At 41.1% G+C, this 72089-nt stretch overlaps 1 protein-coding gene and 3 pseudogenes across 1 annotated transcript; all 4 read right to left on the bottom strand.

Moving 5' to 3' along the window:
* Positions 1-38715: 38715 nt before the first annotated feature.
* Positions 38716-40394, bottom strand: LOC111205661 (annotated as a pseudogene).
* Positions 40395-41792: 1398 nt separating this feature from the next.
* On the bottom strand, positions 41793-46642 carry LOC125586947 (annotated as a pseudogene).
* Positions 46643-52389: 5747 nt separating this feature from the next.
* LOC106399510 lies at positions 52390-61935 on the bottom strand (annotated as a pseudogene).
* A 2850-nt stretch (positions 61936-64785) lies between these two features.
* On the bottom strand, positions 64786-69752 carry LOC106397425 (4-coumarate--CoA ligase 4). The gene is made up of 5 exons (XM_013838005.3): positions 68579-69752; positions 65593-65788; positions 65301-65514; positions 65110-65212; positions 64786-65030 (listed from the first exon to the last, which is right to left on the bottom strand). The coding sequence occupies exons 1-5, from the start codon at positions 69623-69625 to the stop codon at positions 64929-64931; spliced, it is 1662 nt and encodes a 553-aa protein (XP_013693459.1). The 5' UTR covers positions 69626-69752; the 3' UTR covers positions 64786-64928.
* Between the last annotated feature and the right edge of the window lie 2337 nt (positions 69753-72089).

Genomic DNA, 72089 nt, shown 5'->3' with positions numbered 1-72089 from the left:
GTTATGGGACAATATATCAAGACAGGAAAAATCAACTAAGACTTAGTTCGCTAGACTATCCACCTAGGTTTTACGTTCCCTAAAGTTCTATGGCAGTCTCAAAGGCGTTTTTATTTCTTAGTAATTTCCTACGAAAACTCCAAGTTTGATTTCAAGTCGCAAATACTTTAGTTCTCTCGAAGATGCAGTTTTGTCTCTTCTCAGTTTTGCTTGCTCATTTCCCCTTCTTCTTCTTGTGTATGTTCGCCTTTTTCGATATTGGTGTTTATCCTTTGAAACTTGACATTTATCTTCCGAACTTGACTGAGACGAAGTCAGTAAAAAGGTTCAACGTAATCGTGTAGTTGAGGCGGCTAAGGTGTTAAGTTAACCGTTGCCATATTATACGATTAATATGAATCCACGCGAGAAAACTTGTCTTTGCGGGTTTTTTTTTTTTTTTATCCTAAAGTTTCAATGGTAACTCCAATCGAGACGAAACAAGAGACGTTTCGATTGAGATTTGAAGGAGAACACAAAGATGGAGGTAAGGGCGAGTAGGAGGAAGCGAAGGAGTTTAGACGAGTCTTACTTGTTTTCGTCGTAAAATCTCAACGGAAACTCCGATTGAGACGAAACGAAAAGCGTTTCGATCGGGATTCAAAAGAGAACACAAAGGAGGAGCTTTTTGAGGCCTGAAAGGTCGCTATGTAGCGAGCTGGAGGTCTGACAGGTCGCTATGTAGCGAGTAGAAGTAAGCCAAGAAAAGTCCTACTTGTTTTCGACGTAAAATCTCAACGGAAACTCCGATTGAGACGAAACGAAAAGCGTTTCGATGAGGATTCCAAAGAGAACGCAAAGGAGGAATGTTCTGAGGCTTTACAGGTCGCTATGTAGCGAGTGGAGGTCTGACAGGCCGCTACGTAGCGAGTGAAAGCAAGCCAAGAAGAGTCCTACTTGTTTTCGTCGTAAAATCTCAACGGAAACTCCGATTGAGACGAAACGAAAAGCGTTACGATGAGGATTCAAAAGAGAACGCAAAGGAGGACCCTTTTTAGGCCTGACAGGTTGCTACGTAGCGAGTGGAGAGTTGGCTTGAGCTCGGTCGCTACGAAGTGACCGAGCCGTGTGCGTGCTCGGTCGCTACGTAGCGACCGAGCTGTGTGCGTGCTCGGTCCCTACGTAGCGACCGAGCTGTGTGTGTGCTCGGTCGCTACGTAGTGACCGAGCTTGGCTGGAGCTCGGTCACTACGTCGCGACCGAGCTGTGTGCGTGCTCGGTCGCTACGTAGTGACCGAGCTTGGCTTGAGCTTGGTCGCTGCGTAGCAACCGAGCCGTGTGCTTGCTCAGTCGCTACGTAGCGACCGAGCTGTGTAATCGATTTGTTGCGCTTCCTTTTTTCGCGATTAACCTAGGGGTTTTCTGCGGTTTTTGGGAGAACAAGTTTTACCATTCCGAAATGTTTCCGGAAAACGTGTTTTGGTAAAACCCTTACGCATTGAGATTTCTTTTGTTCGGTAATGAGCCAAACTTACAGGGTTTGATAAAATTTATCGTTTCCCTTTACGTTTAAAAAGAGAAATGGCGATCTCGTTTCATTGCACTTCCTGTGGCGAAAAGTCGCAGCAAGGTTTTCGATTTTCTCAAGAACTGTGGCGTTTGCATAGGCGTTGGCATTAGGTGCAGTGGCGGCTGGAGTTTTCTTACCATCGTTGTTGCGAACTGCGATTTTCACTTTTGTATTTCCAGACATTGTTTTGATCAAGCGTTTTGCGGCTATGAGTTAGAGTAATCCGTACATCCCCTCTTTATCGCGCCAAACTGTGGGAACCGAAATTCGTACTGTCGATTTCCATTTAAATTAGGAAAGTTAAGAAAACCCTAATTTCCCAGAGGTCCCGTATATCTGATAAACCACACGCCAAGCAATCAGAACACGCAAGTAAAGACGAAAAGAAATAAGAAATCGTAAAAGAGAGCAAAAGGAGTTTTATTCCGAATTCGCGTATGAGCGTTATAACAAGGTAGAAGCCTCGGCTATGAGAGCTGTCGGCGAGATTCCTAGTTCTAACAACCTAAGACTGCAAAACCTAGTTGAGTCGCAGCTCGAAATAACAAAAACGGAAAGTTGCCTAATTGCTCTAAGTGCTAAGTTTTCTCTCAAAAAGTCTTCCCCCCCATGCTTCTCGCCTAGGGCTCCTTATACACTGGCTCCTAGGTCGGTTTGCGCTTTTCCTCTTCTGCCCTTAAGCCGTCATAGCGTAAAAATGGAGATATTCCATTTTTTCCGATCTTCGTAATTATCTTCAAAATTTCGTATTTATCCGCGGAAACTTGACATTTATCTTTCCTTGCGAACCAAGCGTAAACCGCCATGCGGCTTACGGGCTGTCGGTTAAGAAATCGTAAGTTGGGCCTCGAGTCATATCTTAGGTCCTTTTGGGCCGTCTTCTGACTCGAAGCGTTTATTACGGCTTCTTTCGATAAAGATTGAACTTTCCGCGGTTTTTACGGTAAAGTTTGATCGATAACTTAGAATGGCGGGGAACGTGAAATGGGCTCGGTACGGTCTTCGGGAGATAGCATCGAAGGGTAGACGAGAATGCATGGACTAATGTCGTATCGACGTTTCGGAAGAGCTACGTAGCGACTGAGCTTTGGCTCGAGCTCGGTCGCTACATAGCGACCGAGCTTTGGCTCGAGCTCGGTTGCTACGTAGCGACCGAGCGGGACACGCGTTCGGTCACTGCGTAGCTCCTTTTTTCGATCTTTTGTCTGATGACTCGCGTTTCCTCTGCAAAGCTTTTCGTAAGGACGAATCTATTTCGAAAGAGTATTCGTCGAAGAAGTTTTTTTCGTTTTCTTCTTCGGGGATTTGGAAGTTAACTTCGTCGTAACCGTTTTCGACCCCAACAGTTAGCCCCCCAGCTCGTTAGAGTCGAGACACTAGCGGGTGGTTTGACGATTTTGGCAAAGTTAGGCGTATTGAACGAAGTTTACTTCAAACTCCGCGGAAGAGAGTTCTCGAGAAAGTGTTTATTAAAAAATTTAAAATTCCGAGTCCTTACTTCTATAAGTAGTGAGCTCTTGTCATTCATTTGCTTCACACCTTCCCTTCTTCACACCTTCAAAACCTCTCTAGCTCCAAATCTCTTGTTTTTAACATGTCTTCTTCCCATGGTGACAAGGGAAGTTCCGAAGTGGAGATGGGCCAGGCCACCTCTCCGGCGCCGATTCCGACTTCTCCGGTCGAAGCGCCGGCTTGCATTGCCGACCATCTGTCCTTTTGAGAGAGATTAGATCGTCGCCAAGCCGAGAAAGAACAGGTTCGAGCCGGCGCCGAGTTACTGTCCTCTTCTGCACTGGCCGTTGCTCCGGGTCACGGGACCGAGGGCGTAACTCCGCGAGATACGGGAACTCTCGCAGGCTCGGTCATTCCGGATGCTTCGGCTTTACCTGCTGGATCGTCCACGACTCAGATTCTCGTCGAAGATAAGGAGAGGGCTGCTGACTCTATGCCTCCTCCTCCGGCCAGGAAAGAGATCGTTCTAGCGCTGCGCGCTCCTAGTGTTGTTCCGGTTGCTCAGCCTAAGGGCCGGAAGAGGAAGTTTACCAAGGGCGGTGACGGGGCATCTTCGCAGCAAGGAGACTCGAGCATAGCGTCGGGGCTTCGCGGAAAGGTTTGTCGCTCGCTTATTCTCTTGATTGTTACATATTTTTCTAAAGACAAAGGATCCCTAACTTTCTTCTCGTTTTGCAGTTCATGTCGTTGATCGACGGGATGATCAGCGAGTGCGGTTCTGAGACTAGTCGTCTCGCCGGGGAGTTGTTGGAGCTGTAGGGTAGATGGTCTGAAACTGAGGCCATGCTGACGGTTGTCTAGGTTTCTTAATCCGTGAAAGTGTCGAAACTCGAGGTCGCGATAGGGCAGCTCGAGAGGGACCTCGGGAAGACGGCGAGTTCACTGCTTAAGGAAAAGAAAGCCAGGAAGGCCAAATCTTCGGAGGTGCGTCGTCTTCAGCGTCAGATCGAGGGCGATGCAGGGTTAGCAAGCCGCGGGATTCGAGAGGCCAAGGACGCTCTTCGCTCTGAGTTTCAGGCTCGCTTGGCGAAGATCTCCGCCTTTCTGGGCTCCCTCGAGTGCATCCGGAATAGGGATTTAGCCTTGGCGACGAATGAGGGCGGGATGGCCGTGGTTCAGTCGTTCCAGAATGAGAGTCCTCCGACCTTAAAGGCCCAAGAGGCCAGACTGTCCGGCTGCACGGGAGATTTGGCAGTCGTGGATGGAGATTTTGATCTCATCCTAGCTGACCTGAAATCCGCGTGCTTTCTTCCGACGAGTTCAGAAGTCCCAGAGGGGAAAGATCCGGTGCTCGGAGAAAGCGGAGGTGATGCGGCTCCAGGCTTGGACGAAGCGACGAGTGAAGAGGGAGCGTGAGTTCTGAGGATGACTTTGGTTAGATCTCTTGCGGGAGATTTTTTTTTTATGTTTGATGTTTCGGCCTTAAATGGCCTCATTTCGTGTTTCGGGACTGGTCGTATGTGGCTTTGAATCCCTGCCGTTCTGCGGCTTTCTTTTTATGACAAAATGATCGAGTTGCATTTTTCATAAGTGTACGTATGGCGTGGAAGAAGGGTGATGAGTTGTCGTCTCATATACTTCTTCGATGTGAAATGTTTCGTCCGAGATCTATTTCGAGAGTTTTTCCGCGAGATATCGACTTCGCGGGATATCTGAAGATGTCGAATATAAACATAGAGGCATGGTTTTGGGATCTCGTATCTTTTGGATATCATGCCTTGAGATGTTAGAGACCAGTGCACTCGGTTTAGGGCAAGACCTAGGTTTACTTTCGGTTTTAAGATTTTATGCGGTGACTAGCCGGCTATCGATTTATCTGTCGCGATTTTAACCTGATTCGTACCGATTTAAAGTATGCGATAGGTTCTCGGCTTATATGACTTGTTAGATACGAATCGAGCATCTCTCCGGAGACAATTTTTAAGCCAACCGGAAGTGCTGGACCAAAATTTTGGGTTTCTTTTATAGCGCTATTATCCTTGTGTAGGATGTACGAGAGTCATCTTCATGAGATGGCTATGTCTGTATAGGACGTTCAAGAGTTCGATGTGATCAGCACCGAACTTGGCGGCAGATGCCGTCGTTTAGAGTTTTTTCGCAAGATATGTGTTAAAATGTTCGTGTTAGTTAGCGTTTTTTTTTTTTAACGGAGTGTCCGTTTTCGTCGTTCGGAAGAAGTAACCCTTGAGGCATCTCTCGCGACGTCTCGCGATGCCAAAGGCTGCTTGTCCTAACGTCTGATTTATTTTCGCATATCGAAAATGTTTTGCGGATGAAAGATAATCTGCTTGGTTAAGATATGTCGGAAACATCGAAGGCGTGGTCGGATGTTTCCGAGTTTGAGAGTATACGAGTATACATATCCATTCCCCCCCCCTCCTTTTAATGAGAGGGGACAGCTGAATTTGCCTTTCGACAAACTGCCTACGTACTCTTTATGGAGATCAAGCAGTCTCGTAGTTCGATCATTGTGAGATGCATCGCGTTCCAGGTCCTTGGAATTTTTATGCCTTGCATGTTGGCTATTTCGTAGGAGCCCGGTCGGATGATTTTTTCGATTTTGTAGGGTCCAACCCAGTTTGCTCCGAGTTTTCCCGCGTTTCGTTCAGCGGTGTTTTGGAAGACTTTGCAAAGGACTAGATCTCCCTGATTAAATCTGCGAACGTTGGAATTGTAGTACTTTGCGGCTGCGTGTTGGTAATTTTGGATTCGGATGAGCGCTCGATCTCGGCGCTCGTTAATGAGATCGAGATCGTCGAGGAGCATTATGTTGTTGAGCTCCTCTCGTTCGGGAAGTAATCTTCTTCGAACGCCGGGGAACTCTACTTCTGCGGGAATCATGCATTCCGTTCCGTACACCAGAGCGAAAAGGGTTTCTCCTGTTGCTCGCCTCGGGGTGGGACGGTGGGACCAGAGGAATCCCTCGAGTTCGTCGGCCCACCTGACTTTTTTGGCCTCTAAGCGTTTCTTCAGTCCATTGAGAATGGTTTTATTAATCGTTTCAGCTTGTCCGTTACACTGCGGATACCTGGGCGTTAATTTGTTTAGCCGTATCTTCCATTTTTCGCAGAACGCCTCGAACCGAGTCGAGATAAACTGAGATCCGTTATCGGTTACGATTTAGTAAGGAACTCCATGCCTACAGATGTTGTTTCTCCATACGAAACTTTCGACTTGGACATCTTTTATACTTGCGTACGAATCTGCCTCTACCCATTTTGAAAAGAAATCGGTGAGGACTAAAAGGAAACGCTTTTGCTTTGAATTATGTAGGGGACCGACGATGTCCATGGCCCAGCGCATAAAAGGATAGGGCGATGTGATGGAGGAGAGTACTTCGGCTGGTTGTCGGATGGTTGGAGCATGCCTTTGGCATTTTTCGCATTTTCGTGCGAACTTCTCGCAATCTCCGATCATCGTTGGCCAGTAGTATCCATGGCGCTTGATTTTCACTGCCAGTGATCTTCCGCCAGAATGATTGCCGCAGGACCCAGAATGTACTTCTTCCATCACTTTTCTCGCTTTTTCCCCTTCCAGGCACGTCATGAGTGGTCCATAGAATCTCCATTTGTAAATTTCACCGTCTACTGTTACGTAGCGCGCGGCCTGTGTTCGGACTTTGCGGGCTGCCCATTTCTCGGTGGGCAGGTGTCCGTTGATAATGTAGTCTCGAATTGTCTGCAGCCATGGGGTATCGCAGCCGTAACCAGATTGCTCTGATTGCGGTCGTATCGTAACTTCTTCTTCTTCGTCATCTTGACCTTCTATGAGGTTGACGACGATTGGTGGTCCGATGCTCGGAAGTTCGATGAACTCGACTTGAATTACCCTTTTAAGTCCTGGGTCAGAACATGATGCTAAGGCCGCGAGAGCATCTGCCTGGACGTTTTCGGAACGGGGAATTCGCGTAAGGGCAAAACAGTCAAACTTTTGAGCTAGTTTTTGGACCAGTTTGAGGTTTGCGTCCATCCGTTCTTCCCTGGCTTCATACTCTCCGCTGAACTGACTTGCCACTAACTGGGAGTCGCAGTAAGCGTGGATGTTTTGTATCTTCAAGCCGTGAGCCAAACGCAGTCCTGCGACGAGTGCTTCGTATTCGGCTTCGTTGTTTGAGGCGTGGAATTCCAGCCTGAATGATTGCTCTAATATCTCGCCCGTCGGAGATGTGAGGCGAATTCCGATGCCTGATCCCTGCTTGGACGAGGATCCGTCGACGTCAAGGAGCCAAGTGGAATTTGGTTCCTCGTTGGTTATGGTTTCTGTCGGTAATTCGACCAAGAAGTCCGCAAGCACTTGTGACTTTGCGCTTGTTCTCGGTCAGTACTCGATATCGTACTCGCTCAAGTCCACCGCCCATTTGGCCAACCGGCCCGATTGACTCGGGCTATGCGGAATCGTTTGTAGGGGAAAAGTCGTGAGGACGACGATCGTGTGGGATTGGAAATATGGTCTTAGTTTTCGGGCCGATGTTACGACCGCGCATGCTAATTTTTCCATTAGCGGGTATCTAGATTCGGCATCCAGCAAGGTTTTGCTTATATAGAAAATAGGTTTCTGTTCGCCGCGTTCTTCCCTGATCAGCACGCCGCTCACAGCTGTTGCTGATACAGCGATGTACAAGAACAAAGGCTCCCCCTCCACGGGTTTTGCAAGGACTGGAGGGGAAGCTAAATACCGCATCAGCTGTTGGAAAGCGTTTTCGCATTCATCCAACCATTCAAATTTTTTATTTCCCCGTAAGACATCATAGAAAGGTAGGCACTTTTCTGTCGATCGTGAAATAAACCGGTTAAGTGCCACGACTCTACCGGTCAGCCTTTGGACTTCCCGCTTATTCTTCGGCGAAGCCATCTCGATCAGTGCGTTGATCTGTTTTGGATTAGCTTCGATGCCGCGGAATGTGACTAGGTAGCCGAGGAATCCCCCTAATGCAACGGCAAACCTGCATTTTCTCGGGTTGAGCTTCATGTTATGGGAATTCAACTGCGCGAAACATTCCTCGAGATGTGATACGTGATCCTTTGCTTGGAGGGATTTGATGAGCATGTCGTCGATATAAACCTCCATCGTTTTACCGAGTTGTTTAGAGAACATACGGTTCACGAGTCGTTGGTAAGTTGCGCCAGCGTTTTTGAGGCCGAAGGGCATTACCCTGTAGCAATAGGTTCCGCGATCGGTAATGAACGCAGTCTTCTCGCGATCGTCTGGGTTCATCATAATTTGGTTGTAACCTGAGAAGGCGTCCATGAAAGACAGAAGTTCGTTTCCCGCCGTTGCTTCTACTAATCGATCGATGTGTGGCAGGGGGAAACTATCTTTTGGACATGCCTTGTTTAGGTCGGTAAAATCCACGCAAACTCGCCATTTTCCGCTTTTCTTTCTGACTACTACAGGGTTAGCGAGCCAGTCTGGATACCTCACTTCCGTTATTGACCCGACTTTAAGCAATTTTTCGACCTTGTCGTTGACCGCGGAAGCCCGTTCAGGTCCTAGCTTCCGCCTTTTTTGTTTGACGGGTTTGAAAGTCGGATCGATATTTAATTCGTGACACGTTATGATAATGTCAATCCCTGGCATATCGTCCGCGGCCCATGCGAAAGTATCGAGGTTCTTTTTTAGACAGGTTATGAGCTCTGTCTTCAAAGGCTCGCGGAGATTGGCTCCGATCTCGACGCATCGTTCTGGAGATGCTTCGTGGAGACAGACCGTGACAACAGGTTCGCAAGTTGGTTCGTGTTTTTCCTCTAGGGCCGTGATGTTACGAGACTGCCAGAAGAGTTCAGCCGAATCTTGACTTCGCGAACCCTGGTCGGAGACCTTTTTCTCTGTTTTTCTAGGAGTGGTCTCGAGGTCTGGTCTTTTTCGTTTTTGTTCTGCGGCGTAACACACCTGTGATACTCTTGGGTTTCCCCATATTACCTCGACTCCGTTAGGGGTTGAAAACTTGAGGGAAAGATGGTACGTTGATGGGATGGCACGCATGGTGTTCAACCATGGTGTTCCAATGATAACGTTGTAAGATGCGGGACGGTCAACGACTAGAAACTCTGTGACTCTTGTCACGGTTCCGGCTTTGACTGCGAGATTAATCGACCCGTAGGCCATGGTCGTTTCTCCCGAAAATCCCAGTAGTGGGCAAGGGTATTTCACGATTTCGGATTGATCGATCCCCATTTTCTCGAGAGTATCTTTGAAGATGATATTTCCGTTGTCGATTAGCACCCTAGCGACGTCGATATCTCGGATCGTCAGTTCGATAACAAGGAGATCGTTTCAAGGTTTGGCTCGATCGACCGTTGCTCCCCCCTTGAACGAGATGACGTTCGCGCACGTTGATTCTTGCATATCGTTCCTGATCGTTGAGTGGCTTTTGCGGGTTAGATTGATCCGTACCCCCCCCCCCCCCTCCTTCTAGCGCCAAACTGTGGGAACCGAAATTCGCACTGTCGATTTCCGTTTAAATTAGGAAAGTTAGGAAAAATCCTAATTTCACAGAGGTCCCGGATATCTGTTAAACCACACGCCAAGCAATCAGGACACACAATTAAAGACGAAAAGAAATAAGAAATCGTAAAAGAGAGCAAAAAGAGTTTTATTTCGTATCTGCGTATGAGCGTTACAACAAGGTAGAAGCCTTGGCTACGAGAGCTGTCGGCGAGATTCCTAGTTCTAACAACCTAAGACTGTAAAACTTAGTTGAGTCGCAGCTCGAAATAACAAAAACGGAAAGTTGTCTAATTGCTCTAAGTGCTAAGTTTGCTCTGAAAAAGTCTCTCCCCTTATGCCTCTCGCCTTGGACTCCTTATATATTGGCTCCAAGGTCGGTTTACGCTTTTCCTCTTCTGCTCTTAAGCTGCCATAAAAATGGAGATATTCCATTTTTCCGATCTTCGTAATTATCTTCAAAATTTCGTATTTATCCGCGGAAACTTGACATTTATCTTTCCTTGCGAACCAAGCGTAAACCGCTATGCGGCTCACGGACTGTTGGTTAAGAAATCGTTAGTCGGGCCTCGAGTCATGTCTTAGGTCTTTTTGGGCCGTCTTCTGACTCGAAGCGTTCATTATGGTTTCTTTCGATAAAGAACGAACTTTCCGCGGTTTTTACGGTAAAGTTTGATCGATAACTTAAAATGGCGGGGAACGTGAAATGGGCTCGCTACGGTCTTCGGGAGATAGCATCGAAGGGTAGATGAGAATGCATGGACTAATGTCGTATTGACGTTTCGGAAGAGCTCAGTCGCTACGTAGAGACCGAGCGCTCGGTCGCTACGTAGCGACCGAACTTCGGCTCGAACTCGGTCGCTACATTACGACCGACGGCTCGAGCTCGGTTGCTACGTAGCGACCGAGCTTTGGCTCGAGCTCGGTTGCTACGTAGCGACCGAGTGGAACACGCATTCGGTTGCTGCGTAGCAACCTTTTTCAAGCTTTTGTCCGATGACTCGCGTTTCCTCCGTAAAGCTTTTCGTAAGGAAGAATCTGTTTCGAAAGATTATTCGTCGAAGAAGGTTTTTTCGTTTTCTTCTTCGGGGATTTGGACGTTAACTTTGTCGCAACCGTTTTCGACCCGAACAAGCTGCTTAGGAAAGGGCACCTCAGGGAGTTCCTTCCCGAGAAGGCCAAGTGCCATCTAAGCAAGGAGACAACGGGTAAGCCCACTAAAGCTGCTCCTGTCTCGCCACCGCGATAGGACCAAGTGATCCATGTCATCTCGGGCCGTTCGGAAATCAACGGCATAAGCCATGCAGCCGCGAAGAAAAGCACCTGGAACGCCAAGCACGGCCTAGAGGCAGCCAAGCCAAAACGCTTGCTCCTAGGGATGGACGAAATAAGTTTCACAGCCAAGGAGCAGGAGAAAGTCCTCACTCCTCATCACGACGCCCTGGTCATCTCGCTCACTCTAGCGAACTGCATGGTAAAAAGGATACTGGTAGATAATGGAAGCTCAGGCAACATCATCTTCCAGGCCGCATATAAGGACCTGGGGCTGGAGGAAGGCGCACTAACTCGGAGGATAACCCCCCTTGTAGGGTTCAGCGGGGAGGTCAAACAAACCGCTGGGGAGATAACCCTCCCCGTATACGCCAAAGGAGTCAACATATCAACCAAGTTCTTCGTGGTTGATTGCGATTCGTCCTACAACATATTCTTAGGACGGTCCTGGATCCACGGAATGGGGGCCGTCCCCTCGGCTCTTCACCAAATGGTGAAGTTCCCTACGCCCTGGGGCATAAAGGCCATCAGAGGGGATCAAGAATATTCTTGCTCCTGCTATCAGACCACTCTGAAGGGAAAGACCAAGGTCTTATAGCAATTACAGAGCAAACCTCAGGCTCGTCACACCGAGGAACCGTAGGTAGAAGAAATGGATGAGGTGCCATTAACCAAAGGAGATCAGACCCGACATCTCAAGATCGGCTCCAAGCTAACCGAAGGGTTGAGAAGAAGACTGATAGACTTCCTCAGATCTAACTCCAATTGCTTTGCTTGGTCCCACACAGACATTCCTGGGATCGATCCGGAGATTATCATGCATAAGCTGCAGGTGGACCCTCTACACCAACCCGTCAGACAAAAGAAACGAAAGTTTGCCCCTGAGAGAGACGCGATCATCAACGATGAAGTCAAGAGCCTTCTCGGCGCGGGGTTCATTCGTGAGGTGCAGTATCCAGAATGGCTAGCCAACGTCGTCATGGTATAGAAAAGAACGGGAAGTGGAGAGTCTGCATTGACTTCACAGACCTCAATAAGTCATGTCCAATGGACCCCTTCTCGATAGCTCATATCGACAAGCTGGTGGACGCCACCGCGGGGCACCAGCTGATGAGCTTTATGGACGCGTTCTCCGGCTATAATCAGATACTTATGCATCCGGAAGACTAGGAGAAAATATCCTTCATGACGTCCAGAGGGATCTACTGCTATAAGGTTATGCCCTTCGGCCTAAAGAGCGCGGGATCGACCTATCAACGGCTGGTGAACATGATGTTCGCGGACCAAATCGAGAGAACCATGGAGGTCTACATCGACGACATGCTGGTCAAATCTCTGGAAGCGGAAGACCACATATCTCACCTGCAGCAAGCCTTCTCCACCCTCAGGAAATATAACATGAAGCTCAACCCGGCTAAATGCTCATTCGGGGTCAGTTCTGGCAAGTTACTCGGGTACATCGTAACCCACCGGGGCATCGAGGCCAACCCGGTGCAAATCAGGGCCATTCATTCAATCCCTTCCCGAAGAACGTGAAGGAGGTTCATAAACTAACGGGAAAGGATGGCAGCCTTGAGTAGATGCATCTCCAGACTCTCCGACAAATCTCACGCCTTTTTTGGAACTCTCAAGAATCCGAAGAATTTTCAGTGGATGGAAGAACGCGAATCCGCTCTCCAAGAGCTATAATCGTATCTTACCACTCCTCCTCTCCTGTCCAAGCCACTACTCGGTGAAGTCCTGCTACTATATCTAGTAGTATCCAAACACGCCGTGAGCGCCGTCTTAGTTCGCGAGGAGGGGAACATGCAGCTACCAATCTACTATGTAAGCAAGGCTCTCCTGGACGTGGAGACCCGCTACAGCCACCTAGAAAAGCTGGCCTTAGCCCTGATAGTCGCCGCTCGCAAGCTCCGACCCTACTTCCAGGCTCATCCAATCGTGGGTGTTACCTCCTTTCCTGTAAAGTTGGTCCCCAACAAACAAGAAGTCTCCGGACGCCTAGCCAAATGGGCCGTGTAACTAGGGGAATATGAAGTAATATTTCGACCTGCCACGGCTATAAAGTCACAGGTCCTAGCAGACTTCGTGGCTGAATTCTCCCATGCCTTGCTCCCAGCTCTGGAGCAGGAGGTACGCCTCTTAGGCGAGATTAAGGAAGAAGAAGAATGGATCCTACACGTTGATGGATCCAGCAACGTCAGAGGAGCTGGAGTAGGGATAATGCTTACCTTGCCAACGGGGAATACATCCTCAAGGGCCATGAGATGCAACTTCAAAGCAACCAACAACGAAAGCGAGTATGAGGCTCTAATCGCAGGCCTAAACCTCGCTCACCAAATGGGGGCAAAGAACATCCAGGTCTTCGGTGATTCCCAGCTGATAATTAACCAGGTACCGGGGGAGTATCAAGAAAAGACGACAGCGTGATCCAGTATCTGGCGTTCGCTCAGGGCCTAATCAAGAAGTTCAAGAGCTGCAAACTCACTAAAATCCCCCGGGAACAGAACTCAAAAGCCGATGCCCTGGTTAATCTAGGGTCCGCCCTCGAAACAAGTAGCCAGATACATATCCCTCTGCTCGTGCTCCAATGACCAGCTACCCTAGAGGAACCCCCGTTAGAGGAGGTCTCCGCCGTCGAAGAAGGCGAAACCTGGATGACCTCCGTAATCCGGTACTTGGAGGCCGACACCCTCCTGGAAGACTGTAGCGAGGCCAGAAAGATCAAGAAGCAAGCCACGAAGTATTGTATCTCCCAGGAGAAGCTATACCGGAGATCTTTCTCTGGCCCTTACCTGAGGTGTGTCACACCCCGAGAAGCCACTAGAATACTTGTAGAACTACATGAAGGAGACTGTGGATCCCACTCTAGCGGCAGAAGCCTGGTGCTCAGAGCCAGAAGGGATGGTTACTACTAGCCCACGATGGCCGTCGACGCCGACAGACAAGTCTAGCACTACGACCAATGCCATAGACACGCTCCAGTCTCCAAGCTTCCCCCGGAGAACCTCAAGTCCATAAGCTCACCATGGCCCTTCAGAAAGTGGGGCATGGATATAGTAGGGAAATTCCCTATGGCGCCGGGGCAGAAGGTCTTCCTTCTGATAGTCACTGACTACTTCTCCAAGTGGGTCGAAGCAGAAGCGCTCAACCGCAAAACATACCTCCAGATCCGCAAGTTCCTGTGGACCTACGTAACCACTCGCTTCGGGGTCCCCCACGATATCGTCACCGACAATGGACCCCAGCTCACGAGTCACAACTTCAAGGAGTTCTGCAAGGACTGGGGCATAAAACTAACTTTCGCCACACCCCGACACCCCCAGTCTAACGTACAAGCCGAGTCCACAAACAAAACAGTGGTCAACATGCTTAAAAAGCGACTGGAGGGCTCTCACAGGAAGTGGGCGGAAGAACTACATGGAGTCCTCTGGGCCTAGCGGACCACTCCAAAAACAGCAACAGGGGAAATCCCCTACTCGCTTGTCTACGGCTCTGAGACCATAGTACCTACAGAGATGCACGTAAGAACAATGGTCTACGGATCTAACTCTCACAGGAGGAAAACAACGAGCTGATGGCTCTAAGCCTTGACCTGCTCGATGAAAAAAGAGAGGCCGCTCGACTAAGAAAATGGTCCTACCAGCAAGACCTCGCCAGGACGTACAACAAGAAAGTTAGAACCAGAACCTTTCAGCTAGGGGACTAGGTTCTACGACGAGCAGAAAAAAACGATGGGGAAACTCACCCCAGGGTGGGAAGGAACCTATAAGGTCATCGAAGCGCGGAGAGCAGGCGCCTACAGGCTGCAAGATAGCAAAGGTAAAATACAACCTAACTGCTGGAACGCCCTGCACCTCAAAGCCTATCATTTCTAATACGGTCTCCGGACCATGATTTCTATACTACTATATACTATTTAAGCATTATGATTTCCTACTCCTATGTATGCTAAACGTCTCCGGACAAAGCTTATAATAAAATAGTTCCGACTATAAAAGTATAGGGGAAATCATTATACTTAAAGGGGCATACGAGCTGGATCAGGTCTCCAGGGGCCTCCAATCCTGGCCAACCCTCACAAAAGTGGCACGACCACTGTGGCACGCCCACAAAGAATCAAAACGGGTATGAGACATAAAGCAGGAATGGGTATGCACAAGCCTGAATATGCTGTCAAAACTACCTAAAACCCCTGTGCAGCCTAAGGCGCATCGGGTTCCGCAGAGTACCAATGTGAAAAGTACCTGTATTAAAACACTACGAGCTACACGATACAGGGAACACATAGTATATACTCATTGCAAAAGTACTGTGAAATACAGGGAGCAATCTAAATCATGCTTCTCCAGACATGGAAAGCAACGTAAGCCTGGAACTTGGGTCATAACACCCACACCAGCACCCTCTAAGCATGTCAGTGACGTCCTGCAGAAGTAGAATACAACACAGGAACTCGATAGTGGCCAGCTTCCGAGAGGCAGAATTCGAAATCCAAACAGGTACCGGTATTAGCCTTGCCTAGGAAGGCGGAGTACGGTCCCTGCAAAAAACAAAACACTCCGGGTTCCCAAGGAACTCCGGGTCTCTATGCTATCCCCCGATCTAAGGAGGAAAGCCTAGGTTCCCCAAACGATTCTGGGTCCTACGTATAAAATCTAAGGAAGAACCTCTGGGTTCCCTTATAGCCTCCGGGTTCCAATCAAAGATCTCAAGGTCTAAGGAAGAACCTCCGGGTTCCTATACGGCCTCAGGGTTCCGAGGATAAAAAGAAGTTAGAACCTCTGTGCAGCCTAGGGCGCATCGGGGTCATTAAAACTTCAACGAACCTCTGGGTTCCAAACAACTATATCCGGATCAAAACCTCCGGATTCCAACATGGCCTCAAAGGCCTAATACGATTCTAGCAAAAAGGATAGAACCCCTGTGCAGCCTAGGGTACATCGGGGTCGTTACATCCCTAAAGAACCTCCGGGTTCCAATGCGACCTTAGGGACAAAGTGCATCAGGGCCCCGACACGATCTCTGGATCTAAGGAATAACCCTGCACCCTTATGTGACCTCAAGGTCCAATCACAATCACAGAAACCTCCGGGTTCTAACCACGATCTCCGGATCTAACTAGAGAATCTCCGGATTCCTACATCGCCTCCGGGCCCCAGTCTCAGTTCCAGGACCTAGAGAAAAGACCTCTGGGTCCCAGATAAAAACCTCGTGGTCTGACAAGGACCTCCGGGTCCCAAACGCGATCTAAGGATCCAAGGAGAGCCTATGTTCCTCCTCAACGACCCTCGAATCTCCACACAATCTCCGGATTATGAGGTCATTCTCTAGATTCTGAGAATCCATTTTTTGAAAACTCCGGAATTAGAGCCCATTTCTCTGGGCAAATCAATAATCTCTGGGTTCCTAAAAAAGAGGCGGCCTCATGGAGCCTCCAGGTCCGGGGCAACCCCGTTATCTTAAAATAGTCCTATGATCGGTTCCCTGGAGTCCCAACTCCCAAGTCTCCGATTCTGAAGAAAGCACAACTGCTATCTCTCAAGAAAGAAGATCATCAACAAAAGTCTTGCTTCGAAAGGAAAACTAGTGCATGGCCAAAGGGATCCACTACGCAGAAGCTAGAACGAAATTGAAAATCCGAAGGCATTTTTTTTTAAATGACAAAAGGAGCCACAACAGGGCCAATGTTTTACAAAATAAAAAGCACGAAGGCCTGAAGATAAGTTTTAAACCCTCGCAGAGGGCAAATACAATACAAAAGAAACCCCTAAGGGGTTTAAGAGTTCAGATAAGGATTAGGAGGCAGGAGGATCATCGGCGACGGGCTCTGGAGTCTTCTCGGTCCCAGTCCCGCTGGGAATCGATGGCTCTCCCTCGAAGGTAGGAGCAGGGAGCCCTTGGAACTCAGATTCGGAGGTCTTCACCATCTTGTATTGCTTCAGCGCACCTTCAAGATCCCAGTTGTCCGTTTGATGGTTGAGCCACTCCTTCATTAGCTCCCAACGAGCCACCACTAAGGCGCCGTTCACCGCCATAGCCTTCTCAGCATCAAAGGTCTCCGCGGTGCATCTCAAGTCGCATACCTCCTCCTCTCTCTGCTCCAACCGCTCCCTCAGGGACACGTTCTCCGCTGCAGCCAGTGCCCCTGCTTCATCTTGGTTCCTCACCTTAAGCTTCAAGGCTTTGATCTCCTTCTCCTTGGCAAGGACGTTGTTCTTCTCTTCACGTAGCTGGAATGTCAACTCAGCCAGGTCAGCTTTGAGCGACGCATGTTCGTCCATCCTGTCACCAAGATGGAACAGCTGAGACATCGCCTGCGAAAATAAATCGATTGTTAGCAAACAAGATACCAGAAGAAATTAAAAGGAGGACAGCGCATTACCTGAAGGAGATCACCCTGGATGACTTTGATGGAAGCCAAAGAATCCCCCTCTGGAAAAATCACCGGAGTCAAAGGGAACACCTTAGTGTTGAGGTTGGCCAAAACAGTGGCTGGATCGTTTGACGACGTTGGAGAAACCCTCGGGGTAGATCCTGAAGCCCGAGACTTCTTTTTAGAAGAGGAAGCTAGAGCAGTCGCAGCCTGACGCTTGTTGATCTTGATGAACTGGACCTCATCGTCATTCTCACTAGGGGCAGCCTTCTTGGGTGCTGCTTTCTTCGCCGACATAACCTCCAAAGCCCTCTTATACTCGGCCAACGCCTCTTCACCTTTGGATCCCGACATATTACCTGAAGCACGGCACTAATACATCTCAGCTAATTGTTCGTAATAAACAAAAAGTGAGATCAGAGCTTATCCCAGATGCTGCAACGCTCCAAAGTTTCTTTGCTCACAAGAAAAGGGACCTGGTGGCGCTCGATGGGGAGTTCCAGTACCTGCTTGATCGTCTTCTCTCCCAAAAATGGATCCACGCTAGGAATATCTGCAAAAGGAAACAAGAAACGTTAGTCTTGTGATATAATTATCACCTTCATGACTCTTATTACCCACCAGCTGTGCACCAGACAGGAGAGAAACCCGGGAGGTACATGAAAGCAAACTTCTCGGTCCAGTGACCATCAAAAGCCGGGACGCACTTTCTATTTTTCTTCGCAATCTCCTGAACTGGGAGCTCTCCGCCGCGAGGGTGCAGGTGATATCTCCGTTCACCACCGTTCAGTTGGGTAATAGCATATGAATATAGAACCTCGGCGACCCCGATAGTGAGACCTTCAAGATCTCCAAAGTTCTGCAAAGCTATCAAGGTCCTCCAAGAAGGGGGATTCAGCTGACCAGGAGAGATCTCCAGCGTCTCCGACACCTTCGCCACCAGCGAAGGAACTCAATCTCCAAAAGCCCGATTCGAAAAACCCTTCATACACCGGGACCTCGTCAACCTCGAAGTCCGAAACTCTGTCTATAGGACCCGGAATCCTAATAACAACGTCATCAGGAAGATGATACTTCGCTCGGCAGTTCGCAACTTGGTCCAATCCTATCGACGAAAGGGGGCCCACCGGAGGAAACTCAGCTACCTCTGCGGATTGAGGAGCAAGGTCGACGACCTCGCGGCTAAGGCTTTCAACCTCCGCGGTAAGATCTAGCGAAGAACCGGAGGAGTCCATTGATTATGAAGGACCGACGCCCGATCTCTGCTTCTTTGACCTAACCCTACCGCCTATGGAAGAAGAGTCTAGGGTAAGATCGGATTTGGATTTCATCCTAGAGGTCTAAGAGGAAAATCTAAAGGAAAGAGATCGGGAGAAAAGAGAGAGTAAGAAGGGATAATACCTGAAAATGGAGAATTGAGCTTGACCGAATGCAGACCACGGAGAGAGAATAGGAAAGTTGGAAAGCCGCTAGGCGGCAAGAAGCAGAAAGAAGGGTAGTAAACCCTAGGAAGATTCCCACGCGCCGCAAGGAGGACGCCACGCGAGGAGGCGAATTTCGAGGCCTCATCACGACCGTTCCCTTTCTTTTTCGTCATAAACGCGGACCAAAAGATTCTAAGGAACCCCGAACACTATCGAGAATCTCCCCGTTTGCGCCAGCATTAAGGCATGTTCCTACGCCAGTTCCTCTTCAGACAACATCAGAGCTCTAGGCTCCATCGTCTCCAAGACAACATCAGAGCTCCAGGCTCCATCGTCATCAAGACATCATTAGAAGCCCAGAGCTCCCCGTCCTAGACGAGAATCAGCGGTCCAAATAGCACCAGACCCCGGTCTGACGTAGGGGAAACTGATCATTCCCCGGGTTCAGAGTACGGTTCCGACCTGAGTAGAACCCGGGATCGCGGGATTACTGGAGCGATGTCCTGCCTAAGGGAAGTCTGCTGAGAATGAGCAACTCCGGTTGACTTGAGTGCACAGGTTATTCCCCGAGTTCGATGACGAAATCGAGCAATAAGGGGCAAACTGTTGGAGAAAAATACTCAGGTATTGAATTTCTCCATACCCCAGGCAGGACACCAGCCTCTGGATCCCCGCTGGCAGGAACCCCGGTTCTCAGAATCCCCGCTAGAAGGAACCCCAGTTCCCCGCTATGGAGTTTTCCGGGTTCGGTCTCAGAATCGCTCCCCTTCCTCCGGGAAATGCAAAACTTCCGATAAGGAGAACCTTCCATATTTCTGAATATGGAAGAGTTTAACCTACTCCAACCGACTAAGGTCCGCCTTAGGAAGACTATATAAGGGGAACCTAAACCCTAAAGCAAGGGATCGACACTTCGAGACTTAAAAATTAGAGCTAGGCGGCTAGAACTAGGGTTCTTACTCAAAACTGTTGTAGTTCCAGCTCTTTGATCTAATAAAATGTCTCCTTCTACTTTCTTACTTGCAAATCAATACAAATACTAGCCTTGTCCATCGTTCCGTAGTACGCACAAAGATCCTACACAAAAATCTCCTAACAGATACTCCCAAGGTAAACTCTATACCTTTATTATTTATATGAATGAGATGAGATCTGTAGATGGTTTTGTCAAACATGATTAGTTAAGTTGCTGGATGAATGCTATTAGTTGCTAAACTAGGATATTGCATAAAAAGTACTTCTAAGTTAAGATTGGTTTGATGTGGTTTTGCAATATTGTTGAGGTGATGGTAGTAAGTTCTTAAATTGTGTGAGTCCCTGCTGTTTTCAAACTGCTTCCAGAGAGACTGCTCGTTGTTTTGCTTAAGGACAAGCAAAAGAGTAAGCCTGGGGGTGTTGATATACCATGGATTTTACTCACTTTTAGCCATGGTATATAGGTGTTTTTAAATACATTATAGTTGTTTTGGAGTCTTTTTATTATGTTTTCAGGTTTTGGGTGATTTGGAGGAAAGTGGTGATTTTGGTGCTTTTAGAGTTAAAATGATAAAGACCCGTAGCTGACCATCAAACAGCCCAGCGGTCGATGATTGAAGACGATAACCGATCAACACACACTCTGTGTTGTCGATCGACAGCGAAGCGCGCAAGACCAGATTTGGTTCCAGCCGACTTTAAGCTCAAGTCCCACAAGAATTATCAGATTACCCCTGAAGAGTTTTAACCTAATATTTATGTGCTCTGCCATTGTTCTAGGAAACACACGCTTTCTACACTTTCATACAGCAAAAAAATACTTAGAGTCTTAGGTTTGGAGATAAGATCCAAGAACTCTTTCAGAGATTTGTGATTGGAACTCCAAGTTTTTATACTCTATTCTATTTATGTAGTTCTCTTATTTCTTTGTTATGAATTGCTTAACCATGTCCAAGTAGTTCTCTTTGTTAGATTTAGGGTTCAGATATTCATGAGAGATTAGCCCAAAATATAGAACTGCAAAGTGTTAGGATATCAATCAATTAAACTGTTCTTAATGTCTGTTGTAGATCATAAAATCAACACTAAGAATTTGATAGTGATTGGGAGTTTAATCAGGAGAAGATAAATGATGTAGGCAATGATATCTTTAGAACACAACGATATAATCAGTTTCCGGTAGGAAAAAATGGACTTTTATTGATGAATGAGATCGAATACAATGAGCAAAACGAGATCGAGTGTTACAATCAGATCTTTCAAAGAAAATATGTAAAGGTCGATGAAAACAAGGTCGAAGTATGGGTGTAGCTTTCTCAAAGGTTTTCGACGTGTCCTCCTTCATGTTTGTTCCTCTTTCTTTATAATGGGTCGACACCGTAATCTTCGTAACCTCTCCGCGATCTCCGGGAACTCGGGGGTCTCCGTCTCGAGCTCGAATACTTGCTATGGGCTTCTGTTCTTACGGCCTACGTTCTTGATCATGGCCCATTAATGTATTGACCGAAATTGGGTCCAACATTTGTCCCCCAGCCCTTTTGGTTTATTGGGAAACCGAAAGGGTGAAAACTGACGTTGCCCGGCGGCGTCGTAATTCTCGGGAAGTGGGACGTCATGCGTATCGACACGATTTGACTTGTCGGCCATTTTCAAATCGTGTGGTTGAGATTGATAGTTCGTGGCCAGTTAATTTTAAGTGCTTCGGGAACCGTTTTCTTTTTATGTATATATATTACTCTCTCTGTTCCTAAAAGATCCACATTCTAGTTTTTTCACACATTTTAATAAAACACATTAAATTTGCATAATTATTTTGTGTTTATCTTCTTTCCACAATTTTAAGCCAATAAAAAATCAATTAGTGCAATTAAAATTTTTGAAGTTTGCAATTAGTTAATAAAACATGCATTGAAAATGTAAAAAATGAATCTTTTAGAAACAAATTTTTTTTATAGAATATGTATCTTTAAGGAACGGAGGGAGTATATTTTACCGAATGGGTCATCTTCTTCAGCGTTACGTTTCTACTTTCTCTTTCATCGTCTTCTTCTTGGTACTTTTTCTGTTTCAGTACTATGGCATCTGAGAAGTTCGGTCCTCATCTCCTGACGATCATCGAGGCGAAACATATCAAGAATCTATACGAACTCTGGGGAATCGATTATGCAATCGAGATCGAAGCGCCCGAAGGCGGCGAAACTCCGGAGTATGTAAGGCCGGGGTATTGTGGGGCCTACACGCCGCATTTCCAAGACGGAGGTTTGTCATTTCCTCTTCCTCGCTTCCTTCTTGAGGCGCTTTCGGAGCTTGGGATGGCTTTTGCCTAGATGGCACCTAATTTCCGGCGCTATTTCTTGGCTTCGTGGATCCGAGCTAAGGAGGAAGGCCTCTGGTTTGGGCTCGAGGTATTGAAGCAACTGTTTTCTATTAAGAGGAACAATGGCTTTCCTGGAACAATGATTCTTGCTCCTCGGCCCAGCCGTTCTATCATAGACGGCATTCCTAACAGTGATGATCGGTGGAGGGAGAAATTTTCCGTTTTTAAGATTAATTCGGTGTCGGTCGGTGACTTCGATTTCGAAAGGATCCCTAGGGAGTGGTCCGACGAGATTGGTAGGTTTTCAAAGTTTTTTTTTGTTCTCTTTCTGGAAGAGAGTTTTAATCTTCGATTTCTTTCGGCGTTCTATAACTTTTCTCCACTTATTTGTAGAACCCTTTGGTCCAGCGCCTATGACTCCCGAGCTTCTCGGGCTAATCGCCACTCTGCGGCGGGGTAGTCCTCGATGGCTCGCATTTACTATAGATCGGATTCGAGCTGCTTACGCTCTTCCACCAGGTGAAAACCGTGCCACTCCTGTCGGTCCGGTAGTACTTGTTTGACCGGGAAAAGGTCGTCGCAACAAGAGTAAGATGATCCTTCTTCTTCTTCCCATTCCTTTTTGAAAGGTTCGAATGTCTACGCGTCGCTCAATTCCCCAAATATGTTTCGTTCAGGGTCGAAGGAGAAGGATGTGCTACCCAATCGTCCTGACGAGTCTTCCGATGTCGGATCGTTGGAACGAGCTCAGAAAACCCGACGTGGTCCGACCCTTAGGTCGAGATCGCAGGCTCAATCTCCTGGTCATTTGGCTAGGCGGGTGTCGATCGCTGTTCCCGTGGGTGGGGCTCGAAGGGCTCCGAACGTTTCGACCAGTTCTGTCGGTGATCGAGCTCTTGACGACTACGTTGATTCGTCGACTCACCGACGACGACGTTGAATCGTCGACTCACCAACGCCGACGTCGAGCTCTGGAAGAGGTCAATACTGTGAGTTCGAATTCCCCGAGCTCGGGGCTTCCTCCACCGTTGCAAGCTTCTGGCGAAGGTACTTCTCGGGTCGACCCGAGCGCTCGTCTTCCGGACGTGCAGGAGGCCTCTTCGTGGGGATTTTCGTATGACAGCAAGGTACCAATCCTCGGGAACCCCGAAAATCTTGCTCTGATTTGGCGGAAGATCAGGGCGAAGGGATGCGAGCTTCCTCCTCTGGATGACATGCGTGAGCGTGATGCTTACGTGCGGATGGCGGTCGCGAATGCTAAGGTAACCTATCTCGCGATTGTTTATGATGCTCTGTCGGGTTAACTGATGATTGCCCAAGCTCTGTTGTTGCTTTTGCTTAGGCTATGGAGGCGAGTAACGAATACACCGCGTTGATGGAGAAGCGTTTGGCTGACTTTCCGAGCAAATAGGAGGTCGGAGGTCAGCCTCTCACAATTGAACAGCTCCGAGGTGAGTTGGAGACCGTTCGAGTAACAGAGAAGCAACGTGAGGTCGAAGTTGAGGGATTGAAGGGGAAGTTGGCTGCTATCGAGGCGGAGAAGGTTGCTCTCCAAACTGATATTGACTTGATGAAGAAGAAGCATAGGCGGGAGATTGATGGTTGCAAGGCGGCGGCTCTCAGGGAACACATTCTTGCTCGTCGTTCTCTTGCCCGGGAGTATGACGCGGTTCTTGCCGTGGTGAAGGATAAGCTCCGGAAGAAGAAGGAGGAGACCGGCTGCAGAAAGTCGCTTGCAGGAGGTGCGAGCTCGTATTGAGGTTTTGACCGAGTACATCGAAGATGGTTTCAGGCTCGAGGAGGAGTTGGAACGTCTTAAAGACCGGGAGATCTCGCTCGATCTTGATTATGGTGTTGTTTCGGTGTCGGATCCTTCCCTTAGTCGCCTCTATCTTCCTGAGGTTTCTGGTGATTCTGTTGATCAAGAATGACGCGAAAGTTAACCCGCTTGCTTTGGAGTTTGCATTTTTTGTTGTGTTTTTATTTTGGTTTGTTGGAGAAACATAAATACGTCTTCAAAATGGATTATCGGGTTAATACATTTCCTAATCGAATGTTATGTTCAACTTTAGCTTCATTGAGCTTGTTTGCTTTAACATTTAGAAGGTGTGGAACAGAGATTGATCAGGAATATTTTTAGTGGGCCTTTATAAGGCCTGATGGCACAATCTATTGGGTGGGTTGCGCTAGTAGTTCATGACTTCTGATAGTAGTTTGTGACTTCTGAGTAATAGAAAAAAAAGCAAAGTTTGTTTTGTTGTTTGGGCTGCGCTCGGTGTAGAGCTGCCTACGTACCCTCTTCGAGGGATCAAGCCTATTCGTAGTTCTGTTGCATTTTACTGAGCTATTGTTGCCGGTAGCCTCCCAGCTCGAAGCTTGATTGATTTGGTCGAGGTTCGGGTTTGTGCTTATTTGTAGTATTTCTTTAAGTTGTAAGCGTTCTGTTGGGGTCAAAATCGATCACGAGGGAATCAATGTCTGAAAGTCCGTAAAAATCAGCATGAACATTTTTACAAAAAGTAATATTCGTAAAGAAATCTTTACGAAGAGCCTTGCGGTGAAATCTTGTTCTAATCTTAATCGAACCACTAAATACCGATTGTCCGAAGGCAACAGACACGTGTCCAAATCGGCCATGGACAAGCTCAAGTATGGCCATCGGACCACGCACAAGCCAAGCTCGGTTGCTACGTAGCGACCGAGCACGTACACACGGCTCGGTCGCTACGTAGCGACCGAACTTTCCCAAAACGTTGATACGACACGAATCCATGCATTCTCGTCTACTCTTTAATGCTATCTCCCGTAGTATATGGCTAAACCATTCTTTGTTTCTCATCACTCGAAGTCATCAGTCAAACTTTATGATAAAAACCGCGGGAAGTTTTTTTTTATCGAAGAAACCGTAATAAACGTTTCGAGTCAAAGACGGCCCAAAGAGACCTAAAACGCAACTCGAATCCCACTTACGATTTCTTACCTGAAAACCCATAAGCCTTATGACAGTTTATGCTTGGTTCGTAAGGCAGGATAAATGTCAAGTTTCCACGGATAAATGTGGAGTTTCCGAAGATAATTATGAAGATCGGAAAAATTGGAATATCTCAATTTTTGAGCTATGACGGCTTAAGGGTAGAAGGGGAAAGGTGCAAACCGACCTAGGAGCAAGTATATAAGGAGTCCTAGGTGAGAGGCAAAGGGGATTCGAGACACAGCAAACTCTCGGCACTTAGAAACTTTGAGGCATTATTCTCAACATGCTCTGTTTCTATGACTGGCACACGATTACCAGACGAATTCCACAAGCAGTTCGATCTCTTGGTTCACTCTTGAACTATGTTCGGCTTGATCCTCGAAGGGGTAAGTAGGCAGCCTTTCATAAGGTTCAGTCTGAAATCAATCAAAACCGTTTTCATATTTTTTTCGTCTTCTGTTATCGAGCTGTGACTCAACAAGGTTTAAGGTTTTTGGTTGCTAGAACTAGGTAATTCGCTGACAACTCTTGCGGCCGAAGCTTTTATAATCTCTTGTAATGATCGCAACGCTCTTACGTGGATTCGAAATAAGATCTACCTTTTCTATAAATTCGTTTTGTTATCTTTTCATTTTTTTCGTATTTATTTGGTCACTTGTCGTTGGCTCCCACAGAGAATCCAGGACCTCAGGGAAAGTTAGGGTTTCCTGACTTTCCTCCGATTACGGAAATCGATGGTGTGAATTTCGGTTCCCACAGTTTGGCGCTAGAAGGAGGGGGGGTACGGATTACTCTAACTCATAGCCGCAAAACGCTTGATCAAAACAATGTCTGGAAATACCAAAGACAAAATCGCAGTTCACAACAACGCTGGTAAGACAACTCCAGCTGCCACTGCGCCTATGGCCAACGCTTACACAAACGCCACAGTTCTTGAGAAAATCGAAAACCTTGCCGCGACTTACGCACTGCGCCTATGGGTAGCGATAAATCTTATCAAACCCCGTAAGTTTGGCTCATTACCAAACTAAAGAAATCTCAACATGTAAGGGTTTTACCAAAACACATTTTCCGAAAACTTTTCGGAAAAGTAAAACTTCCTCTCCCCAAACCCGTAGAAAAACCCTAGGTTAATCGCGGAAAAACGAAGCACAGTAAATCGGGTAACTCGCCACTGTACTTCTTCCGACTATCTTGCGGAAAAACCCCAGGTCAGTCGCGGGAAAAAGGAAGCACAGCAAATCTGGTACATAACTCGCCGCTGTACTTCTTCCGAATATCTTTCGGAAAAACCCTAGATTTATCGTATAAAAAGGAGAAGGGCAGCAAATCGGTTATAAAACCCCCACTGCTGTACTTCTTCCAAATAACTTTCAGAGAAACAAAGTTAATTTCTATAGAATGACTCGAAACCTAAAACGGCTGAAGAAGACAAAATAAAGCAAAACGGGAGATCGTATCCCCACCGCTAAAACGTTTTCTAAAGCCTAAGGTTTCGTAAGAATTCAAGTATCACTTCCATAGTAACAAATTCCGCGAGTTGTTGATGTTTGTCACCTAAATCTTACTTCGGAAAAAACTAGAAACTTCCACGGATCAATCACGGATATGAGAAAAACTTCTGATTAAGTTTGGTTGCAATAATTAACCTCGTCACGGTTCTCGTACAACCAAAACTTGAAAAATTCTTTACAAAACAACTTTCAAAAAATTAAAATCGAAAACATTTTGCAGAATGACTTTGGTAAAATTAAACTCGATATCATTTTTCGAAAAAAATTTCGTAAAACTAAAGTTGGCAACATTTGACAACCTTCGAAAATCTAACAATAATCGTAGAAAAAGAATCTCAGATAAGGAAAGCGATGGAGCGAAATCCGAGAATCAAAATTCGCCCATTCGCCTCTCTCCACGATCTTACCATCCTTCCTCTCGCGCCTCGATCTGTCGCCAAAATCTCATCACCTGGCAAGTCTTCCTGATCATCCTTGGCCCCTCTTGATCGTCCCTGGCTATTCCTAAACGTTAAAAATGTTTTCGACGATATGCTCATTCATTTTCGTAAATCCAATGATACTAAGGTTGAAACATGGATCACGAAAACCGCAAATATTGGCAGCAGCCTAAACGCGGCCAGGAAAGCAGAGAAGTCCAGGGAGAATCTATATTCTTGCTATTCGAAATGGGCAGACAGACACGAAAAGAGTAAGGACAAATGAGCAAGCAAAATGGAGAAAGGGTAACCCGAATCTTCGAGAGAACTAAGGTATTTCCGACTTGAAATCAGGCTTGGAACTTTCGTAGGAAATTACTAAGAAATAAAATCGCCTTTGAGACTGCCGTAGAACTTTAATTAGGGAACTTAAAACCTAGGTGGATAGTCTACCGAACTAGGTCTTAGGCGATTTTTCATGTCCTGGTATATTGTTCCATGACAGTTCAGCCAGAGTTTGCAAACTGATCTAAATTCTCTGAAAATCGAGAAACGATCGCCACGCATATCCAGCACGCTTCCTAAAGAGAGAAAAAACTAGAGACACGAACGTCGTCTTAAAGCCGATTCGTTTCTAGCAATTTTCTTAAGACCGACATATTCCAAGTCGTCAACCTGGAAACAACCAAATCACAGTCCCAGCATCGTCTGTAAATCGTCCCGGATTATTGATCATTCCAAACCTCGGAAGAAGAAACGTACACAACTCTTCAAAGTATCGGTTCAACCGTTTTCTTTCGTAAAAAAAAAGGGGGAGCAGGTACATATACTATACTCGTATACTCTCAAACTTCAAAAACTTTTGCAAATCGTCAAGAAAACGCTTTCGTCAAAGCAAATCGTCCCAAGTAGGCAAACGACAATCTAAAATTTGTCTAAACGCTAGCAACATATCCAGACGATCATGAACATAATCTCAAAGACTATACTTCATTTCTTGTCGCAATCATGCGTATAGAAAACCTGTACCAATATCAAACTGAAACTCGACAATTAGCCAAAGTCTTGAAGCCCTTTCCAGCTTTAATTAAAGCCATTTTCGTATAAAAATTTCTACGAGAAATCTTCAAGCATCAAAGCATTTCTTTCAGTTTCCGTTGAACCAAGTGAGTCACGGAAAAGCATCGAGAACATTTGTGGCGAAGAAAACTCGAGAATAAATGTAGCATCGAGCACATTAAAGGGAACACTTTCTTCCCGATCGTTGGCTAGATCTACCTCTGATTGACCAATTCGTTCCAGAAACGAATGTGTCATGAGAATCCTCTCAAAAAACCAATGAAAAACGTTCTGCGACTAGATCGTAGTGAAATAAACTTCGGTAACACTCCATGAGTAACTCCAAGCAACTTTCACCTAAGATCGAAATCACAGCAGAAACGTTTCTCGTAAAACCCGCGGAAACAACGCTACTTTGACATGTGTATACATATCACCAATTTACAATCTTCGTGAAACCGGTCCCCATTACTTACACGAAAAATCCTTCGTACAATCAGACCAAGTCTTACGAAGAAATTTTTGAAAGTAAACATAACTCGTTTTACGAAGAAGTATATTTTGTATAGCAAACACAAAGCTGTAACATCTGACTTTGGATGACTAATCTAAAGAGAGGTCTCTTCGCATTACGATTTATTAGATCTCGTATTTTAGCCATGCGTCTCACTGGCTTCTGCGTTTCGTTCCCCTCGGTCACATCCGAGCAGGCAATCGTCCCGCAACTGACTCCGCACTGGTTCTGTATCAAATCTCTTAGGCTACGTCTTCCTCAGACAAAAAGAATCAATTTCCATAAGACTATAGGTAACATTATACGAAACATTCATCGTATAACTGAAACCTAAAGCATAGAATCATTTTCTACGACTATCAGCCATCTTAACATGGATAACTCTGGCAAACTTGGCCTATCAATCTCGACAAGCACTCTTTGGCCCTCGGTCAATTACGCCTTCCAGTAAAGGCCCAAACCAGAATTTGCCATCCCTTTTAAGGACGATCGTAAACTAACATGACCTTAAATGTTAAAGTACCATGGTCTAATCCTAGACCTACAACATCCTTGGCTATCTTAGTGAACACATCCTTCACGCCAAGCCAAACTATTTGAGAAACCATCGCTCCATCACTTAACGACTAAACGACAATCTACGATTTGTCTAAACACGTCGTGAGACTATTAAGAGAATAATTATCGTATAACCCACGGTCGGAAATCATATGATAAATTCTTCGTAACGAAACTCAGTTCTAACAACCAAACGGTTAACGGAAAACCAAAACTTGTTGACAATCGACCGAGTTCGATACATTCCACAATTCACTTTAAGCCTGCTATGTTTTACCCATAATACGCGGCATGTAAGGAAAAATTTGTAACAAAGATTCTAGAGCTATATGAAACATCCTCAAAAATGCACGAAATAGATCTCGGAAGGTCAACACTTCACAAAGCACTATGAAGGAAAACGCTTCTTCCCATTGACAAATTTACGCAACCCCTCAGTCCTAATTCCTCGATCGCAAATCAAATTATTAGCATCCAAACAGGAACAACAATTTTGGCTGCCAACATCCGTAGACAGACCAAAATGTTTCTCAAACGCAGGGTTAAGACTAAACTCTTGCAATATCGCGAAACATCTACAAGCCCGCGAACATTTCAAGCACGAAACGCGGCATACGAAAGAAAAAATCAATCTTCAGCATTGCGAGACGTCGCAGACGCCTGAAGAACCATTTTTCGACAAAATTACCTTCCTCGATAAAGGTAACTTCTTGGAAGACCAAACAGTCATACATATTAACATCTTCTCAAACACGTATTCTTCGCGAAGACTCAAAAACGGTAATATCTACAGATAATTTTGTTGCTGATCACAACAAACTCTTAATGTCCTAAACAGACTTAGCCATCTCGTAGAGATAGCTCTCGTACACCCGACACAAGGGTAATAGCGCTATATAAAAAAATCCGAAATTTTGGTCAGCACTTTCGGGAGACTTAAAAATTGTCCTCGAAGAGATGCTTGATTCCTACCATACAAGTCACATAAGCCGAGAACATATCGCGGACTTTAAAGCGGGGTGGAATCAGGTCGAAAATGATACGGGACACGTAAGTCGAGGTAGTCATCGCACCCCCTAGAGCCGTGATTAGACCTAGGTCTTGCCCTAAACTCAGCGCACTTGTCTCTAACATCTCTAGGCATAGTATCAAACACCCTGATACGAGATCCCAAAATTTGTCTCTTGGCCAATATTCGAGCGTCTTCAGAAATCCCGCAAGTTTACACACTGCGAAAAACTCTCCAAACAGATCACGGATATAGCAGTTCACACAGAGTTAGATTACGAGATGACAACTCGTAGTCTTCCCTCTACACCCATATAAAATGCCATCGGCAGCAACACGCCAGATAACATCTACATATAAACTAGACCGTAAAGGTCTCGCTAGAAAACTAGTCATAAGAATCTTAACTCCAAGACGAACTACGAAAGGCTTGATCCCTTCAACAAGGGTACGTAGGCAGCCGTCATAAGGTGCAGCCCCAATCTTATCGCGTTCCACTTTTAGAAGAGCGAGAAGACCACTTACCACGGACCTTTTCAACCATTAATTCCGCCTAACTCACCTAACTTGCCTAACTTGCCAAGCCACTCGCTAGAACCTCACGCTAGAAGCTCATGGTTCTAACGAGCTGGGGGGCTAACTGTTAGGGTCAAAATCGGTCAAGACGGAATCAATGTCTGAAGGTTCGTAAAAATTAGCATGAACATTTTTTACAAAAAGTAATCTTCGTAAAGAAATCTTTACGAAGAGCCTTGCGGTGAAATCTTGTTCTAATCTCAATCGAACCACTAAATACCGATTGTCCGAAGGCAATGGACATGTGTCCAAATCGGCCACAGACAAGCTCAAGTATGGCCATCGGACCACGCACAAGCCAAGCTCGGTCGCTACATAACGACCGAGCACGCACACGGCTCGGTCGATAGAACACGAATCCATGCATTCTCGTCTACTCTTTAATGCTATCTCCCGTAGGCCATGGCTAAACCATTCTTTGTTTCTCATCACTCGAAGTCATCATTCAAACTTTATGATAAAAACCGCGGGAAGTTTGTTTTTATCGAAGAAACCGTAATAAAAGTTTCTAGTCAAAGACGGCCCAAAGAGACCTCATACAATTTCGTAACTGAAAACCCATAAGCCTTATGACGGTTTATGCTTGGTTCGTAAGGCAAGATAAATGTCAAGTTTCCGCGGATAAATGTGGAGTTTCCGAAGATCATTACGAAGATCAGGAAAATTGGAGTATCTCTATTTTTGAGCTATGACGGCTTAAGGGTAGAAGGGTAAAGGTGCAAACCGACCTAGGAGCAAGTATATAAAGAGTCCTAGGTGAGAGGCAAAGGGGATTCGAGACACAACGAACTCTCGGCACTTAGAAACTTTGAGGCATTATTCTCAACATGTTCTGTTTCTATGACTGGCACCCGATTACCAGACGAACGCCACAAGCAGTTCGATCTCTTGGTTCACTCTTGAACTACGCTCGGCTTGATCCTCGAAAGGGGTAAGTAGGCAGCCTTTCATAAGGTTCAGTCCGAAATCAATCAAAACTGTTTTCATATCTTTTTCGTCTTCTGTTATCGAGCTGCGACTCAGCTAGTTTAATGTTTTAGGTTGCTATAACTAGGTAATTCGCTGACAGATCTTGCGGCCATAGCTTTTATAATCTCTTGTAATGATCGCAACGCTCTTACGCGGATTCGAAATAAGATCTACCTTTTCTATAAATTCGTTTTGTTATCGTTTCATATTTTCCGCATTTATTTGGTCACTTGTAGTTGGCTCCCGCAGAGAATCCGGGACCTCAGGGAAAGTTAGGGTTTCCTTAATTTCCTCCGATTACGGAAATCGACGGTGTGAATTTTGGTTCCCACACGTTCCAAGGTCTCATCTCGGGGAGTCCGGTTTTGACTTTCTCTAGTTCGTAGACGCCGGTACAGATTTCTTTGGCTACTTTGTATGGGTCTTCCCATCTTGTGCCCAATTTTCCTGCTCCCGGTTCCTTCATTCTGTCGAATACCTTCCGAAGGACTAGGTCACCTACAGAAAAGGCGCGGTTTCTTACGTTGGAGTCGTAATAGCATGCTGCGGCTTGTTGGTTATTTTGTACACGTATTGCCGCTTTTTCTCGTCGTTCCTCTATCATGTTTAATTGGTGAATCAATAGTTCTTCGTTGAGTTCGACGTCTTCTGTACATATTTCTCGTCTCTGACTCGGGACCTCAATTTCGGCTGGGATTACGGCTTCGACTCCGTAAGATAGCGAGAATGGTGTTTCTTGGGTTGCAGTGTGTGGGGTTGTTCGGCAGGCCCACAGGACGTCATGCAGTTCTTCGCCCCACCTCTCTTTCTTGAGGCCGAGCCTTTTCTTGAGATTGTTCATTATAGTTTTATTTGCGGCTTCGGCGTGACCATTGCACTTTGTATATCGGGAGCTCGCGGCCTTAATCTTGATTTTCCACTTCACGCAAAACTCGTTAAATACCTTTGATATGAATTGTGGTCCGTTGTCCATTACTATTTTGTACGATAAGCCATGTCGACATATGACGTTTTTCCAGATGAAGCTGGTTACCATCGTGGAGGTGATGTTGGAGAATGTTTTGGCCTCGATCCATTTGGTAAAATATTCGGTTAACACCAGGAGGAATCGTAATTGGGCTTGCCCAGAAGGTACTAGCGGGCCTACTATATCCATGGACCATTTCATAAAATGGTATGGTGAAGATATCGTAGACAATTTTTGAGTTGGTTGGTGTATCATTGGTGTGTGCCTTTGGCATTTGTCGCATTTTAATGCGAATTGCTCGCTGTCATCGGCGATCGTCGGCCAGAAGTAGCCTAGTTTCTTTATCCTGATTGCTAGGGATCGCCCGCCAGAGTGGCTTCCGCATGATCCCCCATGAGTTTGTTTTAGGATTGTGAATGCGTCTTTGGGCGATACCCCCAACAAATAGGGCTCGTCCAGGCTTCTTTTGTACAATTTTTCTTCCGTAATACAATAACCCGAGCTCTGGGCTTTTATTTTCGATCTTTCCATCTTTCCGAGGGGAATTCGTCGTCTTTTATGTATTTAACTATTGGGATTCTCCAATCCGGTCTAGCTTCGAGCTCTTTTCTGAATGTGTTGTGTCCCTCGTTGTTAGTTTCGTGGTCGGCCTCTTCGAGGACAGTTTCTGTTCTTCTAGTCCTGCGCGTGATGTGCTTGGGGTTGATGGATCGTTGAGCTCGCCGTTGGTCTCGTCGTCGAGATCCTGGCTTTCCCTCCGTGCTCTGCTTCATGTGGTGATTACGCCGATGCGAGGGAAGCTGTCTCCTTGAAGATCGCTTCATTTGCATGGGAGATCTATGCTACGCTTTTATATTCCCTCTACCGGTATTATTCTTTTACCGCTGGATTGGAAGTCAAAGCTAGCGTATCTAGAGCGTCGGCTGACGTGTTGTCTCTTCTCGGGATTTTTGTGAGCACGAATTTGTCAAATTGCTGAGCGATCTCTTTTAGGACTGTGAGATATGCTTCCATTCTTTCGTCTTTTGCTTCATATTCTCTGTGGAATTGGCTTGTGACTAACTGCGAGTCGCTGAAGGCGTTGATTTGCCGATCTCCAACTCTTCGTGCGAGTCGTAGGCCGGCAATCAGGGATTCATATTCGGCTTCGTTTGATGCGCTGAATCCCAGGCGAAATGATTGCTCGATCATTTCTCCTGTCGGGGATTCGAGTTGTATTCCGATCCCGGATCCCTGCATGGATGAGGCCCCATCGACGTGTAATCTCCATGTTTGGGAATTCGATCTCGCGCCATCTTCCTTCGGGATGACCTCGATTACGAAATCAGCTAGTACTTGCGCTTTCGAGCTCGTTCGTGGTTTGTATTCGATGTCGTATTCGCTGAGCTCGATCGCCCATTTTGCCAGTCTTCCTGATTGGATCGGACTGTGGAGCACTGTCCGCAGGGGTTGCGACGTCATGACCGTGATCGAATGCGACTGAAAATAAGGTCTTAATTTTTGGGCCGCGGTTACTACTGCTAGTGCTAGCTTATCCATCATGGGATACCTGGTTTCCGCGTCCACCAAGGATCTACTCACATAGTATATCGGTCTTTGTTCTCCGCTTTCTTCGAGAATTAGTACTCCGCTCACTGCGTGCTCGGAGGTTGCCACATATAAAAAGAGGGTCTCTCCTATGATTGGTTTTGACAGAACGGGCGGCTTGCTGATATACGCCTTAAGCTCTTTTAGGGCGGAGTCACATTCGGTGTTCCATTCGAACTTCTTCTTTCCTTTCAGTAGCTTGTAGAAAGGGAGGCATCTGTCGGTCGACCAAGAGATGAAACGGTTCAACGCAGCTATTTTATCGGTGAGATGCTATACTTAACGGATCGATCTCGGAGGTAGGGTATCGATGAGCGCGGCGATCTGTTTTGGGTTGGCCTCGATTCCCCTTTCAGTCACAAGGTATCCGAGGAACTCTCCGTAGGCAACTCCGAAAGTGCATTTTGTAGGGTTCAGTTTCATCCCGAATTTATTGAGAATGTTGAAACACTCTTGGAGTTATAGAACGTGGTCGTTGGCTTTTGATGATTTTACTAGCATGTCGTCTATGTAAACCTTCATCGTTCTCCCGAGTTGTGTGGAGAACATTTTGTTTACTAGTCTTTGATAAGTAGCTATGGCGTTCTTTAATCCGAACGGCATTACTTTGTAGCAATAGGTACCCCGCTCGGTGATGAAGCTAGTTTTCTCCTGGTCGTCGGGATTCATGAGGATCTGATTATAACCAGAAAATGCATCCATGAACGAAAGTAGTTCGTGACCGGCCGTGGCTTCTACCAGTCGGTCGATATGCGGTAATGGGAAGCTATCTTTTGGGCATGCTTTGTTGAGATCGGTGAAATCAATGCACACTCTCCATTTTCCATTTTTCTTTTTTACTACGACTGGGTTTGCGAGCCAGTCAGGGAATTGGACTTCGCGAATGGAACCGATTTTTAGGAGCTTGTCCACTTCGTCGTTTACTGCCTTGGCTCGTCCGGGTCCTAGTTTTCTTCTTTTTTGTTTGATAGGTTTAAATGTAAGGTCAACGTTCAGGTCGTGGGAGGCGATACTGATGTCGATTCCGGGCATGTCTGCCGCTGACCATGCGAATGTTCTAATATTTTGCTTGAGGAAAGATACGAGGTCGTTCCTAACTTCAGGAGGGAGATCGTTCCCGATGTTGGCGTCTTTTTCGGGGGAGCTTTCGTCTAGGACGACGATGCTCGATAGGTCTTTGGCAGGGTGTTTCACCGTGAGATCTCGGACGAGTGAGATATTCTCTTCTCGTGGGGGCATTCTCTGAAATCCGGCCATGTAGCAGGCTCGGGATTGTTTCTGGCTCCCCCGTATGGTTTCTTCGCCGGTCGGTGATAAAAACTTTAAACATTGGTGGTAGAACGATGGGATCACCCTCATCTGGTGTAGCCAGGGACGTCCTATGATGCCATCGAAGGGCACGAAATGATCAACAACGGTGAACCGGGCCTGTAGCTCGACGTCGTGAGTTTTGGTAGTTAATAGCACAATTCCGAGCGATCGTACAGACCTCCCTTCGAAACTATTGAGGGGAGTTGTTTCGTGATCGATTACTGAGGTCGTTTGGCTAATCGCTCGCAGCGTCTTTTGTGAAATGATATTTACGGCGCTTCTGGAGTCGACGAGAATATTAGAGAGGATGGTTCCCGCAAGCTCTAATGCGATGACTAGGGCGTCGTCGTGGGGCATGTCGAGCTTAGCGACTTCGTGCTCGCGGAAGTTTATAGTCTTGACTTCGCTCATTATTTCTTCGAAGAGCGTGACGTCCGTTTTATTAGTTACTTGTTGCGAGTAGTCGGGTTGTTTGTCTCTGGGGAGACAACTTCGTTCTTGGGGGGAGATGCGTTGATCCTTCGCGTCGTGGACGTTTTTTGACGACCTCGATTTTCCCTGTTTAGAGAGGTCGAGGTTGATCGATTTGATACGGTTGGATCGTGCGCGATTAGGATCCAAGGTCGCGCTTAGGAAGCTTAGATCGGTTTCTTTAGCAAAGATTTTTTTCGTTTATCTTCCCCACAGTCGGCACCAAAATGTAGATCCTAAAATCTACACTAAGAATTTGATAGTGATCAGGAGTTTAATCAGGAGAAGATAAATGATGTAGGCAACGATATCTTTAGAACACAACGATATAATCAGTTTCCGATAGGCAAAAATGAACTTTTATTGATGAATGAGATCGAATACAATGAGCAAAACGAGATCGAGTGTTACGATCAGATTGTTCAAAGAAAAGATCTAAAGGTCGAAGTATGGGTGTAGCTTTCTCTAGGGTTTTCGACGTGTCCTCCTTCATGTCCGTTCCTCTTTCTTTATAGTGGGTCGACACCGTGATCTTCGTAACCGCTCTGCGATCTCCGGGACCTCGGGGTATCCATCTCGAGCTCAAATACTTGCTATGGGCTTTGGTTCTTACGGCCTATGTCCTTGATCGTGGCCCATTAATGTATTGACCAAAATTGGGTCCAACACATGTGTTCTAGAATAGCTAACTAGGACCTTGCATATAGATATTATGGCGGAAGTGGAAGCTTGGTTCTCTGTCTGAATTAGTTTAGTTAAACCTAGTGAACACGTCAAACCCGTGCGTAAAGCTTCCTGGAAGGTACGTCGATCGACAACTCAGTAGTTGCATCGATCGACGGACTGAAAGGTGTATTGATCGACAATACATAATTGGTATCGATCGACACTTTCTCAAGACCAACAAGCGACAACTGAGGTCTTAGATCCAGCAATAGATAGTCTAAAAATACGAAAGTTGATCGACTATTCTTTAAGTTTGAGTTCTATAATATCCAATATACACTTAGTCTCTATATCTCTATAATTTTAATTGTCTGAATAGAAACCCTAAGTCTAACGCCTTTCATATCTGTTTCAAAACCCCAATCAATCAACCGAGCAATTACTTGCTCAAACCACTGCTATTTACATTTAAACCTATTTTCCTAGCTTAACCACATAACTACTAGATCTTTTGTGTGCCTTAACTCCCTGTGAATTTGATCCCTAAGTGAATTTGAGTGATATCAACATATTATTATTCACTGATGGCACCAGCAGATCGCTACGTGGGGTTTTGAAAGTCATGGATCAGTTTGCTCGTATCTCTGGGTTACACATAAACGCTTCTAAGTCATCCATATTTGCTTCCGGTCAGACTGTAACTCCAATGCTTAATGAGGCTGAGCGGTTAGGGATCAAGGTTGGGAAGCTACCAGTAAGGTATTTGGGTATGCCACTTACCACTAAAGCTCTATCGAAGCAGAACTACGAACCAGTTATTAATAAGGTGCAGGGAAGAATGTTGTCTTGGAGAAACAAATGCCTATCTTATGCTGGCCGGTTACAGCTGATCAAATCAGCAATTTCAGGTATTGTTAACTTTTGGAGCCAAGCTTTCATTTTGCCAAACGCTTGTTTAAATGAGATAGAAAGTATGTGTAGCGCTTTTTTGTGGCATGGATCTCCTATTCAGACTTATAAGGCTAAAGTGGCTTGGGAGGACCTGTGTTGTCCTATAGAATAAAAGGGATTGGGCATTAGAAAGTTGCGTGATTCATCTAAAGCGTTTGGTTGGAGGATTGTCTCACAAAAGAGCTCTTTGTGGGTCTCCTGGTTACAGCAATATCTGCTGAGGCAAAATATTTTCTGGGATGTAAGAGAGGATAGAAAGAATTCTTGGATTTGGAGAAAGTTGCTGAAGCTTAGGCCGTTAGCTTATCAGTTCACTCGGGTTGAGGTTAAAAATGGGCGTACTACATTTTTTTGGTTTGCTAATTGGCTGCAGAGTGGGAGGCTTATTGACATCACGGGCGCTGTTGGTACTTGCTATCTTTGCATTGCTCGCACTGCTAGAGTATGTGATGCGGTAACTCAAGCGTAGTGGAATGTCAGAGGTCATAGGAGTCGGCATTTCATGATTTGCATGCCCGCATTCAGCGAGAAACGGTTCCTGATGATCAGCAAGGCCAGGATATGGTCCTATGGAAACATTCCGATGACAATTTTAAACCCTGGTTCTCATCTGCGGGAACTTGAGATCAGATCAGACGAAGAAAGGCCACAGTTTTCTGGAGTAAGAGTGTTTGGTTCACTCAAGGAGTACCGAGGTTATCTTTTATTGTCTGGTTGGCTGTGAGATATAGACTATCGACATGGATCAAATGAGAGCTTGGGGCATTCAACAAGGCTGTGTTATGTGTGGAGAGAGGGATGAAACTCGAGATCATGTCTTCTTCACTTGTCCCTACTCGTTTACAGTTTAGGATAAGTTAGCAAACAGACTGAGTGGTAACAGAACGGACCTCGATTGGATGATCTCGTTGCAGTTTGCAAGCGCTAATAACCTGTAGACAATGGACAATATCTTGCTTAAGATGGTATTTCAAGCCTCCATCTATCACTTATGGCAGGAAAGAAATCAGAGAAGAAATCAGACTGGTCACCGCGCAATGGATCAAACAGCTCGAGCCATTGATAAGGCAGTGCGAAACAGAATCTCTTCTCTTCGCTACAAAGCTGACCATAAGCTGGCCGGACTGATGCAAAGATGGTTTGAAGTCTCAGACAATGCATAGCAGAATAAGAATTATTTTACGGCCTTGTAAATTTTTATAGGCTTTATAGGATCTTGTAAATGCTTATTATTTTGCCTTGATCAATAAATTTCACATCTAATAAAAAAAAATCTAATTTTACTTTTACAATGGAAAACACGACTTTTTACACTAATTAATACACAACTCTTGAAATAAATATTGAAAAGACACATCTTAATATATAATGAAAAGACACAACTATTAACAAGAATTAATATTCATATAAAAACACACAACTTTTTAACATTAGTTTGGATTGCTATTATTAATAGATAACCAGAACTTGCTCTCCAAATAACTTAAGTAACTTTCTTCTTCCTTTTAAGGAATAACTCTTTTTTTTTTTCCTTTTAAAATATTATAATTTATATTTAATGTAAACTTAACAAGTCCAAAACACGAACTCCAACAAAATCCCTCTTCTTGACACACACATGTATTATCTCATGTAGTAGTTCATGAACTGATACAAAGTATACATCTGCAAATATATGTCATCATTAAATATTAAGATCAAATTAAAACAGAAAGAAAATAGACATCATCTTAGTCATAGCTTCTGATTGGAATGGTGATTACGTTAGAGAGTTGGCAATGTGTTCGTATCAATCGGGTAAGATTTTTATCCGGTGGCTATTTATGGTTTGTTCAGTGATTAGAGTTTCGGGCTAATAACTTGTTATAAAAAAAAAAAGGAATTGTGTTGTATTATTCCATAGAGATACAATACTTGGAGATAAAGTGAATCTAAAATACAAATATATCTAAAATATCTTATAATTTTATTTTTATAATGGTCATCCATATCTAATATCTATAACAAACAATATTATTATTAATATTATGTTTACAACGAACGAGAGAAGAAAATAAATATCTTATAAGTTATATATGCTATATGATACACAGTGTAAAGAACATAATATTTCTCTTTCAGATTTTTTTAAGGCGATTTTCTGTTGGCAACGATTATGGCACCGTGTACATATACGGCGTGTAAAGTGATTATTTGGAAGAATACTAAAATTAGTTCCATCAAAGTTGACAACTCTACCAGGCATCATATAAATCTCATACTCTCCAAGTAAGCATCGAATATGGAGTGACATTACAGTCACTGCACATGTAAATTCCTTTCGACTTTATATTTTCTTCCTTTTCACAAATTTCGCACCAAAAATGGCCACTTGCATCTTTATTATAGGAAAGGATGAGAAAATGTTCATCATGCTTATACCTTAACTTATTGGGTAGAGTAGCGCAACTAAAACATAGTGCAAAATCACATTCTCCACAATTTAGACAGCTAACTGATGAATATTTCTGGCAAATTGAACATGTTTGTGATAATCGTGATGTCAAAAACAAAGAATGTGGATGACATTGATATTCGAATGGCTCTGATACATAAGCACAACATACGTCCAGAATGAACTTGCATCCCAATGAGTGACACACATACATGAAACCAGTGCTTTGACGACCGCAAGCGCGACACCATTCTTGAGAGTCCACTTGAAGACTAATAGGATGAGGATGGATCGCATGTTGTTTCTTTCGAGGAATGTGTGCACATGTTTGATGGAGAATGAAATCATCACACTCCATGCAACTGTAAATAATATCATCACAAATAGGCAGTGCACATGCTTGACAACGTCTGTTCTGGTTGAATTCTCTATTTGTGTCATTGTCGAGTTTCATATAATGATTTTGATGACTGAAATGTTCTATAACTCCATCACTTATTGCTTTGAAGGACTGAACATCTTCATATATGTTTGATCGGAAAACGGTAATAAATAAGATGTGGGTTTAAACAAAGACGTCTTATTAATGGTCGGAGAAAAACGTTCGGTCGGTTACAAGGGAAAAGAAGAGAGTGCGACAGAAAGGAAGCCGGTGGCTCGATGAGTTACCGGAAAAGTACAACTAACGGCGAGATGAAGCAAAGGCGAAAACCCTAATCTAGCCGCCAAGTTTTAGTCAGTGATTTCGGATTCTTCTCTCGTTGTCTCCCCTTTCCCTTATATAGACGTCCTGATGCCTCGTCCTTGACCTAATTTACGCCATTTCGGTGGGCCTCCTCTGCTGGGCCGAGAAGCCCGTAGGCGTCCGAGCAGCCGCTGAGCCGGATGTACTTTAGTCGATGACGATCGACTAAAAGTACTCAAGAGTCAAGCCGAGAGACCTGACTCTTGAGCCGACAGATCGAGCCGTCGCTCTACCTAATTCGGGCCAGGCCTTTCTATTCTTCGGGCCTTGTGGGATGGTCAAATCCATCCTCTACAGTAAGTCCCCTCCTAGTCCATTAGTGAGCGAAGTGCTTTCTGGCTCGTGATGGATTCTAAGGTTTGAAGGTTTGAGGGAATAGAAGGCCTGTCGGAAAGTTGGAGCGGTTAGTCGATGAGTCGCATGGCGTCGTTCTCTCGGAAGCGAGCTGTAGAGGCTTTATTGCTCCTTTTGATCGTTGTGTCGCATGGAGGGTTCTGGAATATTTCCGCTTGAGGCCGATTAGTCGTGGATAATCAGATCCCGATTGACATATCTAGGTTAACTGTTGGTTTATTCTGATTTTAAGATGACCGACGTCCGATTTAGACGAGAAGCCGAACCGTCGCGAGGGTCCGCTGGATATCTGGGAGAATTTCGAGGCCCATTTAGGCCCGTTCGGGCTTAATGACGACACCTCGAATTCCCCCCCCCCTCCCTTTTTTTTCTTTTAAATGCACCGAGAAGTTGAAACGTCGCGAGGGTCCGCTGGATTTTCGGAGAGAGTTTCGAGGCCCATCTAGGCCCGAATAGACCTAATGATGATGCCTCGAGTTCCCCCCTCTCTTTTCCTTATAAATACGCAGACCCCCTCTCATTTCTTCAAGTTTTCTCCGCGATCGAAGGTACTTTCTCTCTCTTCTTCTTTTATCTCTCTAAGTGTTATAGCCTTTATTCGACGCGTTCTTCGCCGCCTTGCTCTACCATGTCGTCGGCTCAGGGGTCATCGAGGCAGCAAAGGGGGAACTCAGTTGTGGCAGCATCAGCTCCGGAAAGGGGTCCAGACGGAGGCTGTATCGGGGATCTCGAGTCGACTCATCACGAGGCGATGATGGACACAATTGATTTGTCTCGCTCCCAGAGGCTTTTGCTACACGGTGGGCGCCAACTGTTTGATCGGAAAACGGTAATAAATAAGATGTGGATTTAAACAAAGACGTCTTATTAATGGTCGGAGAAAAACGTTCGGTCGGTTACAAAGGAAAAGAAGAGAGTGCGACAGAAAGGAAGCCGGTGGCTCGATGAGCTACCGGAAAAGTACAACTAACGGCGAGATGAAGCAAAGGCGAAAACCATAATCTAGCCGCCAAGTGTTAGTCAGTGATTTCTGATCCTTCTCTCGTTGTCTCCCCTTTCCCTTATATAGACGTCCTGATGCCTCGTCCTTGACCTAATTTACGCCATTTCGGTGGGCCTCCTCTGCTGGGCCGAGAAGCCCGTAGGCGTCCGAGCAGCCGCTGAGCCGGATGTACTTTAGTCGATGACGATCGACTAAAAGTACTCAAGAGTCAAGCCGAGAGACCTGACTCTTGAGCCGACAGATCGAGCCGTCGCTCTACCTAATCCGGGACAGGCCTTTCTATATTCTTCGGGCCTTGTGGGATGGTCAAATCCATCCTCTACAATATACATCTTCGGGTGTTCCCTCAAGTTCTTTTCCATCCCATACATCCTTATGTGTTTGCACATATAGGATGAACACCGTAGCTGCAACCCTTAACACAAGTATATCTTCCATAATTTGTGTCTATGCTTTTACGACATACTCCACAATCCCATTTTTCAGGAGTTAGTGAAGAGTAGAAAGAGACTCGGTGTTCATGACGTGATATTCTAATGATGCATGGTAAGTAGATACACTCTTTATGTACTACAAAAATACATTGATGACATGAATAAATCAAAGACTCATGATGATTCAACGCACAAATATCACATGTCAATGACTCTTTTCTAAGAAAGTAGAAGAGGGCATGCTTATGCCTTTTTGGATGGTCTATTGTAAGGACTGGTGGCTTTCTCGCACAAGATGAACACATAATAAAATCGCATATAAAACAATTGTAAACCCAAGCATGACAACGTGAACAACATATGCATTTCTTTTCTGGAATGATTCCGTATATATGCCGATAGTTGGATACAAGTCGGAGAGAATGTTTAGGATGATATGGGTGTTCTGGTATCGATCGGCTCGATACACTCCTTGTGATATGCCTTAGTTCTAGAAAATCTACATTTGTTGCATGAATAATATGTCGTAGCAGGTAACATATCTATTCTGCAAACCTCACAGTGGACATATTTACCCTCTATGTTGATGCACAATTTTAAAGGACCGCTATGCCACTCGTCGGAAAAACTAGGTATAATAGTTGGGGACTCTCCGAACTGTACAAAACGATAATCCTCTTCCTCTTTTCTAAAAAAATTGTAGGAGCAGCATTAACCCAAATATCCAAATGGGTTTCTAATTTTTTTTTTTTGGCCGATTTAAAAAAAAAAAAAATTAAAAAAGAATCAATCGTGGCCGCCACGTGTCAGTGGGGCCCGTGCACGGTAAAAAAACCCAACTACATAAGTTTCTTATTTGGCTACATTTGGTTCCCTTCTTCCTCTTTTCCCTCATTTTTGTGATCCCCTCCCCTTTTAAAAACCCTCTTACATACCCATGCTGCTCTAAGGGCACAAGAGAAGTGGATAAGCATCTTGTTGCTTTGATAAAGAATCCATGGATGAAAGGGAACGAAGAGGATATGAAATTAATGACGGATAAGTGATTTGGGTGTTGATAACCCCTACATGTATATATGTATTTATAGTATATGGTTTGGTAGCGAATAAAAACGTTTCTTTACTTGTCAATTTGTCATATGTTGTAAGATCCCTAACGTAAAGAATTAATGCTATTCCACTTAAATGCTATTTTCTTTTTTACATTTTTATCTAAGTTTTCTGAAGTTACTTTTCGGCAAAGAAAAAGACTACAAATATATTATTCTTTTATTCTTATAATCATCACACAATTTTCTTTAGAATAAAATGCTCACTTTATTGATCAACAAAATAAAGTATTACTTGATGACCAAGCAAAGACTTGTCTTCACATAACTTTTAACATCAAATATCATAGAGATGCAGCACTCGTAAATCTCAAGCCTCAAGAATCATGAGATTGAAGTTTTTCTGCTCTTATTCTGAAACATTTGAAGGGTCAGCTTTATCTGAAACTCATGATTTGGGCTACCTTTGAAAGGCTCAGTGGGCCGAAAAAATGAGTGGAAGGGTTGACTTAGGTCTCAGAATCACTTATATGTTGCTTCTCTCTCAAGCTTTGTAATAGCTTGGAGATGGCATCAAACGCATCGTTTACAGTCTGGTGATCGGCGCGAATGATGTCTTCTACAATGTACTAAAATATCTGTGCGAATCTCGTTAAAAAATGTCCCAAGGGACCTTTCAAGGCTGACCAATCACGAGAAGGTGGTTCACTTCTCCATCTCCAAATAGGCTGATGGAAAGCCCCAGAATCGAGGTATCTTCTTCAGACTCCTTCCACATGATCCTTATTAAATGCTTTTTGTTGTAGTCATGTTCCAGCTTGATTAAGATCTAAGCTTCTTCTTTAAATGTGTTTTTCTTTCTTCATTGCTGTGTGATTCTCTCTTGTTCAATCTCTTTATTCATATCTCAGTTAAATTTAGACAATGGACTTATCCCACCTGAAGTTTTGATGATCTATTGCTTGGATACAAGGATAAAAGGGTGTCTCCGCATGTGCTGTTCCTCTTGTTGTCTGTAAAGCTAGATGTGATACTCACCAATCAGTAACGGGAAAAAAACAAGGAAGCTTCTGTTTCTTGCTGATTATCTTTCGAGTTGTGTCTCTTGTCCAGCAAGTATTAACTATGACCTTTTTTCCACAGCGAATGCATTACCCATGGTTCATATTTTTCAAAATAGAAATAAAGTAGAAAACTGCTTAAAGAAGTGTTGATTTTCTCAAAATCTGCCAAGTAGACAAAGCCATTAAGAATTCTTTTGAAAAACGTCCAGTATCGACTAGCCTGAAGCAGCAGGACACTGACATCAGTAAGCAACGATATAGGCACATTGGAGAAAATGTTATAAGTCGACTTCATGCTCTTAGGGGCTCCAGCGTCAGGCTCTGTAGCTGGACACCAAAAGATAAATCTTAACTCACTTTGTACGTGAAAAATTCCAACCTGATTGTCCCTGCACAAGGTCACGCCAGACCTATACATGCATATTGCCTTAACTATAGGCCAACAAAGTAATGGAGTGCCTGTCTTTCAATTAAATTCAGCTCAGTTTCAATAATTGACAAAAAAATGGATGTGCTCATACTAAGAAGAAAGAATGATCAAGATGGTAAATGATGGAGACTGACACGGATGTGAGAGATCATGATAGCCGCGTTCCACAAAAATATAATGTTATGTTATTGATATGATAGGCCATGCAGTGAAACGAATTTGATGGATATTATTATGTAACGTAATGTTCCTAGCTAACATAGCAAATGGATTTTCATTGGGGGTTGGGGGTCAAAATGATGAAATGAATCTTCGCTGAAGCAGTAAGAAGAAAAACAAATGGCAAAGAGAACTCCTGCAGAATTCAAAACCACACTTGAGAATGCATGTATATGTTGACAAGGTCACACTATATGCATCCATCACATGAGCAAGAAGCAATGCTTAGAAATGTCGAGAATGAAATGGATGCAAATGATGACTGCCTGCAAGATAAAGAAGAGAGTACATCCCTCTCCAAGGAACTACTGATATGTCAAGGCTCCCTGAGCTCCATTTACACTCGGAGAAGGAAAGAAAGAATGGCCGCCGCCTTCCTTCCTCTTCCCATATGGATTCTTGGAATATGTATCATTAGATTAAGAAGAAACAAACAGATTAATTGGCCATATTGGAATATAAAGAAACAAGTAGAGTGAGTGATCAAAGGATATTGGATCTTCATGCCAACTGACCGGAACTTGGAATGACAGCACCTTGCAAATTATGGTGGACGTTTGTGGCACTATTGACATCCTGAAAAGGTCAAAATACAATCGTTTAACAATATGCTAGAAATATGTTTGCTAGTGCGTACACACATAGATGGTAATGGGGTTTGGAGAATCAACCTCGAATTCAATAAAGCAAACGGTATGCCTTTCCTGTCTAAGAATCTTCATTTGATTGAAACCAGGTTGCCTGTAAGATAAAAAGTACAGCTGAGCAGAGGATTCTTGACTACTGATACAGAAAAGCCAAGATCTCAAAGAAAGCAATGGACTGAAGGAGTGCCATTAAACCAATCTGATACTCACGAGCTCAACAGACTCCATAATTCTTCTTCGTTAATATTCTCCGGGAGATTACCAATAAATAAGGTATTGCAAGGAGGATTATCCTTAGCATTCTGCAATAAAATAAAATAAAATAAAAAGATAGAAAGCAGCATGAGATACAAAATCTCAAATACGGTACAACAGTCACTAAACAACCAGCAGCCATGGCAAATACAGAGCACTACACAATGTTCTTAAATTACGCAACAACTAGTTCTCCAAGCCTCCAACACACAAATACCAGACTCTGGCACATATGGTGACCAGAGAGTATAGCATGAACTGCAAGTGCCACGTGGATTTGAGGTAGATAACAGCAAAACTATATAAATGAAATGATGAGAAAATGAAACTTCACCTGTACAGGCACATATGAACTAGGAGCTGCTACAGGTGTTGGCGGAGGCATTGGTACAGAGGGAGCATGATAACCCGCATAGGTGTCATATGGTGGAGGTGTAGATGCCATATACCTTAATCAAATGTTATATTTGATGTCAAATAAGCAAATAAACCAAAATGATGTACCAAACAAAACATCTCAAATTATATATCCCCTATAATATATTTGCAAAGTGATTTTGCCAAATGTCATTTCTCCAATCAATTTCACAAAACAAATATGACATGGCTACTGAAATTGATGACATGGCTACTGAAATTGATGACATGGCTTCTGAAAAAATATGACATGGATAATTTCATTTAATGTTGATTTATATTTTTGGCAAACTTATTAGAATATGGTAATAATTCATATATTACATTTAATATTGATATTTCTTTTTGGTAAACTTCTTTTAAATATGGTAATAAGCTCATACATCATCTATAAAATAAATATATTCATATATAACATTTCAAATTTCGAAATGTTATTATTTTGTATAATTATACAATTTGTATTACTACTAAAGCTTTCAAAAATTTCTACAATTTAAAAAAAAAATTAAATATCTAACCGTAAAATCATTAGTTTCTTATATATCTACAAATTTTATAAATATTGTTTAGGCTAAATTTTTGATAATTATACAATTTTTATCAGTTTTATGCAAATTGATTTAATATATATCAAATATATATTAAATATTAGTAAGAAAATAGTAAAATATATAATATTTAATAAATTTATTTTTAAATATACATTAGATTTAAAAAAAATTCTTACTGCACATGGTACAGGAAAACACCTAGTATATATATATATATATATGGCAATTCTTTCAGATAGTCATTTTTTTAAGTTTTTGTCACAAAAATAGAGTTCAAAAAATCAAAATAACCAAAAAAGGCTTTTTTATTTTGAAAATTTTAATTTTAATTTTTTATTTTTTTTTTATTTGAAACCCTATTCCCAAAACTCTACACCTTAACTCTAAATCATAAGTCTAGATTAATTAACCATAGGGTAAAAACACATTTTTACCCTTTAATAAAATTTATTTTGATCTTTTTTTTTATTGAATGATATTTTTGTGATAAAAACTGGAAAAAAGGTTATCGTAGAGAATTTCTCTGTATTATATACGAAGAAATAGTTAAATGCCCTCACCCATGAGTAGAGGTGTCAACTGGGCGGGCTCACCATGGGCTAGCCCAGTCCAATTCATTTTGGGCGGGCTATGGACGTGCCCAATTAATAAATGGTCCAACTGGATAAAAGACCAATTGGTACATGGTCTAATTCGGCGAAGACCAAATGGACAATGGGTGTCCATGGGCTTCCTAAAACATGTTTTTATGAGTTTAACAAAAGAAAACATAACTTTACATTTGAACCCAAAACAATAGTTTTTTCTTTAAAATAAAAAATTCACGATTTTGACGGAAAACATAATTTCACAATTTTGACGGAAAAATGTATTTCATTAATTTGGCGGGAAAATGCAATTTCTCGGTTTTGGCGGGAAAACGCAATTTTTCGGTTTTGGCATGAAAACGCAATTTCTCGGTTTTAGCGGGAAAACACAATTTCTCGATTTTGGCGTGAAAACACAATTTCTCGGTTTTGGCGGGAAAACGCAATTTCTCGGTTTTGGCGGAAAAACACAATTTCTCGGTTTCAGCGGGAAAACACAATTTCTCGGTTTCGGCGGGAAAACAAAATTTCTCGGTTTCGGCGGGAAAACGCAATTTCTCGGTTTTGGCGGGAAAGCGCAATTTCTCGGTTTTGGCAGAAAAACGCAATTTCTCGGTTTTGGCGGGAAAACGCAATTTTTTGGTTTTGGCGGGGAAACGCAATTTCGTGGATTATTTCTCGGTTTCAGCGGGAAAACACAATTTCTCGGTTTCAGCGGGAAAACGCAATTTCTCGGTTTCGGCGGGAAAATGCAATTTCTCGGTTTCGGCGGAAAAACGCAATTTCTCGGTTTCGGCGGGAAAACGCAATTTCTCGGTTTCGGCGGGAAAACGCAATTTCTCGGTTTCGACGGGAAAACGCAATTTCTCGGTTTCAGCGGGAAAACGCAATTTCTCGGTTTCGGCGGGAAAACGCAATTTCTCGGTTTCAGCGGGAAAACGCAATTTCTCGGTTTTGGCGGGAAAACACAATTTCTCGGTTTTGGCGGGAAAACGCAATTTTTCGGTTTTGGCGGAAAAACACAATTTTTCGGTTTTGGCGGGAAAACGTAATTTCTCGGTTTTGGCGGAAAAACGCAATTTTCGGTTTTGGCGGGAAAACGCAATTTCAAGGTTTTGGCGGAAAAACGCAATTTCAAGGTTTTGGCGGGAAAAAACAATTTCTCGGTTTCGGTGGGAAAGCGTAATTTCTCGGTTTTGGCGGAAAAACACAATTTTCGGTTTTGGCGGGAAAACACAATTTTCGGTTTTGGCGGAAAAACGCAATTTCTGGTTTTGGCGGGAAAACGCAATTTTTCGGTTTCAAACAAGAAAAAAATACTTTTATAATTTTTGAAAGTAAACATAATTTCAAAATTTTAGAAATAAGATCTAAACTAATAATTAAAAAATAAGACCATTTGGACATGGTCTCTATTGGTCTTGGACATTTGTTTGGACCATTGTCCAATATGGACCACCCATTATTGCCCAAAACTGAAATGGTCCAACTGGTCATGCCGATTTGGACTATGGACGGACCATTTGACAGCTATACCCATGAGGTGGACCCCAAACTGGCGGCGGTAGATGGTGGAAGGGAGACGGACTATAAACAGAGTGTGCAGTCACCACTAATTCGTAACCGCTTACTTTGAATCCCCAACATTTCCTACAAAACAACAAAAGAACACCAAGGTGAAATATGATTGGCGATAGTACCAATGAAACTAGATAAAGAGGAGGGCACAAAAGTGAATCAAGCAAGCTTAAGTGAGATGGCCAATGCTTTAGTACACAGCAGGCTTATGCCATTAAAGTTGGAGCTAACCTATTTTAACAAAGAGATTCTTCTTGGCCATCTCTGTATGTATCACAGACTTTGACTCAGCATCAAACACCAAATGCTACATGCCAAAAACAATATATGTCAAAAAAAAAGGTAAGCATTAGAGTTCAACAATGAAGAGAAGTAGTAGACAGACCTGAAGAGCATCTCTGGCTGCCAATGCAAACTGAGCCGTGGAGAAACGAGAAAAACCCATGGGCTTTTTCTCCCTTGAAGTTCACTTGAGAAGCCTCGTAACCAGGCAACCATCTCAAGAGATTCAGAAGCTCCCTCTCCTTTACATCATCAGGAAGCCCCGTGATGAAGATTGTCCGAAGCTGAACAACAGATTCAAAACTCGTGTAAGATATCATCATGCGTGTCTGAACCAAATCAACTGATAAAAACAACAACTACATAAACCATGTGCATCATATTCAGACATGTAAAATAAAAATCCCAACTTGAAACAAAATCAAAGAAGCCTGTCTGAACATATATATAGGGAGAGAGAGAGTGGGACAAAGTTGTAACCTCGTCAAAAGGAGGACGATTATGATTGTCAACTAAACCATGAGGAGAAGTGTGACAGGATAAGTCACATATCATAGTTATCGTTATCTAATTGTTAGTTTTCCTTATTATGCTTAGCTTTATCTTTTTTTTCTTTTCCTAGCTAGCTAGGTTAAGCTTCTCTTGGGTTTTACTATATATGTAGCCTCAAGGCAAAGTTTTAAGACATACAATCAATAAACTATCTTCTTCACCTATTACTTATCTCTCAAGCAACCATTGTTAAGTTCACACAAAGAACCTTGCATACAAACTTTTTCTTTCGAGTTGATCCTTCTTCATTCGTGATCATCTCATGGACCTCTGTTTACCCGTTCTTCGAATCCATAGTAAGATTTCTAGTTTGGGATCTATCTATCTAGGTTTCCTATCTCAGTGGTATCAGAGAAAACAGTCCTCCGGCCTAAGTTATGGACACTCGACAAACCACCGCTTTGAACTATATGAGCAAAAAAATTGAAGAACTGCTCTCCTTACAAACTCAACAAACCGAAGATATACGCAAGGATCTAGGCGGCGAAATAAACACACTCAAAGATATCATAAAAATAATAATTCTCTAATGCCCCACCAGCCTTCAACCAACGCGAAGGAAAACAACATGAAGATCAAACATCCTCTGTTCTTACCGCTACAGAAACAGAGCAACGACAAGACCCACCTGATCGTTTTTCTCTAGAACAGAGCGTAACAAAAGATCAACGCAACCACGACCACCACCAAAATCAAAACCAGGGTCTCCTTAACAGCTTGTCATCACAACTGATGAATATTGGACTCCCGATGTTTGATGGTTCAGTACTCCGAGAATGGATTTATCGCTGCGAGCAATTCTTCTCAATTGATAGTACTCCACCAGAACTAAAGGTTTGTCTCGCCTCCCTTCATATGATCGGCAAGGCTCTACAATGGCACCACACCTATATGGCCAACCGTTAAAACATGTTCCCCTTATGGCCAGAATATGTTGCTGCAATATCTGAACGTTTCAGTGAACTTTACGACGACCTCTTATCAAAGTTAGTTAGCTTGAAAAAAGGAAACGACTCTATTGATGTATATCTAGAGAATTTCGATTGCGCTAGCACAAGAATCACACTTGCTCCAGGTCACACTCTAAGCATCTTCTTGACAAACATGAATCCACATCCCTCCCTTCATGTCCGCCAATTCAACGCCACAACCGTACCAGCAGCAGCAAGAATAGCAAAACTCCACGAGTTATCTCTGTTGCACACTCCAACAAAAACACCGCGATCAACCTTCGACTCATCTCCACGAGCAAACTTCACACAAGGCAAGAACCACTACAGCATCACAACACCAACTGCAACTACCACCACGGGAAACCAAAGCAACAAACCACTCCTCCCTAACGCACCTGAAAAACGTGTTTCCTTCGAAGAGATGCAGGAACGAAAGCGTAAGGGTCTGTGTATGTATTGTGAAGAACCATTCATGCCTGGTCATCAACTTATGCACCGGCGTTCTGAGTTCTTGTTCTTGGAAGCTGATCCAACAGAGTTTGATGAAAAAAGTCGCGCTGAAAGAACAACTACGAGAAACAACCATCAACGATCAAGATGTCAAGGTCACGTCTATCTCTGTACACGCCTTAAATGGTTCCTTGACATTCAACTGTATGCGTCTAATGGGTCATTACGGAAAGATAAAACTGCAAATGTTAATCGACCCCGGCAGCACACATAACTTTCTCGATCTACAAATCGCTAAAGGATTGGGTTGCTATCTGAAGCCAATCAAACCAGCGTCAGTTGTTGCAGCAGGTGGCGACTTGATTACTCAGTACAAGTGCAGTAATTTCGCGTGGAAGATGCAGGGTTACAAATTCAAAACCGAAATAAGAACACTACCTTTGGGCTGTGGTGATCTAGTACTGGGCGTGGAATGGCTCTCCACTTTGGGACCTATCTTGTGGGATTTTCTGCACCTACGAATGGAGTTTAAATTTCAAGGTCTGAAACATGTCCTCAGGGGAACAACACCGAACCGCTCCAAAATCATCACCGGAGGCAGTTTAAACAAGCAAATCTTTCAAGAACCGCAAATTGCTATGCTTCACTTACGAGAGATCGACAAAACCATCCTACCTCAACAGCCACCACCGGTTCACATGCCTTATCTTCTTGGCAAAAGTTCTTTACCAGCTACTGACCAAACACTGCAAAAACTGAAGTTCTGTCCTAACCTGCCACACTCAACTCCGACACTGCCTCATTACCTCAATGAAGTAGGAATTAGAAAAGAACCTGCGTAGATTTATCAAGACTTCATTGCCAAGTTCCCGCATTTCCAGATTTCCATACTTGAGGACAGTTATGATTTGAAGGAGTGAGTATTGTGACATGATAAGTCACATATCATAGTTACGGTTATCTAATTGTTAGTTTTCCTATTTATGATTGGCTTTATATCTTTTTCCTTTTCCTAGCTAGGTTAAGCTTCTCTTTGGTTTTACTATATATGTAGCCTCACGGCAAAGTTTTTAGACATACAATCAATAAACTATCTTCTTAACCTATTACTTATCTCTCAAGCAACCATTGTTAAGTTACAAAGAACTTTGCATACGAACTCTGTCTTTCGAGTTGATCCTTCTTCATTCGTGATCATCTCCTAGACCTTTGTTTACCCGTTCTTCGGATCCATAGTAGGATTTCTAGTTTGGGATCTATCTATCTAGTTTGAGGACAAGTATCAAACCTCGTTGCTGCTCGTTTTTTATATAATAATTATACTTAATATATTTATTAAATAGGTGTTGTTAACATATATATGTTTATAAAACACAATATAAATGTTGTCATTTATGTTACTATAAAGAAAATTCAATAGAGATTTGTACTTAAAAAAAAGGAAATCTTTACTAAAATGTGAAGCCTATTATCTATTTGTCAATCCAAGATCTATTGTATTTTTACTTTGAAATATTTTTAAATTTAAGTATAAACTCAATTCTTTTTTTGACAACAATAACTAAAACTAGGTAGCTAAACCACCCGGTTCAAAGAGCCAAACCGGTGGGGTAGAATCAACATAAAACATAGTTGAAGGAGAACTCCTCGCACCACATGAAAGCTTGTCCGCCAAGATGTTTTGTGCTCTTGGTATATGTCTGATCCGGAAATCAGGGAAGAAAGTCTTAATGCGGTTAAATTCTTCCAAATGTGTAGAAAAAGGTGGCCATTCTTTAGATATCGACACCATCTTCACCAGTTGAGAACAATCCGTTGCAAACACTACATCAGAATATTGAAGAGTCTTCATGCACTCCATTGCCCATATTAATGCTTCACACTCAATTAATCAAGTATTTTTGATTGAATTAATGGATTTGAGTAAATAATGGAACAAGTCAAGTAACTTGCAAGTATCCGAAAATTAGTGGGAGCAAGCACCCATGCCCACCCCTAAACTCTATACTTATATGTCATGTTGTGATTGGTTTATATTTTATTTATTTGAGAATTTTAATTTTAATTATTTGAGTGATTTTTAGGAAACTACAAATATTGATGCTCTTACATGGATGCCCTTATTCTCTGCACATTATTTCAACTACAGCTTTGTATTAAAAGTGAATATGATTAGTAATATTGATGATGGAGGAGGTATAAAGCAACAAGGCTTTGTCTTATGATGATTTTGTGCCTATGTTTTTTAAAATAATTGATTTTTTATTCTCTTTCTGAGCAATGCTCGTAACTAGTCCGTTGTGAGTGATCATCACACCCTTCGGAAACCCCGTGCTCCCGGAAGAGTAGGGTATGGACACCGTGTCCTCCGGCGAGATCTCCGGTTTAGGAAGATCTGTTTCGTCTGCTTGGGTCAGTTCCGTGAAACTCACGCAACCATCAGCAAACGGAACATCTTCGTCTACACAAACGATTAAAACACTTTCTCATGTTTATAAACCCTTATAAATATTACTCGATTTATAAACCCTTATAAATAAGATGATTACATTTCTTCCTTTCACAACTTAATTGTTGTTTGATAGAGGTTAGCTTGAGCAATCTCCCAAAACAGAATTTCATCCCTACAATGGTGTATGTAGTTCATGGACGTCTATCTTGAGGATGCAACTCTCGATCTCCGTAGAACACACTCGTACTGAGACCCTAGCAAACTTTACTTTGAGTTTTCCTTCAGAAATTTGTTATGGGAAAGAAGAAAATTAAATCCAATTGATTCTCAATAATGTTCTCTTTTATCTCTCTCTTTTCTTTCCCTCTTATCTCGTATTGCACTTGATCCCCTTATATATTGACTCAAGTGGTGCCTTTAATTAACGCATACGTTAACTCAAGCGGTGTCTTTTAATCAATGCATATGTTGACTCATAACCGACACGTTTTGTCTGAAACGTTGCTTCCTTTAATTTATTAAAGTCCAACAATACCCCCACATTTTCTATTCAAACTCAACAATACCCCACATTTGAATAGAAAATAAGTTCAAATATTTCTGAGAAAATACAATCAATATGCATCGAAAAAGGTGTCTTTTGGACTTAAACCTTTCCTAGTAACAACTTATCGGATTTATTTTGTGGGTAATGAACTATAGTCTTGAATTAACCACATTTTATAGTAAACCAAGACAATAACTGAAACACATCTCATCAGCTCATTTCTAGTTTATACGGTTGTGTTTATTTTGGTCCTGAACATATCATGACTTCGTGAGAGCTCTAGAGAATTTAGCCATATAAATTCGTAGGTGCGACCCGACACCACTTCCATATAGATAATGTTAGTTAAAGATAGTCCATTCTATCTCTCTTCTACAAAAGATACTAACATTATTAAGAATAAATTTTTCAACCCTTAATCATCAATGGATACGCATTATTATTTCATAGGAATGAGAAATTTGTAAGATACATTATTGAGTCTTCCTCAACTAGTTTTCCTATTGAACCTAGACCATGGGATCTCCAATGTTGCTAGGTTAGGTTTCCATCAAGTAATGACTCATTGTGTTGGCTTGAGACTCATTCCCCTCGAAATGAATACAACTTGCTTTTTAGATAGACTTTTGGTCTAAGTATCAACCAAGTTATCCTTTGATCTAATGTAATCCAATGCTATCACCCCATTGAAAAGCAATTGTCATGCATGTCTACGTCTATACATCTTGATTTTCCATTGTATTTTTTTTTCCATAATGACACTGAGTAAGTGAATAACGTACCATTTGACTCTTGTTTCACTCTAATTCGAAGAATTATAGCAGTCAATCCCATATTTCATGAAAAATGACTTAGAATTTCTTTCACTTGTTTCACCACAGAAACAGTGTCACTCATCTTGAAGTTTAAAAACTTTCCCACGATGAATGTCTTAACGCTTGCAACTTCAGACTTATATTTCTTCTCTAATGATTCCCACAACTGTTTTTAAGTTTGGAATAGATGATAAACATCATAGAGAGAATCGTCCAAAGCGTTAAGAATATAGTTCTTGCACAAAAACTCTTTTTGTATCCATATCTCTGATGTTTTAATAATTTCATCAGGAATATAACCTTCTACAGGTAATCTGGTCTTTCAAAAGTCAACCATTGTCCCAGATTTAGTGTTGTGAAATAAAACAACATCTTTTGTTGTTGTCTTTTGAAATTCACTCTTTGGAATACAAACTCATCACAATTGCATTCAATTCATCCATCTTGCTTTCTTTGAAAAGAACAAGTAAAATTCAGTCTTAGATTGTTAATCCAAAGTACATATGCATATCAATTTCACCTACTCAATACGTTTGAGTTTATAAACCCTTATAGATATTACTCAATTTATAAACCCTTATAAATAAGATGATTACCTTTCTTCCTTTCACAACTTAATCGTCATTTGATGGAGGCTTATTTGAGCAATCTCTTAAGACAGAATTTCGTCCCTACAATGGTGTGTGTAGTTCATGGACGTCTATCTTGAGGATGCAACTATCGATCTCCGTACAACACACTCATACCGAAACCCTAGCAAAATTTACTTTGGGGTTTCCTTTAGAAATTTGTTATGGGGAAGAAAGATTAAATCCAACTGATTCTCAATAATCTTCTCTCTTATCTCTCTCTTTTCTTTCCCTCTCATCTCGTATTGCACTTAATCCCTTTATATATTGACTCAAGTGGAGCGGTGTCTTTTAATCAATGCATATGTTGACTCATAACCGACACGTTTTGTCTGAAACGTTGTTTCCTTTAATTAATTAAAGCCCAACAATACCCCAAATTTTCTATTCAAACTCAACAGTAACATGGCATCATGATGATCATCTCCGCGCCGGAGGCTTTTGCCTGTTTTGCTATCTCTGACTCTGTATAGAACGGATTTGCGGTGGTGGAAATGGCTCCAGGGTGAGCGACAGTGAGGAAGGAGAGAGCAAACTCCGGCGAGTTCGGAAGAAGCAGCATCACCGTGTCACCGTGTCACCGTGGCGGATCCCAAGGCGGTGTATTCCGGCAGCGATCATCCTTAAAGTGATTTGTACATTGGGGTAGGTAAAGATGTGTCCGGTGACACCGTCTATGAGACACGTGGTTGTGAAATCGTCATATATCTCCCCTGAAAATCTCTGGAAGACGTAGTCAGTAGTCAGTGAGAGGAAGGTGGTTTGGGATGGAGATATGGGGAAGTTTGGACCGGAAGATGAAATCTTTAGATGGTTCTTGATCTGTCTTTTTTGTGAGAGGAAGTGTTTTTTGTTGTTGTTGTAGCACCATTTATGTGGAGAATCTAACTCTTCAGAGTTCATATTCAAAATAAAAAATCTTTTCGAAATACTGAAATGTAACGTCTAACCAGGGTTTGTGGTCTAGTGGTGATTAACTTAGGGTAAAAGCCCAATACAGTGAAGTCACCATGGTTCGAGTTCCAGTCACTAGGAAATTACTATTTCAGCTTCGCCAGAGACATGGGATCGACACGCGACAATACATAACTAGTCTGGACCACTTCCGTGGGGCCAGGATACCTATATATAAAGCATTGGCGTATTGCTATGTAGTTGGTGGGTGGACCATCTTTCTGTTGATATTCATCAGGATTGTCAATATTTTAATAGTTAAGTAGTAATCGTAGGAAAGTTAACTATTTATTAAAGCTATTGCTTTAAAATATATAATTACACTTCCATTAGTATTTTAATTTAAATTATGTTTGTTAATATTTACGGTTGATATAGCAAATAAATAAAATTTAGATTATACTAGAGTAGGTCCGCGCTTCGCGCGGAACATTTGTATATTTTATTTAAAAATTATTCTATTTTGGAAGAATTTGGTTATATATGTGCCTTGAATTATTATGTTCATGATTGTTTTTTTTTTTATTATGTTTTTGGATAAAATTATTTGATGCTAGAATCTTCAATTTCAGTCTTGTTACAATTAAATAAACTTTATAATTTGATGGTTGAGATAATTTCAAACTGGATGTATTCTTTTTATTTTGGTATTATATACTTATATATATTTATATCATTTTACTTTCATTTATATTCTTATATCTTGTCATTTATTACATTTTTCATCTGTATTTTGCAATTATATACATTTTATTTGTATCTCAGTTGTAACTGTCGATCATTGCCAATGAAAAAATCTGGATCTGCAATTCATATTAAATCCATGGCCTCAAGAGCAATTGAAAATATGGGATGAACAATGGAGAGATATTAATTTAGTTAAGATGAGTTCTTACATAGGTAGACCTATCATTTTAGAAGAATCATGAACTATTTTTCCTTTGAACTGTCTTTAACACCTCATTACTTCTCTAACCACATAGCAAGTAAGACGCTTTTAATTAAAAGTTTATAGAGCCACGTTTCAACGTGTGGTTACTCTAGCAAGTAAGACGCTTTTAATTAAAAGTTTACAGAGCCACGTTTCTACGTGTGGTTACTCTATAAAGGTGTGGATTAAGATGCATCCCCAATGCCCTTTGCACAAACACTCTTAAGGAAGATATGCAGAACCTTTTTCCTTGATGGTTCCCGGAGTAAAATTTTTAAGGTGTGGATTAAGATGCCTCTCCAATGCCTTTTGCAGAAACACTCTTAAGGAAGACATGCATAACCTTTTTCCTTGATGGTTCCCGGAGTAAAATTTTGAATGCTCCGTCGCAAGACCTCAGATGAGAGACTTCCACCCCTCACGGTTTCAGTTATTCTGCTGCTTCATCTTCACTTTCACAGCTAGCCCATGTCTCCCAATCATCCGAGAACTTCTTAATATCATGTCTCAACTTTTGAAGTCATGGTCTATTCAAAAACATGGAAACTATATACATACAAAGTTAAGAGAAGACAAACAAATCAAATTCACCTAAATTAATATGGTTCAAGGGGTTGGAGATATAAAATTTAGAAAAACATATAGAAACTTTATAATCAATTCAAAACATAAACATAAATCTCGTACCTGGTTATGTAGCATCTCTGTTTGTTTGTGAAGACTACACACTCTCATTTCTTACTGTGGTAGAGATACGGATCATGTGCTAGTGTTAGAACATCAGACATCAAAATCATATCCTTTTGACTGCAAAAATTCAGACACGACAACATTTGAATGTACGCATAACACAAAATTGTAACGAAGCACATAACATACTATTCAAATGATTAATCCAATCGGTACTTATAAATCTCAAAGGAAATGGAAGCTTTGTTTTTCAAGCCGGAGATACCTTCGAGTCAAGAAGAAGCATATCGACGCCCATACGCTCGCCGTCTCTTTTCTCATTCATGGCCTTCCAAAATCTGAGCAGACAGATTTGGAAGGTGGCTTCGAAGTCAGCAAGGAGAAATGATGAGTTCGCCATTCTGCTTCTAAGAACTGAATTAGGAATCGTGCTAGGAGTGGGATAAAAGATTTATGGTCGTTAATGACAATGATAGATTGCATTTCATAATGGTTTCAATTTTCCTTACCCGGCGTAAAAAATCCAAACCAAACGACACGAACGGATTGCTCCGGAGATTCTCCATAAATAGTCGTCGCCCATCACCTTCCATAAACTCCACGGACGGGTTTGGAAGCAGAAGGTGAAGAAGGCCATGAATCCTAGAAATCCCAGAGGAGAAATGTTGAAGACGAAGAAGGTGCTTATCGGGTTTGTGCAATGGGTTTGACCGGTCCAAATAGCAAACTTCGTAAGAGCATCTTTGCTGTGCAATGCAATGGGAGTCCTTAAAAAAAAATTAAATAATCAGTAGACCCCACCAAAGCTAAGGATTCAATCCTTAAAATTTTTAAATAAGAAATCTTTCTTAGTAAATCCTTGCACTATTTGCAAGTCCCCACGACATATGGCGATCCACGATTGGATGATATATATATTTTTTTATCTGAAAAAGAAAAAAAAATTAATACTTAAAAAATCAAAATACACTTATTCTAAGGACTCCTCTTTGGGTAACACCATTGCGGGTGCTCTAACCCCGCAATTAAAAAACAAAGCACGTCGAGTGTTTTAAAGAATGGACACGTGGCGGATTCTCCTTGGCCTATTTTCTTAGCTGGCAATAGGAGAAGAGAATCAAGGTCTACTTTATATTAATAGACTAGGGCCGGACCTGCCCTAGCCTATTTAAAATTTCCATGAAATTTTTGTTAAATTTTTAATTTTAATTTTCACTATTTTTACTACATATTTGACTATTTCTTTTTATTTTATAAATTATATATTTGTTACTATATGAAAACAAATATATTTATTTCATTGTGTTCAAAATATTTTTAATATAATTTTTCTTAAATTTTATAAATTAAAAAATCAGAAGAAAATCCAATTTATTTTATTTTATTTTTTAAATAAGCAAGTAGCATAAAATAAGATATTAATTGTTTTTGTTTAATATTTATAAAGAACATGTTAGGTTATAATTTATGAATTATTATATTTGAGTAAAAAATATGTTTATGTTTTTTATGTTTTTTCAAATCACATCAACAAAAATTTGAAAAAATGAATTCCGTAATTGTTTTCTTTTTTTTACCACCAAAATCTAGGCTAAACTAATAAAAAATAGAAAACCATAACTATTTGATGTATTGTTAGCTACAAAGACAATTTATGAAGCATTGATGTATTGTTAATATATATAGTTCAAATGTGTCATGTGTAATTAAGAAATGGATGTCTAATCCAAGAAAACAAAATTCCCAAGAAAATTATTTACTTGATTAAATAGAGTAGTTGATTTTATTTTGTAGTAATCATATATCTTCTCAAATTGAAACCCGATAATTAACGGTGGTGAAGTACTGAACAAACATGATAAATATCCACAAACAGATATAGTTTGTCCTTGAAAAATAGAAAATGAATGCTCCAAAATATCATAAAATAATACTTACAAATTACCAACATATTTTCTCAGGATTTGCATTAACTCTTTTTAGTAGGTATAATATATGTTTTCAGTATTAGAAACATATATACATACTAAATTATTCATTATCTAAAAAGAAGTTTTATAATGTAAAACCTCCTAAAAGCTGTTGTGTCCACAAATTCGAACCCGCTAACAGAGAAGGTTGGTGTTCCATAAACCCCTCTTATAATGTAAAAGTTTTAAATTGTAATAATGTTTTTTTTAAAATTGATGTACTGAAAGGGCAATGGTAAAAACCTATCAAGAAAGTTACTAACTCTTGACAATTTTTTCTATTCTGAAGTCTTTTTGTGGACCTTGCAGCATTTCTAAGAGACGTCATGAGGTGAACTCTCTCTAGCTCTCTCCCCTCTCTTTTTCTGAAAAAAAACACTTCTGTCAGCTCCTCTCCTCCTAGTGTTTTGCATGTGTATTCTGCGACGCTTCATCAATTAGCTTCATAAGCTTAGGCTTCGCTGACTTTTCCAAGTTCCTTCAAACAAAAAGAGAAAATGTTTGGTCAAGTAACCCATATAGATATTGCCAAAAGAGAGTAACATGCAAACATATTTAATCCCTACAAACTACCTGCAAACCTATCCAGATAAACACATGTGTGCCAATAGTAAGGTATGCTGAGACTCTTCTCTCTTATTCCATAAGTTTAAATCATAATGATCACACACCATAAACTTTTATAACAATTGTGAATCAAAGATTATGCGAGCATAAATCAAATCTGCATCTACGCGAAGCTCAAAACTGAAAATAATACACACTCCTATGAGAAGCCATTTTCTGTCCCCCCATAAGCTTGTTCTATATGAGATGATCATCCCTTCATCACAGACGTTGGACACCATTTTTAGGTCGAATACTTAATTAATTTTTTATTTGAATATATATATGTTAGAATTATGTATTATAATAAGTTAGTATACAAATTTTAAACTATTACTTTATTGTTTCTGCCTAATAAATTTGAAAATGTTAGAACTTATAGTTTGTTGAGGGTTCTATAATATAAGACTATAGAGATGATGGTATAAGTAAGAAATTAATGGTCAAGACATGAAAACTTCTCTAGCTAGATTGTTACTATAAAAATTGGTTAACATGATTTTAGTTTAACTGATAATTTAAGTGTTACTATTTATGATAAAGAATAAGGCAAGTCAAAATGACCAAAACAACTGAAAACTTTTTCTACGAAACCAATTTATGGAAAACCATAACAAATGAAAGGTTAGACGAAAATCAAACTAAATGACAAATTCTTAAGCAAATTACCACCCAAAAGGCCAAAACTTTATATTTAAATCTTACAAATCAGGCCATGAAACGCAAACCAATTTTTTTTATAACTGAGAAAATGGAAAGTGTCGGAAACACCATAAAGATTCAAAAGAAACGAACCTCAACAAAAATTGAAAACTACACTAAAAAGCGAAATAGAAACGCTAAGAGCCTAAAACTCCAGCTTCTCTCCAAAAACACATAGCTTCACCATAGACTTTCAACTCCACCATCATCTGTTACACGATGTTCCTCATACCTTCCTCTGCAAGCAAACCTTGTAACCAAGAAGGACTACCCTGGGCCACATAGGACGGAAGTCTCATCTCCTTTGTCACGCTTCGAGCAATCAAGAAAGCACCCCATTTAGCCTCTCTTGACACCATATTCATCTTCCAATCTGTAAGATTACTCAGCACTTCAGTTAACTCAAAACCATACGCTTGAAAGGCTGTCCAGGTACGTGGTCTATTAATTGATCCAACCAATTCTGAAGTTTCTAACTCAAAAATCACATGCTGCAACCTGGTGTATCGTCTATGTTAGAGGCAAAACGCAAACCAATTCATCTCTTTTCATTTCTTTATTCTTATTTATAAATAAGCTAAGCTTCTTCTACAGAGAAGAAAAATTCTCATTGCTGCTTACCCTATCCTTCTGGTGAAAACTGAAAACACAGAAGGTATAAACTCAATAAACTCGTGATGAATCTCTTATCTAACGGCATCCCAGGTTTACCTTGCTCCAGAATGCAGCTACCTTGCTTCGCGCGGGTTTAATTCCCTAGTATTAATGATGTTCAGATGTTACAATCTAGGAAATACTCTACCTTGGTAAAAATAAATAAAAACAGGATAGAGCAAAAGGGTTACACAACCCAAAAGATTACATAATTCAGTATGGCAACAGGTTTGAAAATTGCTTCCGATTCCTTTAGCCAAAATATTTAAGAATTGCTTCAGTAATTTAAGATGGCAACATGTCCAACATTTGAGAATTGTTTCAGTAATTTAAGATGTGTGGTCTTTTTGTGGTCGTTTTGCTTCCTTTTATTTTGGGCAACTGGCGATGTATATTGTACCACTTTTTTTGGACATTGTATATTGTACAACTATGTCATACAACTTTTTTTATAAAAACTTACTTTAACGAAACAAAAAAAAAAATCTATTAATTAGCCACATGAATACAAAGAAAATAAATCAAATATTGTCCTGTAAATTTATTTCGTTCGTGCATCAACGATTTATTGATTTGTTTGCTAAGACTACATACATGTATACATACAAATTTGATCGTTTTGACGTGGTTTCAACAATCCATTTGCTAGGCTTGCTCCTAATTCTTCCACGATCTATGTCTTCCCCGATGGAGTTATGAATAAAGTGAAGGATTCAGTGAAGACACTTTGTTAATTCTCTTGTAAAACATAATCTGATTCACACAGACACACACATGCTTGGAAACCTCAGATTTTCACCTAATGTTATACACATGAGCAATGTTTATTATAAATATAGGATGATCTCTTTGATTAATTTTCACTTTTAGTGTGAAATTGTCTCCTTTCCCTTCTTTATGCTCTCAAGTGAATGATTTGTGGTTCTAATTTTTCAAGTTTAATGTGAATGCATCTAATCCAAAATCAGAATCCACAAGAGCTTAAAGACAAAGAAAGTGAAATGAAAAATAGGTTAACAAATCATTACCTTAATTACTCTTATGTACTTGATCTGGTATTATATCTTATGTAATTAATCTTGTATTATATAAACTCCTCACCGTTCGTATATCGAGGTCTATTCAACTCTTACATGCATTGAGAAGACCATTGTCTTTACAGGGTCTATTATATTTTGAAACCCATCATAATCTATAACTCAACAATTTGTTCATTATAAGAAACTCATGGATCATTGCTGAATCTAATAGCAAGCGTACTTGGTCTCATCGACCTCAAGTTTCACGCCTCCTACACGTACACAGCCATCATATCCTGAAAATGACTATATTAGCATAATGCGCTAAACAACCATAAAGACACAATTTAACTTGTTGATATTAATTAGTTCCCTTTTGAATTTTTGTAAGCTAATTATATTACCCGTAGCCGTTGTTGAAGATCAGACCATTAATGTTTTCCAAACTGTTTTCTCTTTGGACTTACGCTGGAGCAGACATTTGAGAGAGAGTCAACTTGGTTAATTAACCATATATAAACCCGATTTAAAAGCGACTATTATACATCTTCTAATAGATATAAGCATGCCAAGGTAGATGTCTAATACTTGTAGCTAACGAAGAGAGAATCAATTACTTTTTACTGAACCGGTATTTTCATACAGTTAATTGTTTTGCTCAACTCTTATTGATGTGGAAATATACTGATAAATCTTAATCTATTTGGTTGATTATTTTTTGAATATTTTTGTCTATGTGGATGCTCTATAAAAATAAACTCTTTTATTATAAAAAAAAAATTAGTGTTCACATCCTTGTAGACACACGCATCAGTCTTCATGGGACATTATACATTTATACAGATAGAAAGCATAAACAAACGCAGTCACATGAGAGTAACTAAAGCTAATTGTTTTTATATCTGATCAGGATAGCGAAGCCAAATACCTTTTGGATCATGGAGTCACTGGTTTATCCGGATCAGTCCTAATCGAGTCCACCACGGCTCAATAAATTAATATTTATTTAATTCCAAACAAGAAGGGAAATCCGTAAATGAACAATAACATTATATTTTAACAAAACTATAAAAAAAACCACGGTCATCTTGAATTTAAGAAGATGCGTGTAGACAACCCTTGTCTTTACATGATTGCATGTCTAAAAACCCAAATGAGATGATAAGTAGTTGCTCTTTAGAGCACCTCCATTGGAGGATTTTAGACTAGAATCTTTAACAAAATAATATTAAGATATTTGGTAGGATTCACATTTTGTTAAGGATTGGGTACTTAAAATCCTTAATTAATGACTGATTGGTAGTGAATCCTTACACTATTCGTGGGTCCCACGACACGTGACAATCCGCAATTGGTTCCGTTTTAAATTTTTTTTTTTTTTTAAAAAACGGACAAAAAAAAATAATAATAAGTTTACCTATAATTCTGAGCCACCTAAAACACCATTGAAGCTGCTCTTAGTTCTTTAAGACTTCACTGTTCGACCTTACACACACTTTTGAAACTCTCTTTTATCTATATAAGTTAAGGATACTCAGTTTACAGTTTAGCTCGGAGAACTTTTCTCAAAAGCTTTCCAGAAGCTGATTTCGGTATAGCTTTTACAAAAAACACCATCTTGATTCTCTTGTAGTGAACCACCTATATAGACCATATCGTATGGTTGAATTAATACATCTTAAGTTGAAGATCAAATTGAAGTGAAATCTCATAACTGTACCTGTTTGTTGACATAATTCTTGATATCATCTTCAGTTAGCTGAGATCCTTCCGATCTAACCACAAACGCTACCGGAACCTCATCAGCTACTTCATCCGTCATTCTGAAATACCAAATATTAATACAAACGATAGAACATGAGTCGACTTTTCCAGTTGAAAGTTTTCATATTTTTTTTTTCTGAAACTCACGCGACAACAGCAGCATCTTCGATATAAGGATGAAAAATAAGCAATGCTTCAAGCTCAGCTGGAGCCACTTGATATCCTTTGAATTTGATGAGTTCTTTCAAACGATCAACAATGAAAATTTCGTCGTCATCATCTACAAAACCAATATCTCCTGTGTGTAACCATCCGTCTTTATCTATGGTTCGGGCAGTAGCCTCCGGATCATTCAAATAACCTTAAAAGATCACATCATTTTTCCCCATCAAACTAATTTCTCCTAAACAAACCAAAACTTACACAACACGAGTCTTACCTTTCATGAGTTGATGGCCTCGGATACATATTTCGCCAGCTTTGTTGCGTGGTAAGGAGGCTCCGGTAATGGTATCAACCACTTTCATCTCAGCGTTTCTGATCACAGTCCCACACGAACCAGACTTGGTTTTAAACGGGTGCTTTGCAAATGCCAGGGAATTAGCCACTGTTCCTGCTTCGGTCATTCCATAACTCTGAAAATATATTTTTATTTTTTAGTCATTACCAAAATTTAATAAACGAACTTTTTCACCATGATAACTTCCCCCGTAAATTTATTAATTTACTGGTAAATTTATAATTTAAGACTTAATAAAATATTATATGGTTCTAGTATTATTAATTTACTGAAGTGTTACTGTACAAACTAGTTGCTTAATAAAATATTATGGTTCTAGTATTAATGGAAACATGATATGCAGTAATCCAACTTGAAGCATCAATTACTAGAATAAGTCAATTCCAAACTTCAGCAGGCTTAAAAAGTAATATAAATATATCGTTAAAAATATTCTTCTATTGTCAAAATGATCATTATTTCAAAAAAAAATATATTTATTTTTACATCTCAAACCATTTTTATCAATTAAAACCATTTTTTATAATTAATTGTTTTAATTGAATTTTGATAAGCTAAAAGTTATGAAAACTTATTACGCAAAATAATACATTTATAATTAAAATTTAATATTCCCTCCGTTTTTTATTGTAAGTAGTTTAAGGAAATTTTTTTTGTTTCAAAATGTAAGTAATTTCCATATCTAGATAACTTTTACATTTATTGGATATAATGTAACCGATCAAATAATATCAATTTTTTTTATAATTGGTTAAACTAATTAATTAAATATTATTTTTTTAAAGTATCAACTTTCTTAATATTAGTGTTTTTAGTCTAAAATACTTACATTGTGAAACGGAGTGAGTATAATTTTTAATATATATGAAAATTCTAAAACATGGATTATGTCGAAACAAATGGAAAATTTATAAAACTCTAAAATATGGATCAAACTAGCTCTGTTTCCAAGTAACTTAGTCATCCCGGCAACATATCCTTTTTTTTGTCAACATCCCGGTAACATATCCACTTTCATCTAAGTGTTTCTTCTGATCACAGTCCCGCGGGAACCATATTTGGTTTTAAACGAGGTTCTTTGCAAACGACAAGAATTAGCAAACTCTCGAATGTGTTTTACTTTTAGATATTACAGAAATTTAGGCCTAGCTTGTTATTTATCTATCGCGCGACATGTGACATGCGACCAATCATAAATCGCAGGTTGTTGTTCGTTTTGATGTCGCGCGACTGATCCCGTCACCAGTCACAGGTTCCGATTCAAATTTCCCGAAAACAGCGACTAAAAACTAAAAGAATTTTGATTGCGCGTTTGGTCGTAGGTCGCAGATCGAAGATCACGAGACACGTAAACGAATCGCATATCGCAGATAACAAGTTTAGTCGCAGGTCGCGACACGTAAACAAACGTTATCTGCTGCGTAAATAAATGACAACATTTGACGTTTCCACTATATTAGCATCCCCATTAAATTTATTGATGTATTGGTAAATTTATATTTTACAAATTAACCAAAATATTATGGTTCTGGTATTATGAAGTTACTGAAGTGTACGTTACTGTACAATCCGGTTGCTTGATGACATTTGTAGCCAAGATTATGATAACAAAGATAATCAACTGAAACAAAATATTCTAATAATCCAACCTGAAGCATTAACTACTAGATTAAGTCAGATTTCACAATTCAGTAGGTTTAAAAGTAACTAAACCTCGATCCGCGCAACCGCGCAGATTTTTGTTTTTATTTATTTTTATATAAACATTTTGTTTTCAATTCTAAATTAGTATATATTATAATATATATGTGTCTATCAATTTTTAAAACATAATAAGTTTACGGTATATTTTTTTCATTGAATAGATTGTTTCAAACTTTTACATGTATTTGTATCTTCTTCTATATATATATTTTCGGATTATTATTTCATTATTAAAATCGAAACTATATATATAAAGATTAGTAAAATATTATTTTATTGTCATATTCAAAAATATTGCAACATTTCACAAATTTAGAAACCTTTTTAAAAAATTAAACTTTTCGCTTCATAGATTTATATTATCGAGTAAATAATTAAACATTTAGTTTTTGTTTAATTTTTAAAATAAACTATATAGTTTAAAATTTGTTTTCATTGGTTTAAGGTAGTAAATATTAATCATTGTTAGATAATATGATTTCTGTTATTTAAAAAAAGTCTTCATAATTTTAAAATTTAACATCGACAAATATTTAAATAATTAACATATGGAGTTATAGTATTACAACATTAAATTATATCTATTTAATTTATACTGTGTATAAATCCAATGGATAATCTATTATTTAAATCCAATTATTGATAGCTCAATAAAAATTTCTGTTAAGCACAAAATTTAAATGATAAGATTAGAGATTAAATGTAACATGATTTTCTAGAAATATGTCCATTAGGTCTATTTTTTAAAAAATCACAAATGAATCAAGGTCGTGACTTTTGTTTTAATATACAAGATATAAATATAAATGTGTTAAAAATTAGTAAATAAATTTGTCTATATTTCGAATTGGTTCCCCCATGATCTACTCAATGCATAAATAGTCTTAAAGCTTGATATGGTGAATCATTAAACCATTTTTAATTATATATAGACCACGAGATTGTTGTGAATATACATTAAACTTCATTTGATTTGATTAAAAAAAAACTTCATTTGATTACCATATGACGTCATATGTAATCTATTCAAATCAACTAGCTCTGTCTCCAAGTAATTTTAGTCATCCAAGAATCATGAGTCAATTCTCAATAGTCAACATTTCTCGAATTTCGACAATTTTGTAGAGTCCCTTGCACTTAAATTTATGAAAAAATAGTACAAAATAATTATGAGAGTAAGCATCATTAAAGTTAAACTGACCTGACCAAATATGGCATTGGGAAGCTTGAGACGCACGGCGTCTTCAAGCTCCTTCTTGAGCGTAGCTGAGCCTGAAAGCATCATCCTCACCGAGCTCAGGTCGTACTTCTCTGTCTCCGGAGACTTAACGAACGCTAGAACCACCGGTGGGGCCATTGGAACCACCGTGACCTTATACTTTTGAACCATCTTCATCACCAGATTCAACTCGAACCTCGGCAAGATCAATAACGCGGCACCGGTCCTCATCGCCGAAAGCATCAACGAGCTGTGCGTGAAAGTGTGAAACATTGGGAGGAAACAGATGATGACGTCATCTCTGGTGAAGTTGAGATTAGGGTTTTCTCCGTCTACTTTCTGAGCAATGCTCGTAACTAATCCCTTGTGGCTAATCATCACTCCCTTTGGAAGTCCCGTGGTCCCGGAGGAGTACGGAATCGACACCGTATCATCCGGTGAGATCTCAGGCTTCGGAAGCTCTGCCTCGTCCGCTTGAGTCAGATCCGTGAACCTCACGGAACCGTCAGCTAACGAAACGACGTCATTTCTGTCGTCTACACAAACGATGACAGCACCAAGCTGTTGAAGGTTTGTTAGTTTATGGACGTAACATGGTTTCGTGATGATCATCTTCGCGGCGGAGGCTTTTGCCTGTTTTGCAATCTCCGTTTGGGTAAATAGCGGATTAGCGGAGGTCGATACGGCTCCCAGGTAAACCGCGGCGAGGAAAGATAGAGCAAACTCCGGCGAGTTTGGGAGAAGGAGCATCACGGTGTCACCGTGGCGGATCCCTAGCCTGTGGAGTCCGGCAGCGATCCGCCGTAAAGTGATCTGCACGTTGGCGTAGGTGAAGGTACGTCCGGTGGCACTGTCTATGAGGCATGTGGTGGTGGAATCGCCGTCTCCGTCGCCGGAGAACTTCTGGAAGACGTACTCGGCAAGAGGAAGGTGGTTTGGAATGGAGATATCGGGAAGTTTGGACCGGAAAATGAAATCTTGATCTGTCTTTTTTGTAAGAGAAAGTGTTTCTTGTTGTCGGAACGCCATTTGTGTGGAGATTCAAAATGTAATTTTATTTTTGTCACTATAATGGACGAGTCCGGTTTTACGTGTTAAAAACTCGTGTTTCAAAAGGAAAAAAAAAACTCTCCTAGTGATAAAGTTTTGCAACCACTCTCTAAAGATGACATCTCAATAAATGCATCTGAACCAATATCACCAGTCAAATCGCAATAATTCAACATGTAGGCCATCTTCTATTTTTGTTTTGATTCGAAACGTGGAAAGCGAGCTGAATTACTAACCATGCCAAGTTGCCAACACTTCGAAGTAAGAAATAAAGAATTATCAGTTAAAATATATCTCAGTTTCTCTATGGCCTTCGTTCTTTAAACCGACTTATAATTTTAGCCAGAACAAAAAAACAAAACAAAACGACCAACAAGTTCAGCAATGCTGGATTTTGATTTGGAGTACCATTATGGCGGAAAAACGGCCGATTAGTACTTGAACTAGGGCCATATTGTCTAATCGATACCTAAACTATTTGTATGTGCGATATGATACCTAAACTAACAAAAAAAATTGAATTTGAATATGTCTAATAAAAGGCTTTTAAATACCCACGACCGACAGCGTGTCAAGTAACCGGTAATATTTATCAATGATATGCTAACGTGGAATAAACGATGTCGTTTCAACCAGTGGTAAAAAAAGTGAAAAAAACATGCTTGAAAATAGGGCTGTTCAATACGGTAAAACCGAACCGTACTGAACCGAACCGAACCGAAATAGATAATATGGTTTGGTTTTGGTATAAACCATATAAACCGAATGGATATAATTTCATAAAAACCGTAGGATTTGGATATGGTTTGGTATATAACCGATTAAACCGAATAAACCAAATAAACCGAACAAAACCGATTAAAAGTAGAAACATGTAATTAAAGATGTATCTATTTTATAACAATACATGAAAATCTATTTGTTACATAAGTTAAATTTGTGTTAATAACTATTACCATAATTTTATAGTAATAAAGATCCTTAATTTGTACAACACTTGAACTATAATTAAATAACAATTAATTGTAATTCAGACATCTTATTTTCTAAGTCTTCTTTTGATCTTTTTGTTTTATTTTAGTCTTCACGAAATTAATATGAAGATTATAAATTTGATGGACAATAATTAATGAAAAAATTTCACAAGTTTTTCTTATCTGTAAATATACAGGGTTTCGTGTTCAATTGAAAAAACATGACTTTAATGAAAACTAAATATGGAAGTGGAAAAACTTTTCTTTCGTGTTTCTGTTTTGTTTTATATTTTTATTTTCAAAATTTCAAGCTTTGATTTTAGTTATAGATTTGATTATTTTATTTGATGGTAGAAACATTTTTACTTTTTTGTTCATTTATTTGAACATGTAATATATTTTTAATAAATGACTGTGTTGACAATACGACTCTAAAATTATATAATATGATCTCAAACTAAATAATTATGTTTTTTCGGTATAAAACCAAATAAACTGAAAACCGACGGTATATAAACCGAACCGAAATAAATATAGATTTAGAATGTTAGTTATATTTTATTAACCGAAATACCGAAAACCGAAAAAAACCGAACCTAAACCGAACCGATATCCGGATTGAACACCCCTACTTGAAAAGGAAAAAACCCGGGTCTTTCATGAGACATCTTAACCAATTGTCCTACTACAGAAACTCCGTTTATGTATACAAAGGGAAACAATATTACATTTTAAATTAGCGATTATTCCTTTTAAAATGCATCATTTGTATTTTTGTCAATACACTCTTTTTGTCAGCTGTCAATACACAATTTATATATAATATTTTTCGTTATTATATTTGTTACTGCATTCATTTCAAAATAGATGATGTTTTGGAGAGTTTTAAATGTTTCAAAATACTTGATGTTTTGATATTTTATATTAGTTTTAGCTTTATTGAAAACTGTGTGACCAATGGTTGGTTGAATTTGTTTTAGTTTATATTTTAAATGCTATTTTTTAGGTAAAAGTGTATTTCTTAATTCTTGTACATTGAACCAAAACATCAACTATTTTGAAACAGAGGAAGTATTATATATAATATTTTAAATAATTTATTTTTATCAAGAAAAATATATTTATCGAATTTTTAGTATTCAAATAAAAATTTATTTTATAAATCAAAATATTTAATTTTTCTATATTATATATATACAAATATTTTATTTTATAATATTGCCTTAAAATGAAGTGTTTTAATGAAATTAATAAATTTAAAGTTGATGGGGGAAAGAGAAGTAACACAATTTCAAGATAAAAAAAAAACACGATCTGAAGAGGAGAGAAGGAAGTTGGTGTCGGCAAGTGAGAACATTGATTTATAGAAGAAGAGCAAAGTCTGATTGTTTATTTTATTTTGGTTTTTTAAGTGAACTTTGATTCTTTAATAGCACACGCTGTTAATGCTTAATAAATGAATTAATTTT

This window comes from Brassica napus, chromosome C5 (assembly GCF_020379485.1).
Source record: "Brassica napus cultivar Da-Ae chromosome C5, Da-Ae, whole genome shotgun sequence".
Classification (NCBI taxonomy): Eukaryota; Viridiplantae; Streptophyta; class Magnoliopsida; order Brassicales; family Brassicaceae; genus Brassica; species Brassica napus.
Note: the sequence above shows the minus strand (reverse complement) of the source record. Positions and strands in the feature narration are given on the sequence as shown.

Bases quoted from the DNA above. Each gene is read 5' to 3' on its own strand.
- LOC106397425 (XM_013838005.3), bottom strand. From the start codon at position 69,625: ATGGCGTTCCGACAACAAGAAACACTTTCTCTTACAAAAAAGACAGAT. The intron at 65,515-65,592 runs GTAAGACTCGTG...TGATCTTTTAAG, and splicing joins AGGCCATCAACTCATGAAAG to GTTATTTGAATGATCCGGAG. The intron at 65,031-65,109 runs GTACAGTTATGA...TGGTCTATATAG, and splicing joins AGAATTATGTCAACAAACAG to GTGGTTCACTACAAGAGAAT.